Source organism: Channa argus, chromosome 17 (genome assembly GCF_033026475.1).
Source record: "Channa argus isolate prfri chromosome 17, Channa argus male v1.0, whole genome shotgun sequence".
Taxonomy (NCBI): domain Eukaryota; kingdom Metazoa; phylum Chordata; class Actinopteri; order Anabantiformes; family Channidae; genus Channa; species Channa argus.
The window spans coordinates 14,172,668-14,244,756 of record NC_090213.1 but is presented as its reverse complement, the minus strand read 5'-3'; the positions used below and the strand labels follow the sequence as shown (position 1 = coordinate 14,244,756).

Sequence of the window (72,089 nt, the reverse complement as noted above, 5' to 3'; positions counted from 1 at the left end):
GAGTTTTGGAAGAATTTATAGCCAACATGCAGTTACAATGGGTGGGTTTGACTTTTATTGTGGCATAGCTGATCCAAGTGTCAAATATGTAACAAAAGACACTTGGCACTTAAAACAACACACAGTTTTAATAAATGGGTTTTCAATGAAGGAGAATTAAGATATTTATTACATGCATGGTAACACATCAACACAGTGAAATTTGGCTTGTTCATGTTTTGTCTTGTGTTCATGTACTTGAAAAAATGGATTAAAACAGAATCCACCAGTACTCTGAAAAAAGTAGAGAGAAAAACGTTTGGCCATATTGCCCATTCCTACCTTAATGTTTTTCTGTGATTCTGTTTGTTGCTTTTGAGTCAGTGTGTTTACATTATTTTCTAATTGTGTGTTTCAGTCTATGTAGTGTATCTATGCTCGGATAAAGTCCACAAGGAAAACACAAAACTTGATCTATTTCTATTTGAGTGGTAATGTGCTAAATTACTGTGTAGCCAGCTGCAGCTAAAGCTTTAAGGTCATTTTAGGTAATGCACACCAGGAAAAAGACCAGCATTTGACTGTGTCCTATAAATATTGTTTTATGACTGAAAGATTATTTAAACCTAACAAACAGCAGTGATGTTATTGACAATCATGCCAGCTGTCTTCTAACTTCCAAGTGGAACAAAGGTAGTCCATTTTTCTTTTGCCTTAAACCAAGTTATTTGCCTCAACATGTGATCATGCACTTGGCTGTTTTTTTTTTTTTTTTTTTTTTTTTTTTTTTACTTTTCATGTTGCAGAACATAAATTGCTCATGTTGGAATTTTCCTGCTATACATACTATCCATAGACAGCTTTACTTTTGCTGTTTAGCTAAAGTGGGACATTCAGATCAGACATTTCTGTTTTGTCTGTTAGAAGGCAGAATATTTGATTTTCACTGTGCTGATTGGATTTTAAGTTGTGGAAAAATGTCATACTGTGTTTACCATGGCAGGCAAACAGTACAACTCAAAAGTTTTGTGTCTGAAGTAGGTTTTTAATGATCTCTTCCTGTCCACTCTCTCCCTGTGTCCAGATCCAAAAAGTTCAACGAGAGCGCCCACTGATGCGGAGGAAATCGGAGCTCCCCAAGGATATCTCCACTGTCACAGCTTTGGAGTTGCATCGAAGAGCAGAGGAAATGTTGACGCATGACGGCCACTAAGAGAAAACCGCAGATCTACCTAAAACCAGCAGCAGCAGTATCCACAGAGAAACCACAGACCCACAGACAGCAGCACAACAGCAGAGCATTGGTATAGAAGTCCAGCCCAGTCCAGCACAACACAGAACTGAACAGTCCCAGCTCCAGTGGACACAGAAAACTTCTAAAGCTGCACATCTAAGCCTGGTTCGGCTTTTCGGGACAAGCGGTGCTCAGTCCTTATTGATCCCCCTCCCGCTTTTCCCCCCTCTGGTTGTTGTCCAGCAGAGACATCTGTGGAGCTGCATGACCTCAACATGCACCATGAACTTCACCTAAGATACCGTAGTGTCGTTGTCCTTTAGCCTCCCTTGTTATTCCACTCCTGTCCTCTTAACTTGCTGTGTTTTCGGGGTGCTGTGCTGCCCCCTTCTGGTCATTTCTCTCAGGTGTCCTGTTTCTGTGTGTATGTGTGTGAGTGAGCCGTCTTCTCTTCTTGCCTCTTCTTTATAGATGTCAGGTGCTTGTACAAAGAATAAGAGCCCCTAACTGGACTTCTTCAGTTTAATTTAAAAAAAAAGCAGACAGTAAGAAAACGTCAGTTGTTTTTATATATTTAATATTAACTATTTTTCTCATTAAACGTTTAAACTAGACAGCTGTTTTTTATTTTTTAGGATCTCAGAGTAAAACACACTTCCTATCTGTTCTGTTTGAAGCTTGCTGATTTATTCTCTTAATTTCCATTAGCTGTGAAGTTCATTGATCATTCTGTTAATCGGGACAGGGTCACTCACAGTAGAGTGTGTCTGGATTAAAAGCATTCTGTTCATCAACAGTGCTGGTTTTACAAAGGTCCGCGACCCGGGTTTCTCATCTGCCAGATATCTGTTCCTGTGTAGAAGCCAAGTTTGGTGCCAACCTCTCGTAATTTAGATCCTTTTAATTATGTAGGCAATAACTTAACACAGGTTGTGTAGCTTGTCTTCTGCTCAAGCATTAGTCAGTTTATTACATGCTTAGATCCATTTGGTCATTAAGATGTGTGCAGCTTGAGCCCAGTTTGCTGCACCAGTTCGAACAACAGTGAGGGGTCCGAAGGACTTACTTTTGGTTCCTTTCATATATCGGAGTGTGTTTACCGTGGTCATTAGCATTCAATACAAGTCAGCATCATTCACATGAGGCTTGTTAGAGGTCAGAGAGCTGCATTTTCTCATCTGGGATTTACAGTGTTGCTGTGTGATGACAAAAGTCAAGCAGGGGCAGATATTATGCTGATAGTGATCACTTTTTCTACTCCTCAAGCAAGACCCTTTTATTTATAAAACACTTGTTAGAGATTAGACCACACCACAGAGGAGGTTTGTTCGGTTTGAAGAGGTCAAACATAACCCTTTCTTTTCACAGTGCCTTTTATAGTCTAAGGGGATGTTTGCTCAACTGGGAAACGAGTAGTAGCATAAAGAAAAATGTCGGATCACTTAAAAAAAAAATTTGAATAGTTAGTAATATTTCCAGTCCATGCTCAGCACACCTCAAGCCGCTTGGACTTTAACACATGCCTTGTTGAAGCTACAAAGTTGTAGGTTTGTAGTCAAAAGCCAGAGAGAACGAGCAAAGTGGTCGCCCCAAACCACATCAGCAATGAAGCACTTCCTGATAAAACTTGAAAGAACATAGAAACACAACCGAAACAACAAACTAGTACAGAATAGAAATCCTTCTGCTGTCTGTCTTTGTGTATGGGATCACCTCCCCTGGGTGTGTGTCTATAAGAGCTCGCCTCCCATCATAACTTTTCCTCTCTGTGCACCTGCTGTCTCATTCCACTTTTTTTCTGGCTACCCAGACTTTCACACTGGCTGTACACTGCCCCTTTTTCAGCTAAAAGGCGACTGCAACCCTGTAGGGCTCATTATTTGGAAATCTGCTTGATCTGCCTCTGGATAATTGCAAGTTCTATGTTTGTTGTGGTTTTATTCTTCCTTTGCAAGCAGAACCTCTTGTCAGTGTTTCAACTGAATGTGCAAATTGTAAATATTATTGCAGTCACGTTCTGTTCTCTCCATATTTGTCTTGAAGAACAACATTCACCAAAAGCTTTTAACAGAAACATCACTCCTCTCTACTTGGGAATTACAGTGGATTTGATAACAGGAACATGATTCTATACCTTCAGTAATCTGACGCCTTCGATTGTTTGGGCAGTGCTAGTGAAGCACAGTGTTGGGTCACATTGGTGGCTGTTGTTCTTCTTGAAATGGCTTTAATATTGGCTTCTTTGGAGCTCTCTTCAATTTACATAAGCTTTGTTTTCTTTAAAAAGAATGATTATTACAAGTGTCCTTTAGTATAAGTCTCATACTAAATGGCTTCATCTAATACTGTACATATAATGTACTTTTATGTTATAACTATTATTAAATGGTAGATTTCATATTTTGTACAAAATACCCCGTGTACAGAATACAGAGGTTATTAGCAACTGCAGACAAATCGGTATGTGGACCAGAAATCAACACATGTGACTACTTACATTTAGAAACCATATAGGATTTGGAGTTTTTATTTTATTTTATTTTTTATCTATTTGTAATCCAACATCTTTTCCGTTTTGTTTTTCACCTGCAGACATGTGTTGAGATCCTACATACATGAGCTTTTCGTGTGTGCTTTTATCCGAATCTCCAGTGGTGTACATCTATCTATATACAGCGAATAAAGAGAACATGTGAGTTTTATATTTTCATCCTAAAAAAAACCTGTTTTGTGAGTCGTCATTATCACTACTGTGATATTTTAATCTTTATTATTAATAATATTATTATTATACAACTTTTTCTGATTTCCATGTTCTGTACATTTTTTTTTTTAACCCTAAACTTTTAAGCCTACTTTCAGCTAGAAACACTGTTCAAACTTTAAAACGTTCAGCCTATTAAGGACATATGCTCTTCCATTTAGCTTTTAAGTATGTTTTTTATACTTTTAATATTCAGCTTTTTTCAGCTATTTGTTCTCATTCTAATGAATAGAGAGACTCTTCAGCTCCACGTCAGCTTTGTTCTGTTTCAGCTTTAACTAGTCGGGTAAACTTCAGCGTAGAGAGACCATTCAAACTTGTAGCAAATCACCAGACTTTCAGCTCTCAGCCTTGTATTCCGCATTATGTTTTACAGTTTTTAATCTTCACAGTTTTAGTTTAAGGTACTTTTTAGTGAATTTTCAACTTCTCCATTAGTGTGTATTGCAGAATGTTGGCCCATCTACAGTGGGTGACATCACACGCAAACTTCTCAGCTTCAACTTTGATCAACTTTTCTTCTCTTTTACTTCTGTCAACTCTCATCTTTCCTCAACAAATTATACATTATATCATAGCTATTTGTGTGTTCTTTCAGGAAATGTAACTCTCATAGTGACAGGACTTATGGTTCATTCGGTATTTGGCCAGAAGCAGAGTGAATGCTGTCTTAAACTTGGACCCCATTAATAATGGATGTTCAGAAATTCTCCTCGAATCACAAACGGGCTGTTTTAACATCACCACCCGGCATTCAGTTTGAGTACCTTCAAATAAAGATGAAGATTAAGAACTTCGGTTCAGTTGAGGCCTTGTGCCACTCACAGTTTTTAATTGTGTTAATAGGACTAATACTTTTTCACGTTTTGCAACGCAAAGTCAGCTATTCACAGCCTGTCTCCAGCATATGTGAGTGACTCAGCAGGTTCGAAGCTGTCGTTGCCATGGGAACGGACACAGCTGAATCAGGTCATGTGATCAGTGTCAGAGCTGTGTTCAAACGCATTACCTGACAGATTTTTCTCCTACATGATACACAGTGGAGACACACACACGGAGCACACCTTCAAAATAAAAGCCTTTTGATTCCTTTTTCAAATTTCTAGCATTTAAATGGTAAAATGAGTTTGTGGTGAAGTTTACTACCTACAGTGAAAACAACCACATACAAACAAGACAGGAACTTTTTCTTTCAGGGTCGCCACAGCGGATCATTCTCTGCCTGTTGATTTGGCACAGTTTTTATGGTGAATGCCCTTCCTGACGCAACCCTCCCCAATTTCTACCGGGCTTGGACCAGCACTGCACAGCTGGGGAGAAGATGGGCTGTTAGGGGTTCAGAACACTTTGACATATAGCTGGGACCGGGGATCAAACCACTGACCCTGTGGTCCGTGGATGACTGCCTTACCAACCTGAGCTACAGCCGACCCTCCGCAGACAGAAAGCATACTTTCAAAATAAAAGCCTTCTGATACTTTTTTCAAGTTCAGCTTTTTTCAGCTTTGCTTGGAAAATCGTTAAAACACTGAAGGATTTCATTTTTTTTGGAAATGCTTTTTCTAGTTTCATTTAACCTTCCCCCCCTCTCTTTCGCAAAACTCCAGATGAACACCGGCCCTAACTAAGGCATGGATCATTCTGGATTTGACATTTTTTGGGGTTTTTGTCAAGTTAGAATGAGCATCACTTTTTTTAAATCAAATGAGGATGCGGTGTTCTTCAGTGCCTAAAATATATTAAAATGTTTTTTTACTCCTCTACAATCACATGATGACACTTCCACATGTGACGCTGCTAGTCCATCCTAACAAAACTGTGCCTTCCAAGTTAGTGCATCATATTAAATAAATGTTTATAACTTTAAATCCTAACTGTGACGTATAAACATATGGTCTATAAAGTGACTAGATTTGATTCTAGATAATTCAAGTGTTTTACAGTAAGTTGTTCCATTCATCCGTCTATAAAAATATAAAAATCAATCTGCCATCAGGCAATATTACAAAAAAATATACTGAAATGGCAGCTCCTTTATTCATTTTTAGTTTGTTGTATTTAAGAAATGTTTTGTTGAACTTTCCCCATGAAGAAAGAAACTCTTGTAACCATAAAACGTAAACCCTGTTGAATGTGACAAACTGAAATGGCAGTACTGTACTTTGGTTCCACCTGCTGGATAGAAAAAACAATTCATACTCACCATTACCTGTGTTGAATTACAGGATGATAATTTGTTTTTCCATATTTAGCCAGGAACAAAAGGAAAAAAATATTGGAGGCAAACTTGGTTCTAATGTGAATTTGATTTCATATCATGTTGTCTAAAGGCTGCTCTCCCGCGCTTCCTAACATTTCACAACGATCCAAACAGTATTGTTTTGGATTTATTATTTATTATGTTGTTACATGTAGCAATTTTTAATGCAGTGCTCAGTAAGGAGGCACAATTTGTAGCACTGACATGCTGGTCTAGTTCATAAGCAGTCATTTGCATACAGTGTAATTTGAAGGACACTGCTAGGTGCTGCTATCAGCCATTCACACTGGCCCTAACACTCTCTAAATTGGCTTGTGCAGGGTCACTTGAGTTCTTCTAATCATTTGTAGACAGCAGTGAGGTTTGGCACCCTCCCTCCCTCTTGTGTCTAGCACCCCTGCTGGGATCTTTACTGTCCTCAAATGAACCTGCGGGGATTTAGAAAGCAAATAGACCCAAACAATTTTCACCTCTTAAACACAAATGTTGGGCTGCTGCCACGACATTTTTTGATTCCGTCTTTGATCAAAGAGCAAATACTTTAGTACTGCATATTTTCATTTTAATGATTCATGCACAGAGTCAAACAGAAATGTTTGTATTTACTATAAACCAACAGAATATGGTAGCATAATAGACTTTGTCCCTAAATGACTGCTCTAATGAGGATGCAAAATGTCTCCCACAGAAATCTCAGTTTGCCTCATTATCAACACATTGTACCCCAATTGTCTAAGAGGAAATATTCCTCTGGTCTAGATGCGTCACTGAATACGAAAATACGTCAGTGGTTTTTGTGGGTGGTTAAAATATTCTGTGTATCTCTCTCTCTGCTGTCAGATGAGGTTACCGGGGTTCATTGTTTTTGCCTGCAGTTGGAGTGTTGTACTATTAACCCTGACATCAAATATTTGGCTTTCATTTATTTATTTATTTTAATGGATCCTCTGACATCCTCCTTTGACTTGCTGTGTAAACCCCCTGGTCCTTGCAACCAAACACATCTCGTCACGACAGGATATGTCAGAATCTATCGCCATGGAAACAGTGCTCAAAAGTTTGGAGTGTCGACCCCCATTGTGACTACATCCAATCAGATTTTAGGAAAAGCTTTTTATGCTGCATTACTTTACTGTGAAGTGCAGTGCTGGTACCTCTGTTTGGACCTGATTCTGTGTGTGTGTGTGTGTGTGTGTGTGTGTGTGTGTGAGAGAGAGACTGTGAAGAACGATAGCCAGAATGTCACTCATCACAAAACCTTAGAGCTCTGACAATTGATCTAACTCTGTGGTCTTGTATTCACCTTTTTCCTCTTTTGCACTAAAGCTCTGTAGCATCTGAAGCTCCCTAGAGCAAATGTCAAGTCACACCTTGCACTTCAACATCCTCCTAAGGGCGGAGGGACAGCCTATTCCTAGTTTCTTTGATGCTTGACACTCAGCTTTAAAGTCCTTTGCATCAAAGCTGGGGTACTGGGATCAGGCCCAGCAGCAGACGGGCATCTTGCCATATGCACACAAGAGAGAGGCACGATAGAGCTGGGAGATGTGAATAGGACCACAAAGTGTTTATGATGCAATAAGTTAACGTTCATTTAAACAGAAGTTGACCAAAGTGCTGTGCAAGAATTACATAAAGTCAGTCAAGGAGAGAAACATAGAAACAATGGCTGGATTCAAAAGCTAAGGAGAAAAAAATGGGTTTTAAAGGTTAAGAATTTCAGCACGACTCTAATGAGTAAACTGTTCCAGAATTTAGAAGCCATTTCAGCAAAGGCGCTGTCCCCTTTAAGCTTCAGTCCGAACCCTGGCACAACAGGAGCATTTGGTCCAAAGACCTGAGTGGCCTAGAGGGTGTGTGAGGATGTAGAAGCTTTGTAGGAAGCCCTTGAGGACACTTTGGTGTGGGGGAGATCTGGTCATGTTTGTGTTCTGCAGATAGAAGCCTAGCAGCAACATATAAAAGCAGCTGCAGACGAGACCAAAATGAAATACTAAGGCATTTAAATTAAGAAACACCTGCAACTGAGTAAATTAAAACATCCGATGGAAAGGGCAACTTATGATATGGCTTTAAAATTGGATTTAGTTTTTTTTATGGGGCTGCACTGAAGCATGTATAAAATCGACTAGGACGACACAAGTGAGCAATTTTTTTATAGTCAGGACATTATTTGTCCAACAGAAGGGAGTAGAAGGGAGAAAGATCGAAGAAAGAGGGAGAAAGAGGAAAGAGGGACAATGACTCAAACTGTTTTAAAGCAGCTGGGCCAGTGAGAATAGAGAGTGGGAATAGAGGGGTCCTCAGCAGGGGGAGTAATGTGTGTTCTGGTGTCAGTGGTATCTAAAAAATATTTAAGAAGGTTCTCACACGTGGCTGTGGACACATCATGGCAAGGACACTTAAGGGAATAATAACAGTGCTAAATGAGACCTGTGGCAATTTTACTCAATCAAATTAGTTGTTGCAGCTCTGATACATTTCTGATATTTAGACACAGAGTCTTTAAAAATGTGCACAGCATGTACACGCAAAACAGCTATCGCTCTTTCTATTACGTTCTTTTTCTGTGTGCATACTGGAAGAATGGGGGTGTTAGAGCGTCAGGTTGGGATGCAGAAGGCCATGGGTTTGAATCGCGCCCCACCCAGCCACCAAGGGCCACCTTTGTGCCAGTCCCAAGCCCGGATAAAATGGGAGGGTTGCAGCAGGAAGGGCATCCGGTGTAAAAACTCATGCCAAGTCAACCTGCGGCAGACATTCTGCTGTGGCGACCCCCTGAAGGGACAAACCAAAACCCGTTGTTCTGTGCACATGATGGAATTGACATGTGGTCCAGCTCAGCCTAGAGGCCCACAAGACACTGCTTCTGTAGTTAAAGCCAAAGTAGCTCTCTTGCTTCAGAATTGGCTCAGCACATATTTTATAAGGCTGAAATCTGTCCGGCACTGTTTGGCCAGATCCATTCATATTGAAACTTTGACAGGAATTATGTTGAAACTTAAAAAGAAACTGTGTCATTGTGACTCACCTCATAGCTCTGTGCTGCACCACCACTTCTGCATCTTGTGATTATTAGTCTAATTTAATTGTTAGAGATAAAGTTCCCAGGGGCCAGGATCATTTCTGGTAAATGTTGAGCAAAACATCACTGCTCCTTTTTTCCCAGAACAGCTGATAACTCAGAACACTATAGTTTTGTCTGGAATATTGGGTAAATGTTTCTAAACATCTAAGCTTAACTTAAGTTTTAACATTCAGTAGATTTGATGTGCAGTGTCACATTTTTTTGATTATGCAATGATTTAGGCCATTTTCGAGCAAACAAACAAATGAGTGGTTTCAGCTTCTAGGATAAGTGAACATTTCATAAAGGTATTATACACACAAGGTGTACAACAAAATTGTGTTAGATGATCACATGGAGGGTTAGTCCTGAGTCACGGTGCCACTATGGACCAACCTGACCTGCTACCTAACACACATTTAAAGGTTGGGGGAACTGGAGCACACAGAGGAAACCTACTCAAACACTGGGAAAAATTGTAACTCCACACAGAGACGCCTATCGGGTCCAGGAATTGAACCTAGGACCTTCTTGCTGTGAGGTAAGAGTGCTAACCAGTCTACCACCGTGCTGGTAGAGTGATGCATTATTGTTTCATTAATTCACTGAATCATGGATCGTGAAAATTTGTGTATATATATATTTTTTTTATCAGCCAAACTGAAAATTCTCCAGCCTTTAAGCAGGAGATTAAACAAACCTAAACTCGGAAAATTGATTTGTACTAATCTGGAGACAGTTTTCACCATTTAAGCAGCAGTCCAATGAAACAGAAAGATCAGGTAATGAGGACATCTCAAGTTTAACTGGGCTACAAGCTCTGGTTTCAGATGAAGACAAAAATAACATCCCATAATGCCTGTGACACTTCTACCCAATTAGAAATACATAAAAATAAAAGGTGCTTGGTGATGTGTGTGTGTTTTGTATGTGGTAACCCTGCTGCCTGCCACAACAAAGCAAAGCAGGATGCTCTTTCACTGCGACCGTCTGGGATGTACACACGCAATGTTAATTATCTTCAAATATCTGGGGCACCTATAAGGACAACCCCATTGTCTGCTGAAGTCATGCTGACACACAAGCACTCTGTCTGTACAAGAGACACAGGTAACTGTCTGACTGTATGTGGGGCAGATGAACCAGAGCAGCATAGACACAGCAGCCTCACCTGACCGTCTGGAGACTTGTTGCTCTCGGCACACAAGGTCGGAACACACTTCAGGGACACGAAGGGAAGTAAACATTGCGAACAGAGCACTGGCTTGTATTTGGAAATAAGCCTGGGAAGACAGAGAAGTGAAGGTGAGGAGAGGATCAAATAAATACACACACACACAGAGAGAGGTCTTTCACACTCTCTTGCTCTTTTTCCATTTGACTTGAGTGATAGACAGATGTGCAGAAGGCAATGGAGGCAACATTTGCCAGGAGGGGGATGTTCAGAGGAGATTCTTTTATCTAAACAGCACAGGTGAATGAGTTTTGCATTTATGTGCTGGTGGTACTTTGCTCTTACTGTGCAGGTAAACTCAGCAGGTAAAATGTTTCTTGACACATTTTCACTTTTATTGTTGCAAAACGTGTAAATGCTAAATGGACTAAAAAGTTTGAATTCCACCCCATTTAACCCCCTTGAAGTTCCACTCAGTCACATTGTGAGCACACGTACTGTCCAAACGGACCCAATATCAAGCTCATTTCTGTTAGGGTTTGTTCAAAGTAATTTAGTAATCGTTTCCAACATTAAATGTAATGTTTGCCTGTGTGTGTAATATAATTGTTTATGTAATGTATGTTTGTGACGTGTCTATGTACTGATGATGTTATTAGTGACACCATATAGCTTTGATGGTTGCCTCTGTAGTTTACCTTTACAGTTTGTTGACCAGTGCTCAAGGAAAAAGTGCAACGCTATATTATCATTATGTGATGAATTGCATTTCACAGTGGCCTGTACTTATAAGGAGTTGTTTTTCTGCATTGAACTCTCTATCTGCTTTGATGTCTGTTTCCAATAAATAGTGTGAACAAGGAAGAGCCCGGTGGAGTCGGCTGAGTTCGGGTGAAGTGTTAAGTCACTAAGACCCCGCTGGGCTCCCCTTGTGCAAGTAAAAGACAAAAGTCGACTCGTTTTGTTATTTCACTGTTGTTGAACTGTATTTCCAGGTGTAATCAGCGCTATTGTGGTTGTTAGAACCCAACAATTTCTATGGCCTTTTATGAACTATTTAGTTTGTTACCTTGTCCTTTGATTAGAAATACACATTGATTGATCCCACAGCCTGTCGCTTAGTCATGCAGTTTGATCCTTTAACGGGTGCATTTGATGGATCAGATTGAGCAATTGAAGGCAAAGAGGAGTCTTCTCTACTGGATCCAGTTGAAATGTTAGTCTGAACTCTGGCAGCCATGTGGGATCAAGCTGATCTAGTGCATCTCAGTCTCTAGAGCGTCTCACACAAACAGGAAAATCAGACAACTTTATTGATTTTGTTGTAGGCAGTTGAGAAGCTAGTTGAGACTGTGTCCTAGCTGGTGCCTGGACTAAACTTATACACTGTCAGGATAATTCACAGGTCATTCATTCATTCTTTAACCCCATCTGCACGTGTCGCGTAAACACATGCTTCCTCAGGAGCTGCATGAAACATGAGAGCTTCCTGATCATTCATACCAATCACAAACTTAATCACAAGATTTTAAGGGAGCATTTTGATGTCTGGAGTGTGTCTGGGTTTATGACAGGGAATTTCATAAATCAATCCTTAATCTTTACTGATTGCTTGATGTGTGCTAGTCAGAAGAAGGTGAAGAGCAGCTGAACAGCTGATATCCAATCCTCATAGCTTGTACTACACCTGTACTACTGCAAACAGTAGGCAGCTAGAAAAAATGCTAAAATTAAGCAGTAGGCAGGATGTTTGAAATTGATCATAACATCATCCCTGACAACTCCTGAACAATCTAAAGTTTTCACACTCAAGGTGGGTATTTTTATAAAAGGTAAACAACTAATATAGAAATTAACTGTAACAATGAATGTATTCTGTTTGATGATCCCACAATGCTATTTGTTGTTACAATGGCAAATATACTTATCATTTCTACATGTGGTGCAGAAGATTGTGAAGCCTGTCACTGATATATTGTTTGACAAAACAGTAAGCAGGTAGTCTGAGCCTGGCTGACACAAAAACACTGGTCAGCCATAACATTATGACCACCTGTGCAATCTGTTCCAGTTCAATACAGCAGCTCTACCATGAATTCCACTTTCTACCTTTTTAGGTTGAAACTGTCAGAAAGGTGATAATTCTACTATGTGTTTATTATCGCGGTCAAAGTGTTTAGTCGTACTGGAGTACATTACAAGAAGAGCTGGTTTTAATGTTTTGGCCACCATATTTAAAATGAATGAGTAGAGTGTTTACAATGTTATGCCTGACCGGTGTAAAGGCCACACAAATTCTCCCCGAGCAGAGTAAACTGAGGTGAACTGTGCAGCTTGAAAATGTTCAAGAAAAAAAGTGCAAGAAAGAGAGATAAAAGACCTAACTAACATTTTCAACTTTAACATGTCGATCTTTATTTTCCTTGTTTCTAACACACCTTGTTCTTCAGCTCTTCCGTAACAAGCTGCGTTCTCATAACGTTTTCCACCTTGGCTCCTGTATGATGCAGGTCAACACTGCTACATGGAACTCAGGTTCTGTTGATGACCAACATGTGGGCCAATGGGATGCATTTAGACCTAGAAGCCACAACAATTTAAAACTAGAGCTTTTTTTGAAATACTAAACCTCGGAGGGCATTTACTTATTTTAAGTTACAGCTAACTTTCAACCCTTATACAAAGTTGGGTGGATCGAATGTGAGGATGGGAGCTGACTCACCACATTTGATGACTTGCTCTTGCCTCCATGTCATGATGAACGCAAAAGACAGAGGCGCAATAAGCAGATATCATATTCATTTCATATGCAGCTCAGGGGTATTAACTAGTGGAAAGCAAGTAGGTGGTATTCCCACTTCTGTACAGATCCATACGTCAGAGGAGCAGAGACATGCGTCATGCCAGGGTCCTCACTGTACAGCACAGCACTGAGGCTCTGAAGTAGAGGAGGATTAGAGATAAGAGAGAGGATGAAGGGGAGGCCTGTATGTCAGGCGGCACTTTGATCTTGACTCGCATCTTCTGGTATTCATCTGATATGCAGAACATTGTGCGTGTTTAGTTCTGTATTTTTGACAGGATGATCAGAAGAGAAATGATGTTACTGCAACAGTTAACAGCGAATGATCCACTGGGAGAAACTCTCATTTTACCTGATGCTCGACTTCGATGCTTCTGTCTTAATTAAAATCTGTTCTGTCAGTTGGGGTCCAAAAAAAAAAAAAAAAGAAATAGGTGTGAGCCCTAACTGTCTCTAATTTGACTGAATCTTTGCTACTGAGAGCAGCACCCAGTGACATCTGCAACTGCCAGATCTCCAGATAAATTGAGCTCATAGCAACCACATTGCCATGGCAACCGGGATACAGATGCCATGCTGAGGTGATATGCAGAGTGACTGGCCGCCAGACTGACTGACATTTTTTCCAAGAGAAAAAAACATAACTGAATGATTCATCTAGTTTCCATCTGTACATAATTGTCTACATCACTGGCAACCTACCATTTCCTGCCTCTTCTTCTTAAGCTAATTACTTTATTTTAGCATTTCTCAAAAACAGACTGCTCCTCCCATGTTCAAAATGAATCTTTTATGTTTGTAAAAGTTGGTGAGCTTTTGCACAAGTAGGATTTGCAGTTGTATGTTTAAGTATTTATTCTTCATACAAAACATAATTTTATCATATTTTTACGTAACCTCAAAATTAATATATATGTCTGAGTTAATGTGCACATGTGCATTTACTGATGTAGCTTTGATGTACTATGTACCTTTTACACACACACACACACACACACACACACACACACACACACACACGCACACACACAGTGAAATAAAGAAAAACAAAAGCTTAAATGCCAGTTAAGCTTCATGCTCTCTTGAGGGAGACAAAAACATCAGATGGAGAGTGATGAGGAAACTCTAACGTTCCTCATTTAATCATGTCTTTGGACCCTCTTTTCTCTGTGCCATTGACCAGACCATTGAATTTTCTCCTACTGTAACGTAAGCGTGAGCACAGTGGTGGAGCGGTTAGTGCTGCTGCCTCCTGGCTAGAAGATCCCTGGTTTAAATCCCGTGCCAGCTGCAGCTTTTCTGTGTGACGTTTTCGTGTTCTCCCTGTGCTTGTGTGTGTGTTTCCTCCGGGTACTCCTATTGAGAGAGTCCTGTAACAGTTTAAATTATACATATACCAATGCCAATATTGTTTCAAAAGTGAAACATCAGGCAAAAACTTAAAAACTTAAAAACTCACATGCAGCATCTTTCTTCTGTTAGTTTAATCTTCCTTAAACTTATATCAAAGTCAAATATCAGCATATACTCCCCCAGCAGTCCACTCCCCACAATGACTCTTCTCTGCACTCTTGATTCTTCCACACATATTGTTATTGCCTATGCTGTGAGCATAGTTTATGAAACTGACTCTGATAATGTTGTTGTCTAGTCCAGTCTATTTATTATTAGTATAGATTATTTTTTTGTTATATTGTCTGAGCATTTCTATAGACTATATGAGACTTTACCCTCAGGAACTAATATCCCTGCTTCATAATGTGCCCAGACTTGATTTAATTCTATTATTAAAATGTTGTCCTGTTCAGTGCAGGTGTGTTGAAGCTACTGTGTACCCTGCGTTTCCTGAACAATGTCGATGCATCACCAAATTCTTGCTTTCAGTCTTACGGAAATCAAAAGCTTACATAATAAAACCATAAATTTATCCCATGAGTCACTCAGGTCAGGACATTTAAAAATTTAAAATGATCTCATAAAGTACTACATAGACACAGTGTCGCATGCTAACAAACCTTGTTTTCTACATCATATGACTTTGTGGACTTGCAGCTAAGTTGAAAGTCATGAGGTTGCATAGATAAAAAGATATCAGTTCAACAAAGCCTTTGAAATCTTGCTGAATAAACCTTGTCTTTTCCAAGTAGAGTGATGATTTTATTTCTTACACTGTACACACAAGTACAGCATGAGGATATTTTGACACGTGCCAAGATGGTTGTGAAGGCACTGAGTAAGAGCAGTAGATGGCACTGTCTTGTGGTCTGTAAGTAATTCAACATGCAGGGGTTGGAGTCATGCTGGAGAAGGGAGATGGAAAAAACATAAAACAATCAAACAGGACATGTGCACAATTTGTCCACAACACAAACAATTTATACTGCAGCTTACAGAAACCTATAAAGCTTATACATAAAAATACAGGCCTGCAGCCCTGTTTTAAATATATATTTCAAAGTGCAATATTTTTTGTGAGAAATGGGCTTAATTATTAGTGATGATTTGAAGCTGCCTTGGGTGAATGTATTTTATTAGCTCTGGGTTTGGTCTCCACCAACTTCTGTGGGACAAATCTGGCTTGTTACATCGCTGATTAATGTCATAAGACTGAACCAATTGTCAGTGTTGAAAGCAAAACAATGAGCAAAAAGATGCTGAAACTACATCCAGAGCTGAGGGGAACTGCAGAGTCAGGTTTATACATGTAAGTTAATTAGGGACCACTGTCTCTTTAGACACTGTTTACGTAGAAATAGCATTTAGTGTGGCTTTAAGTAGACATAAAGTGTACTTTATATCCAGAGCAATTTCAGATTACAACAGATCACAGCAGACTGCAGCGTGACCAGAGCACTGTATTTTACACAGAGTGTTATAATTGATGTTCCCTCCCAGGAAGCTTCCAGCGTCATACAAGAGAGAGCAAGAGAAGAAACTGTTTAAGTCTGTAAATCCATCTTCTTGGCATCAAAACCACTACATGTTGATTTTTGATGATTTGCATTTTGTGTTGATTTTATACCTATTCTATAACTGTGCCTACCTATTTTAAAATGGGACTACAAGTATGATTTATTTTTATAAGTTGATTATTATTTTAGTAATGATAATAGTTTTCTATGTTTTCTGTTGGGCACTGCAACAACATTTGTCAGCAAAAACATCTACAATACAAAAGTACTAAACTTTATTGTGTTTACTAGCCACAAAACAGAACTACTCATTTACATGGAAGTGCCACTGATTAAGGGTAAAAGTACTTTGGACTTTGATCCCAGGCTGATTTGAATGATTTCTGATCAGACAAAAGGGTGAAGTAAAGTGAGGATGGAAAAAAATAAAGACTTAGGAGAATAAATGACGAAAGAAGAAACAATGCAAATAAAAACAGCAGTAGGGAAGAGAGGCTGACGGATCATTTTGCAGAGGGCGGGATAATATTTCCGATAAGACGGTAGTCACAGACCACAGGGAACAGGCACATGTCAGTCACACTGTGTGGCTTGTGAGCCGTTTGAAGAAGAAACCAGCATTTTCAGCTGTTTAGAGTCAGCGCCTCAGCACTGACCCAGTGTGAGACACAATGTTCTCAAGTCTCTCTTACACACCTCATCTTCAGATCTACATCAATAATTTCAGTTCAGACTATATGAAAATGCCTTAAAAAAAATCCAAGATTTGCTAAGCTTTTTTACGTCTCCTAGATACACACTCGGTATCTCTGGTGTTAATACTGTAAATGTAGACACAGGCAGGCAAATGTGGTGAAGTGGCTTTAATAACCAAGAAATGCCCAAAATTTTAAACCAAACAAGTGATCAGGCACAGGTGAGGCAACGCGAGCAGAATCGAGAGAAAACAAAAGAGCAGGAGGCACAGCACAACCTGGCATGAAGCAGGTGGATCTATCCAGTTTATCTGGAGCATTGATGAGAAAACTGGGGTGAGAAGGATCAGGTGACATGAAATGGAGAGAAAGTCCAGGTAAATCCAGTGGCTGTGTGCTGACTTCAGTGTAAACATTTTGAGCGCTGTCCGTACAGAGCTAAAGCCAGAGAGATCGTAAACTCCCCGTTCAAGGATTTCATTTAACAATAAAACGTCTGCTAATGACAGTTAGCTGTTGCTCTTGACTCTCTGGTAACTCAGATGTCCATAATTACAGCAGTGTGTGTGATAGGCCAGGCAAATAAAAATAAGATACGATGTGTCTTTTTTCAATCAAAAGCAGTGCATTATTGGGTCATAAAAATCTGTATGTTTACAATAACTCCAGTATAAGGTCTGCATTTTAAGCTGTGCTACGCCCTTCAAGTTGGGGACAAAACAGCTGTCAAAAAGTGTGAGATTTATGCTGTTATTATAGACATCTAACAACTGTAATAAAGATGTCAACACATTTGTTTGTTCAGACTGTTATGCTTGTTCAATAACTTCTTGTCTCCAATAAGGCATCATTTATCATGATAGTGTTGTAGTAAACAAATACACAGCCAGCCCCTCGTACTATCTGCATATATTAATACGCAGATAGTAAGAGGTGCTGTTAAATGCACCCTCTGCAAAATTAAGCAGACATTCACTCTACATTTACTTTGAAATCCCTGGGAGCTGCTTTTGGCCACTGCTACAGGTGGCCTAGACAGCACATGTACTGTGCACAGGCAGTGTTAATTAAATGTAAATACACCAATAAAATATCATAAATGATGCTGTAGGGTTAATACTACCTTTAGGCCTATCAGGAAAAGTGGGGGTGTGGGGCTCTATTCCAAACCGACAAGAGAAAACAATCAAACATCAATGGGATTCCTGCGTTTGTCTGTTGAGTATTAATGGGAATAGTGCTAATTGAAAACTTCGGGTACGCCATGACAAAAACTGGTTAGAGAGAGACGGAGAGAGACAGAGAGAAAGCGGAGGGAGAACAAAAAACCTAAAGCCTTGATCTTGTGTGATTATCAGAGCAACACTTGATTACATGGCCATTCGATGGCCTGGAGGACCACATTGTCTGATGCAAACACTGGGAAAATCTGATAATACGCCAACACGAGATGTTCTGTCCCTCAGCCGTTACATTAAACTGGTATGTTTTTTTTGCTGGTCTGTAGTCAGATAGGACAAATTAAATCTCTTCAAAACACTCTGCAATCAAAGACTTTGTCTCCTAAAACATGTTTCTTCTAAATGATGTTGCTGTTTTTTGTTATTTAAGACTATGGCTTTCATTTCCATGACAATGTTTATGAGGCAAAAGTAAAAAAATAAATCATTTACACTGTTGGTGGGTGAGAAAATAAGTTAAAGGCTGAATCTGAGATAAAATGAACTAAGGGGACACATGTCTACACATGATCAAAGGCTTGCCACGGTGGCTTGTTTTTCCTTTTTGCTCACTTGACTCTGTGCTATCTGTTTCAGGTCACTGCTGTAATTTTAAAGAGCTCTTTGGTCAGACATTGCTGACAGAACAGCACTTTTTTATCACTTTATCACTGGGGTTTGTACCTGTAATTGATTTAAACGGGACGTTTAAATGGGGACACAGCTTTGTTTTCCTGTTGAAACAGAGACGGAGGTTTTAGGACAGAGGTGAGGGTCTTGTCAGATCCCCTCTCTCCACCCACATGAAACATGCTCAGCTATATGTTCGGTGCATGTGTTTAAATGAGAGTGAGTGGAGGCATGAAGGAACTTAAATACGTTAAAACCACACAGTGGAGGCTCCGTCCACATGCAATCTACTGTAATCACCTTGCTGTCTAATCCTAATTATATGTGGCAGTGTGTCTGTCAGTTCCACTTCGTGTGTATGCAGGTGTGTGAGAGAGAGGTTGTGAGTGAAAGCTACCATAACATAGAAATAAATGTTTGTTTGTTTTCTAGTGATCTCATTGACTTTAGTGTACTGTTTATCTTCTCCAAAAAAACCCTTACATAATATGTTTGATTACAGTTTTCAGTCTTTGTGAATCAGTTTCTTTGCAAAGGCAGATGCATCAGTAATAACTCAGTAATAACTCAGTTTACCTGCCAAAAAGTTTGATTATTCAAAGCTGACAAAGAGAAAAAAATAATGGTATTAAACAACATGCCCCTCCCCCCACACACACTAAATTGTGAAATTGAGACTTTTTGGAGCATTTGCAATCACACAGTTTCATGATTACTGACATTTCACACAACATGAAAATGTCCTTTTTTTGTGATAAAAATAAAACTGCCTTGACTTTCTTTCGGTTCCTCTTTTGCTCACAAGTCAAAGGTCATTTCTAGTCACCCTTTTTTTTTTTTTTACAAATTCAATGCCTGGAAGTAAAATAGGAAGATGATTTGTTCAGGTTTGATGTATCACAACAACCTAAACTGACTCCTAAGTCTGAAAACGACAAAATCTGAAAGATCAACAATCATATAAGAACATTTCCAGGCTTTAAACAATAATAAACACCCTGAAAGGCAATTATGACGTCACCAGATTTTAGGGCTAAACGCATTAGATTGAAAGACAGTCAAATGTGTTGCAGTAGGCCTCAAACCTGAGATTTTAAAATATCCATCCATCCCAATTTCTTGTATCTTCATGAACAATAAAAATCACCATATAAACGAAGATCGTCAACGTGTGTGTTCCACAGGCAACAGTAGGCTAAACCATGAATGTGTGATCTGACATTTATTAAAAGCATTTGTTCAGTTACACTGTATCATCAACATTACATCGTTTGGCAATGGAATAAGACGTCCTGCTAATATGGACCCACTCCCGGTATCAGAAACATCAGTGTCGGTTTTCTGGCTGCGCCTTTTAAAAACCGAACTTCACAGAAACACCCGAGTGAGGTATTAGACTGAACGCACATATTCGCTCTCTCTCTCTCTCTCTCTCTCTCTCTCTCTCTCACACACACACACACACACACACACATCGGTATTGTAGAAAAATAGAGTGATCACTAATTGAATCCCATTTTCAATTGATCCTTTTTCATACAAAAAATAAAGAAATCACTATGCGTAATCATCTACGGTCAAGATAAGCACAATATAAGCCTCTATTGGCTATTTGTCAAAGAGTCCTGAATATCTTTATGCAAACAAACAACAATGGGCCAATGTGTGAACATTCGATAGCATCATCTGAATCTTTTGCTCTGTGGGTTGGACACTTAAGCAGATAAGGTGCACAGCAGCGGGGAGTTCGTGTTCAACTACACATGGAGCACCGCTGTTTGTGAATTCACCAAATCGTTTCTGTATTGCTCCAGCCAGTTTCTAAGCTCCGAAATCCTGTATCCCTCTGGACCTCTGCCCCCCTGATACACCACCTTCTCATCCCTCACGATGTAAAGTCTCTCAAAGTAGGCTCCGTACGCGGCATTGGATGAGTTGTCCATATTATCCACCACCACGTTGCCCCCCGGCATCTCGGTGAGCATCAGTTGAGCGGCTCTCAGTCTGTCCTCTAAGCAGCGGTGTTTGGGTATCTGATACGGCGCGTCCGAGCTCACCCACCCGTCAGAGGGATGCGCCTCCTCGATGTATACAACTAAGAAGTCCGCAATGTCTGCGTACTGGCTTACGACGCGCTGAAACGCCGCCAGGCGCGTCATGAATGGCGGTCAGGAGCAACTGCCAAAGTTAAGAATGAGCGGTCTCTTCTCTTTCATACAGTCCAGGATCCGGACCTGCCTACGCTCCTGGACCAGCACCACCTCGGTGTTGGGCGCAGTGCGTCCGAGGTGCGCAGATTTAAGAAAGTCCAATTTCTGGCCGTACCACACGGCCCTGAGGGACTCCAAGGTGAACATCTTATTGGAGTCAGAGACGCACACCTTTGGGTCATCCGGGCTGTCCTGCTTCTCCCCCATTTTCAGCAGCACTTTTTTCCTAATGCACAAAAAATCCAGGAGCCATAACATCACGGCGGCCAGGAGGAACCGGGGAAGCAGCATCAGGCACAGGGCTGCATGTTTTATCGCCCTCGCCATTTGGACACCACCGGAGTCGTGCATCATCTGTTCCCCTGCCGACAGGATGCGACTGGGCAGGCCGAAGAGACAACAAGTCTTTAGTCACCTTTACCCATTGGAGAAAACTATCTGACGCATGTAGCCACTCTTTTTATAGGTACAGCGGCATTTGAATAATGGCAAGAAAATAGGGGGGGAAAAAAAAAGAAAAAACACGCCTCCGGTACCCGCACCGCCCACTCACATGGTGGGGATTACCTCCCGTCAACTCTGGGCTTCAAAGATCCAGAGAGAGAGAGAGAGAGAGAGAGAGAGTCTTCATTCCACATTGGTAGATCAAACATGACTGTGTTTCCTTATATCAGTGTTAGACACTCGGATTAGTTTTAATTGCCTGTACATGAACGCACGGTTTAACCTGAAAGTCGGGAAAAGAAAAACATTTGACTTCACGTCATCCTGTCTGTGAACTCGGATCTCCCTGTGATGAGTGCGGGATCCTCCATAGGCGCTAGACGGCGCTGGTACAAAGTGGAAATGCTGGATGAGTCATTCACTGATCTGCTAAAGGGCCCCCGAACACCTTGTGGGGTAAATAAGGCAGTATTAAGTATTAAGTATTAAGCCAGCAACAGTTTGAAAATTAAATAATACTCATGATTTCGAAGTTCAACTTTTCTTTTGACCAATTTTTCAAATACATAAATTATTAAAATGATTCTGACTCTGTAGAGCACACTTATTACCCTTTTCGTATTTCATGAACTCCTCTTTAAATTTTTTGTGGCTTTATAAATTTTCCTGCTCTTAAATAAATTACTATATTTGTTTTTTCTTATTTTAAAGTTTATATTATCTGCTAAGATACAGAGAGAAACCATGTGATCTTAACCTTTGCCTATTGTGTCACTTCATCTACAAACATCATCTGAGTGACTGTTGATGCCATAAAAATACCAACATGTGTCTTATCATTACCCCTACACACACACACACACACACACACACACACACACACACACACACACACACACACACACCAGTACAGCCCCCAAATCTTACTCAGGACAATGAAGAGGAGAGGGTCTTCATAGAAATGAGGGAATAGGAATTTGAATGAAACAACAGAGAGAGGAGCTTCTTCATCACTTTACACAAAAATAAGAACGAAAATGTCTCGGTCATACGGTGACACGTACAGATTACTCAGCACTTGAAAATCAGACTTAAGCAGCTTCCTGATACATGATGATGTTGGATGGATGCCAAGAGGAGGGAATGCAAAGCAGCAAAGTGATTTCTTTTATTAGATGAGAGATGATAGACAAGAGAGCAAATTAGTAGAGAAGATTAGCATTGTTATTCCTCTTGTTTATCATAAAAGAAAAGAAATAAAATTCATCAGTAAACACACATACAGTATCGAGCCTATTCTGTTACTATATGGATGACTGTAGTTTTGCTCATACCAGAACAGCTTCGGACGTTTTAGAATCCTGTTACAAGAGAACTGAAAGAAAAACAACGGCATAATTCAGCCCCTTAAAAAGTTCTACATGAATCTCAACTTGAAAGTTATTAGCTTAAGACAAAGACGAGGGAAGAGGCAGCCTGCCTCTGTTTCACTATTAAAAAGGTTCCAAGGAACAACTCCGGGGAGATTACATCACTTGGCCAAGATAGGACCCCCCCCCCCCCCCCCAAACACACACACCACACACACTCCTGTAAAACCACAATGTATTGTTTTTACACTTTGATGTGGTGGTTTTAGTGCAGATTAAACAAACAAGATATAACACGTTACGTGAGTGAGCCTCAGATGCGCTGTTTAGTGGACTTTGGACAGATTAGGCAAGCTGTTTCCACCTGCAGGCTGTATTTTTAGCAGGTTTTCCTGAAATTTCAAGCTCTTCATTTACATTGTAAAGTCGGATTAATGTGAAGGACATGATTCGAAATGTCACTTCTAAACAACAGTTTTCCATTATATCTTATATATAAGATATAATATATAGGTATATATATATATATATCTTGTTATTTTTATATTCATACAAATGAGTCAGTCAACATAAATGACATACACAGAGGAGATTATAAACAACAAATAATTTAAATTTATTCGAACTGTGGTTGTAGCTTATAGCTTAGTTTTTTTATTAGTAAATACCAGCCAGACAACAGATGTACAACAGACAACAGATTTACTGTACATGTGTTTCATTAAGTTAAAAATAAAACCGAAAGCAAGTGCATCTTAAAAGTAAGTCCTTCTCTGGAAAACAGAACATCAAGTAGGTCAAAGTTGAGCCAAGAAGTTGTTCTGTAAATTGCGATGAACTGCTTTACTGTTTTCTCTTTAAGTTAAATTCAAAATAGCCTGAAGGTCCGTCATAGCACGTCTGATCTTCAGACTGCACATGTTTCTTGCCCTGTTCGATTTCATGCTTATGTGATCTCACCATCACCTCGCCAGTCAGCTTGGTTAGGACATTGTTGTAATAACTGCTAGAACCAATGGCCAAACCCAGAAAACAAGATTCAAAGAGTTGTAATAAACTGAAAGATCCTGTAAATACACAAGCATTTCTTTGAGAGCTACACCTGCAATAAAAGCACAGACACCCAGGGAGGCAGGAGGCACCTGGAACTGTTTAAGAGCCAGGGCACTCGAGGCTTCTCATGGTGTTTCGCAGAAATCCAAAGAGAACAGACAACCTGGTGAGAAACAGCCGTAACAAACCAGATGTGCAACAGCTACATGTCTCATGACGTCTCAGCTACTTTTACAGAAACATCTGCAAGAGTGAAGTTTAGTAAAAAAAAAGCAGCAGAAAGGAATGCCAGGCACATCCACTATGAAGAGCCATCACCAATAACAAAGAATCTTAAAGCCTGATTGTATCTTATGTTTTATTAGAATAATGTGACTACTGGGCCACCACATTTTCATCTAAACATTAAAAAAGAAAATAATAAAATAATTTAATTTTTTTGATGCAATTCTCCTGAATGAAACACATTCTCTTTTTCTTGACATGAATTCTGCACAGCTGAGGTGCTTTAACTGTTGTCCCGTGATGGGTTGGAACACAAACAAGTTTGACGTCTGAAAATATGAACTTTGTGCACAAGCCTGCACGTCTGACATGTATTTCACGTTGTGCAATTCAAAACGACAGTGTTTGGCTATGATGAAAGTTCTGAAAAATGGCCAAACAGTGCATTTTCCATTGTACTGGAAGTGATTCAGATGCTGATCTACAAATGGGCCGTCTTCATCCAGCAAAACCACCGATAACTGATGACATGCTGTTTTGTTTCATTCTTACTCAAACATGCAATTGTATCCCAGCCTTAACATGAGCGGGATTTACATGATGACTCCCTGTCTGTGTACAGAAGCTTTGCATATGACAGTTGGAAGAAAGAGGCTTGATTAGTTTAAACACCTTTTTACAGAATAAAGGCACTAACTGGCTATTTACTGTTTGACTGTGTTGTGGCTGTTAGGATTGAATAGGCCACGATGTAAAATGTGTTAGATGATGCAAGAGGTGCATGTGGAATTTTAACAAGAAGTTGCGAAGGGTTCAAAGAAAAAGTAAGCCAGCAGATTTCCAAGAACAGTTTATTGTCTGATGTAATATCTTACTAGAGATATAATTTATCTTGAATGCCACTGAAATCCCATCAAGGTATTTACCCCCAAAGTGAAAAACATCAAGTACTCAGCACTCTGAGAAAAAAAAGAAACCATTTAAACACTTAGAGCTCTACAAGTCAAAGTTCTTCTGAGTTCGGTTTCTCCGCACCAGTCTGTTAAATTACTGCTGTGATCTGGATTAGACCACTGGCATCTTCTCCTTGTTTACACCCAGGCCAAAGGAAGAAAAGAACATGTGCTCTGCCTTGAGAACAACTCCTTGCCAGTGTCAGTTTCTTGGGCTGAATCTGATTTTCCTAGAATCATTAGGCCTTCGAAGATCAGCTCAGGTTCATCCCCATGTGGCCAAAGAGGTCAACACGGGAAGACTAATTTACCCAAGCTCATTAGCAAATACCGTCAACATACAAACACTCAGACATGGGTTCCTCAAATCAAATGGCCGTGTCCTCATATGCCCACTGACCGTTGAAAACCTTCTAAGCACAGATTTGCAAATGAGATAGAATGAATAGGGCACCGGTTTACACTTTCACTTCCTAGATTACGCTGGCACCCTTAGGTGCTTCCTCCTAAATCCCGACATCAACCACCTTGCCTTTCAGGAATCTTAACTCAGTCAGTAAATCAGTTTTATCCGTTAATAAGGTAAGCTGCCCAGTTTTTACTAGCACGTCTTTTAAGGGTGTAAACATGTGTACATGCAACAATACAGTATCAATTTACCATAACAAATAAGCCATAAAAATACCAGTAAAAGAGAAAAACAAAGATAAAAAGGGTTTAATTTGTTGCACATTACGGCTTTCAGATCACTATAACCAAAACATTTCCTAGAAAAAGCAAAGTGTTATGAACTTTTTTCATTGTGCAAATGCCTCTTTTTCTTTAAATTTCCTAGTGTACCACCACAGTCCCACAGCTACTGCTACTTTTTATGTTCTCAAGCTCCGGCTTGACAAGTATGGCTTAATGAAACACTGGCGGCCTGAGCCTTGATTCTGTTTACTTTTATTTCCCCCTTTTTTTTTTTTTTTTAGAAATAAACTGCTAGAACCCTACTTTCATTACACAAAGCCAGGATCTTGGCATGGGAGCACGGGTCATACAAGGACATCCCAGAATAGAAAAAAAAAAAAAGCGCAGCCTGGACAGAGCCTGCAGCAAAGTACGAAGAATGGAATGGATCCAGCTGAAACCACTATCAACTGTAGACACAGGAGAGTCACTGGAGAGCACATATGTTTCAGGTAGGATACGCGTAAACACGCACACGCACACGCACACGCAGACACATACAGTAATACTGAAAACATGTTACATTGACCTGTAAACCTGGAAATAATGAGAACGTTTGAGGATTTAGAGACACAATAAGTTGTGACATTTTAAAGGAAGAGGAGATATATTCACAAGAAATCACATTTGAGCTAATTCGTGGCACTGACCATGTAAACTCTTTCACAGAAAAGGTCAGACGTTCTTTAATTTTATCCTCTAATTATCAGGTTTTAAAGTGCAAAGGTTTCTTAGAGAAGTTTAAATTGACAGGTTAAGGGTTATTACACGGTCCATTACAGTTATTGTAAGCTGACTTATGAGCTGATACTGAACAGGCTGGATATACATAAACAGAGATTATGTAGGACAAACAATAATATAGGTTTTTTTAAAGTCTTTCCAAAAACTTTTTTTTCTGCTTTGGTTAAGATTTGTGCTCACGTACAATCAGCAACTGTATAATCTTGACATGTGTGTCGGAGTGTTGTGCAACACTGTGGACACATATAATGTTTTCAGAGTGCAACAACGCTAAGCAGTGTGACACTAAAATAAAGATACAAAGTTTTGAATTTAATAAAAAATTAAAATGTATGAAAGTCATTCAGCACATTCTGAATTAAAAAAACTAAACATTTTACTATACAACAGTTATTCATGTAAAATATGTTAAACGTTCTACACTTTCTTAACTAGGATGAGTGGAGCCCACTATTTAAATGCTTTGATATAAAAATTACACTTCTTTATCAAAGTCCGTGTAAAAGGAATATTTCTTCTATTCAGTGATGAGCATTCAATTTACAGACTGCACAGACTTAAAGTTTCCATTTCCAAATATCTATCAAGTTTAGGCTCCTACGGCTAGTAAACTCATAAATATGTGCATGTGTTAATCCTTCATATATGAAGGGTTATGGTGTTCATGTTTCCAGTGTAGTCTCTGGAGTAGTGGAAATAACCAAGACTGACCTATGAATAAGGTTTCTTTACCAGCCAAGTTCTTTTAAAAAAAATATAAAGAGAATTGGTATTTTTAGTTGGTACACAGAAATAGAAAAGTCACCGTGTACACATACATGGACTGAACTGTACTAAATCAAAACGTGAACCTTCATGGCACACGGGCTGTGCTTTTGTAAACCTGTCAACTGTCCAACATACTGTAAAAGCAATAACATGTGAATTCTCTTTTGGGCTTTTTGCTCACATTAATAGTTTTTATTTTCCAAGTGGGTCAAATAAACACTCAATTCTGGAAAGATTTATCCCAATAAAGCCTCTGTTATCATGCTCTAATGACACTAATCTTCAAAACACACTATAAAGGCTGTCTTGGGGAAAGAGTTGGAAATGAACAAAACACAAGTGAAATTCCTGTCCAAATCAAAATCACACTAGCCTTACTGGAAATCTCTTCTGGGTAATAATTCTGTGCTTTGACATATGAGAGCAGTATTTCATTTTCACAGCAGTATCAAATCAAACCTCAGCTGAGACACTTTGTTCCAGTTTTAATACTTAGGCTGCGCATCTCATTTCTGACACTGATAAACTTCAGTGAGGACTGTGGTGGAAAACGGGCCCTTCTTCCCAGTACTGAGTCCTTATCCGACAGCAGAAGAGTTCGTTTTTAAGCCTAAATCACCAGGCTGCGTTATCGTGATACAATTATGTGCCGTTTGGTGTATCAGTGATGGTCTTGCGGACAAAGGACACTGGTGATCCAAGGTGATGCATCTGTGTGCATCCAAGACATCACGGAGCCATAGCGGCCTAGACGGATTAGCCTGAGAGGGGCTACATGACGGTTGCTTAGTAACTACAAACCTACTCAAATACTTGACAAACATGAGGGACGGGGCTATAGTTTAACCATGAATATTCAAAAGGTCTTTTTTTATTACAGACTTACACATGTTTTTATGATGTTTAGGTGGATTGAGGCTTGTTCCACTAAATCAACCTGCACCCATTACTAAGCTATTTAAATGTGGCTGTGAAAATGAAATACTGCTCTCAAATGTCAAAGCACAGAATTATTACCCAGCAGAGATTTCCAGTAAGGCTAGTGTGATTTTGATTTGGACAGGAATTTCACTGGTGTTTTGTGTTTTGGAAATGGAAACTTTAAGTCTGTGCAGTCTGTAAATTGAATGCTCATCACTGAATAGAAGAAATATTCCTTTTACACGGACTTTGATAAAAAAGTGTAATTTTTATATCAAAGCATTTAAATAGTGGGCTACAGTCATCCTAGTTAAGAAAGTGTAGAAGGTTTAACATATTTTACATGAATAACTGTTGTATAGTAAAATGTTTAGTTTTTTTAATTCAGAATGTGCTGAATGTCTTTTTCATACATTTTAATTTTTTATTAAATTCAAAAACTCGTATCTTTATTTTAGTGTCACACTGCTTAGCGTTGTTGTGCACTGAAAACTCTATATGTGTCCACAGTGTTGCACAACACTCTGACACACATGTCAACATTATACAGTTGCTGATTTTGTCCGCGAGCACAAATCTTAACCAAATCAGAAAAAAAAGTTTTTGGAAAGATTTTAAAAAAACCTATATTATTGTTCGTCCTGCTGTTCCTCAGTATGTGTACAAATCTCTGTTTATGTATATCCAGCCTGTTCATTCAGCTTACAATAACTGGAATGGGCCGTGAAATAACCCTTAACCTGTTAATTTAAAGTTCTCCAAGAAACCTTTGCACTTTAAAACCTGATAATAATTTCTTTGAGTGCAGCCAAGCAAAGTTTTACATAATCTAGAGACAACTTTCCTGTTCACTCACGAGCTGTTTTCACCTCATGTGACCTTAACACTGGTTTACCAGGCTGAGGGATCACAGCCTCGCACTGATTTGCAGCTGAGCTGTCGAAGAGTCTGAGGAAATTTTCTGTGCTTTCCTGTTATGACCAATTGAAGCAATTTGTGTGTTCATTTTGTGTGGGTTGATAAGGGATGACAGTCCAAAAATGTTTTTTATGAACAGTCACGCAGAAGGGAATACAAGCAGGTAGTGTGTATGCCTTTGTCTTAGTTACACGTCAATGCCTATATTTAATCAAGAAATAATACTTTAATAAAAATCACCAAGAAAACATGCGCACACAGCTCTGCACACTTTCATCTACACAAAACTCATTGAGTGCTCCAATATGGGCACATTTTAAGTTTTTATGAAAGCGCATAACATAAATTAAACTATTATTACTGCTGCTTCTTTTAAAACAAGGTGAAACTGGAAAATGTCTTTACAGTTAATTTTTTTCTCAATGAGACAGAATTACGACTTGACTAGACTAGGCCAAATTCAACTAGACCACTTGGGGACTTTCCCCCAAATAAATACTCTTAAATACCAAGCTATGAAAACAAGGGGGTTTCCACCAACTCAGACATGACTGTAAAGCGATTAGTGCATCTTTAAATAAAGAGAATTTATGTTGAGCCACTATGATTTACTGAATTCACCATCAAATCTATGAAAGGCATTGTTGTAAATTAATTAGCCCTAAATGAAAGAATCAACTCATGTCATGGTTTCAAGGTTTTTTCTTCTTTGGTGTTAACACGCTTGGGGCAGAGTGTCAGAGACACGCTAGCGAAAATGGGAAGTCTTAAGAAAGTGTATTATGCACTGTTGATATTGTTTTTTAATGGGATTTGTTAATGATATAAAAAAGACAGCATGTCGCCATCCTCTAAAGCAGGTCTGGATCAGCCAGTAATCCTGTTTCCCAAAAACACTATACACAAGAACAGGACCATCTTACTTAAAAAGAGATGTAAATGACCTGAAGCAAAAACTTTATGATGGAAATAAAACACAATTAGCAAAAGGAGCCAGTCACACCTGCATTAAAAATCATACATTTATGATTAAACCAATTATTCAGTTCATTTAATGACACTGATCATTTTCCTTGTGGAGGTGAAATTCAGATCATCTTGAGTTCAATTTTGATAGACTTAAACTTCCACATTTGCTGGCGTGAAACAATTTGGGCAAGTTTTCATACCAGTAAAAAGCTTGCATCAGTTAGGGTGATATTCCAATAACTACACCTGATCTATGACATGAGTGACTGACAGGACACTGAGATCAGTAGGCTTAGCTTTACATTTGATGACTGAATTCATACGACAAAACATAATGTCAAATGTATTACAAAAAAAATTTTCAATTACATTTCAAATTGGTTTACTTATTTCCATTACTCTTCTGTCATAGTTTAGTGATACAAACCTTTAAAGCTTGGGTCTGTTTATTTATATTTCAGTGTCCCCTAACGCACCCACCTAACCCACTTCTAACAATCTTTTATTTCTTTGTACTATAACAATGCTTTATATATTTTTATATAAATGCTTCATATTAATTTGATTACACTGAACAGAAGAGCATGCAGCAATGTGATTGTTTTTCGTGTTCACTTCAGAATAGAAGAAGCTATAGTGGTTTATTAGCTGTGTTGCATCATTTACTTTTATTTAAAGCTATGATAAGCACCTGAAGCAATAGCATGAGACTCATAATTGATCCACTCTGCTCCGTCCCCTCTCTGCTCTGCTATGCTCTGCTAAACAAAATTACAACAAATCAAAACGAGCTAAAAAAAGCAGTAATACTAAAACACTCCTGACAGAGCTGGTGAATAAGTTTGGATCAGACTTTTCATTATAAATTTCCTTACAAAGAGACTTGGTCAAAAGTTAAGAGACATGAACGGGTGTTAAAAAGACTAAGTAATTATTAAAAAGGGAAAAATATTGACTTAGCAGTGCAGTTTGCAACCAGAGCGTTTTATCCTTTCTTCTGTAACTCTATCTTAACTGTAATATGTATAACTGTGACGGCAAAAGGGCAGGGTCTGTTCATAGAAAACTGAAGGAATTTGTGGCTGACTAGTGTTAGCATGTCCCCAGCAGGCTAGAACCTCGACAGCTACAAGCAATTCCCAGAATACAACTGCAAAGCTTCTAGCACCAAACATTTCAAGAATATGCACAGGTTAACTTTTTTTTGTCCAGTTGTGCTTCAAGCAACATGCTGCACCTTTGTTAGGCACATATTTTGCCAAAGCAAAGAATGAGCTGGGTTGGGTGCTTAATTATTTCATCCTCTTTGTTTGATTTCAATTGTTTTCATCAGAAAATCTTGGACTACAATTTTGCGTGCATTTCTTATGACCATGTTTCTGACCCTCATGGGGCATCCCTGACAGGCTGTGTGTCTTTTATGTTTTATGTGCGTTTTTTATGAAATGAGAGAAGCAAGGCTGAATGCTGGAACAGCTTCACTTACCACAACACTGAGCCAGAGGGCGTTTATACTGCTGTTACTATGGAGATATGTTCTCCACTCTCTGTTATGTAATAAAGTTTTAAAATTCATCTTTCTGAGGATGAAAGAGCAAAGCCTCTCAGATGGAGCGAGATTCGGTAAGAGTGTTAACGAACGTGTTGTTGTAGCCAGGTTGTTTATGATCCACACAGCTCTGAGGGTTCTGCTGACTTCAGTCCAAGTACATTATCACCACGCATTCACATCTTTTCACAGATCATTTAACAGACCAGAGTTTATGAATACATTTGTTGTTCATAGTTTATTTACGTTTCAATACGTTTCAAAAATGCCTGCAACTAGTTTTATTTCACAGTGAAAAAACAAAGCACAAATGGTCAGAGCTAGTGTTTCTTATCAGATATAAAGGATGAAGCACAACATGTAGTAGATGCAAATAAATAAAAGGATCAACAACACGATGTGCTTTTGTTTTGTTCTGTTCTATGGTTTTGTTAATAGTCCATTGAATATGTTTTATAGAATACTAAGTGAATCATCATGAATGTCTGAAACATTTTCAAACAACATTAAATATTTGTCCTGAAGAAAATGCCTGCAACTATCGGAGCCAACAACATTTTTTCCACCCTTTTGTCTTTATAGTGGAGAAGAAAGGAGGATGGTGAACAGCAAGAGTCCAGAGCAAGACTGGAACCAGGGATAGTGAGATAATAAACCCCATCCGCCTACCCTCCAGTTATAATGTCACCCTCTCCCTCATAACTAGATTTACTGTTAAACAATCAAGTACCCTGAATCTCTTCCTATTCCTAGTATGACACGTAAGGTAGCAAGCAAGTTAGTTTAATATATTTGCTCCGTGTCTCCTGTGGTGTTTAATGTAGTTTACCTTAAAGGTTCCTCGCAGAGACTCATGTGATCAGATCAGTTTTCTGTATATGCATCATCATAAAAAGTCTCTAGTTGTCCATCGTTAAACCTTTGTAGAGTCAGAGGGTCTGTCAGTCTGTCAGACTTCAAAAAGTGTGGTAATATGTTGTGTCTGTTCGTCCTATGTATCCATTTGCTATATTTCCTCATCAGTCCATGCAGATCTAAACTTTTTTTAGCTGCAATTCTGAACACTTCCTTCTCTCAGACAAGCATATATTTCTTCTTTTCTGTCATTTCCACTCCCACTTTTTTAATGAACAATTTGAAAAAGCAAATATCAACAGGCGGATGGAAATGCTCCTATTATGTCTCTTCAGAAGCAAATGAATCTGTGGAAAAATAGCTCCAATGTTGCCGTACAAAAAAATACTAAATCACCACTTGTTAGTTTGGCTCATTTAAAATGTGCTACATATAATTTATTGCTTATTATTTTAGTCTTCTCATTCTGCCTGCATTGTGCCCATGTCTTATGCTAGCAGAGAGAAAAAATATTCACAAGCTTACCAATAAACCCTGGACCTAAACATAGCCATAACTCATTTTCACACCCAAACTGGAAAACTCAAAAACCTTTATTTGTTATCGTGTACCGTCCTCCAGTCCCTTATTCAGAGTTGATTGAAATTTCTGATTTTCTATCTGATTTAGTGCTTAGTACAGATACAGTCATTATAGTGGGTGACTTTACCATTCATGTAGATGCTGACAGTAACTGACTCAGCACTTCGTTGAATTCATTATTAGATTCAATTGGTTTTTCCCAAAATGTAAATAAACCCACTCACTGTTTTAGTCACAGCTTAGACCTTTCCCTTACGTATGGAACTGAAACTGATAATTTCACAATGTTTCCTCACAACTCTCTTCTGTCTGACCATTTTCTAATAACATTTGAATTTACAATAACGGACTATACAGCAGTTAGGAAAAAATTCCACTATAGCAGATGCTTAAGTGAAAAAGCTGTAAACAGATTTAAAGAAATTATTTCTTTCATAATTTGCTTCACCATATGTCAATACAATGGAAAGTAGCCACCTTAACTTTACTCCTGCACAAGTTGATTATCTTGTTGACAATTCTGCAGCCTCATTACGTACCATACTTGATAGTGTTGCCCCTCTGAAAAAGAAGGCAGTAAACCAGAAGAGGCTTCTCCATGGTATAGTTCGCAAACACACAACTTAAAACAGGCAACACGAAAGTTAGAAAGGATTTAGAATCTCATTTTGCCATGAACAATAGTTTAAAAATGTACAAAAAAGCTCTCTGTGATGCCAGAACAGCATATTATTCATCATTAATACATTCATCATAATTCCCTTTACTCTAAGTAGCAATGACTTCATGACTTTGTTTACGAATAAAATTGTAGCTATTAGAGAAAGAATTCACCAGATCCTCCCCCCCAAATATTACAGACAGATCTTCATGTACAACAGCTAGAATCATCAGTAAGGCCCCTCATTGACTGCTTTTTACCCATAGATCTTAGATATCATCAATCTAGCTTTAGAAACAGGATATGCACCACAGGCCTATAAGGAAGCTGTAATTAAACCACAACTTAAAAAAAAAAAACGATCTTGACCCAGGTATTTTAGCCAATTACAGACCAATATCCAATCTCCCCTTTATTTCTAAAATCCTTGAAAAAGCAGTTGCAAAACAATTATGTGACCAGCTGTACTGAAATAATTTGAATGGAGACTTTCAGTCAGGATTTCGAGTTCATCATAGGACAGAAACAGCACTGGTTAAAGTCACCACCATCTTTTCATGGCATCCGATAATGGACCCGTCTCTATACTTGTTCTGTTAGAGTTTAGTGCTGCATTCGATCACAACATTTTATTACAGAGACTGGAACCTGAAATTGGGATTAAAGGATGGGGTTTGGGTTGTAATAACTCTCTTTTCTCTGTACATCTTTATAGTCTTGACTTTATTCTCTAAAGTGCCTTGAGATGACTTTGTTGTAAATTTGGTGCTATATAAATAAAGTTGAATTGAATTGAATTGAATTGAACATTATGGACCCACTCTACGTATTTACTATGACATACTTTTAAAGCACTTGTATACAGATGTGCTTTCCTTCAAAAAGACTGCGGTCTGCCAACAATTGACATCTGGTGGTCCCATCACCACACAAAATATCCCAATCAAAACGCTTCAGCTCAGTGATCCCACGATGGTCTCCCTCCCACTATTCAAAAATGTGTTCAAACCAGAACTCTTCGGTAACTTCCTAGAAAAAAGAAATCCCATCTGTTCTTTGTTGGACTTGCATCTCATGAAATGAAAACACTTCTCATAGCACTTGTTTTCACCGTGACTTAGATTTGTGCTTCCTTGTACCTCACTTGTAATTCGTTTTGGATAAAAGCTTCTGCCAAATGACTAAATTTAAATGGAAATTTTAGTTTTGATTTCTCATTTAACATTTGAGGAAGTCTGATTTGCAGTATTGCGTTCATCCAAACATAGAGGATGCGACTCTATAGCCTTCTCACTGCATTAGTCAGCTACTCTGAATGACTGTATTCGAAATGAACAGCCATGTGTTTTCACACATATTATAACACACATTATCACATTTTAAACAGTAGCTGCAGAGACAAAGATGTCGTTTAAAACCAACTGAGTGACTCTTCTTCAAAACGAAAGGTTAAATATAAACGACTAAATAAATGACTGATTCATGTTCTTGTCACTAACACGAACATCTACAAAAAGACGAAATGATGAAATTCTCACTCCTGTATTCTCTGTGTTTGTTTCTATCGCACCATCACTCTGGGTTTAAGCCTGGCTGCACAGCAGTGGAAAATGTGTTAAACAGAGGTGGAATCACTGGGAGAAAGCCTTTTTTATCTAACAGCAGGCTCTTGCTCTTATACTCAGGCAGAGCAGCAGGAGGGACGAGGAGTGAAGTCAGAAATTGCACAGAAGGACCGAGGTCACACGAGGCCATGTTGTCTTCAAGGAATGGTGCAATCACAACTCAGCTCACTGCTCTGAACGGGATGGGTGACATGGAATATGGGTAGAATGAAGTTAAACGAGGGGAGACAACGTGAGTCACACAGGAGGTAATTGGAGCATCATGGGGCAAAGAAAGTTTCAGCCATGCCTCCTTCTACAGGGAAGTATTTCATCCCTCTGAAGTGTGTTGAACTCAGGAGCATGAGCGTGACTGCACACAGACATGGCAGGATGTGGCAGGACAGGAATGATGCTGGATGATTTGGGGTTATTTATGAGCATTGATAAAACTCTACCCAGAGGACACGTGACCGAGCACATATTAATTAATTTGACCCATTAGCATTATGCAAGACTGGTGGAAGATTGGCTGCAGGATGCGAGGAAGATGAAACAGATAGACTGAACGCAGTCCTTGAGCAGGTCCCTGTCAACAGCAACTCCAGACCGATAAATACAGAGAGATTAGTCAAGAATCGAGGTCACAGAAAAGGAGATACTCTGCTAGTATCAAGCCTCTACGTGACAAGGTTTGTTTAATGTTTGATTACAGAGAAGGATGTTCTTTGATTATGAGATTGCAGCAGCAAAGCCAATAACAATGTCTTGATTGGGTTTGTTCGTGTGTAGCTTGTACTGTGCAATCCCAAACTAGGCCAATATAAATAGATATTGGGAGTGCGGTTGTCACTGATTTAAAGTCTCAGATGGTAACTGTTCCATGTAGTTAAGCAGAAGTTATAGGACATGTACGGAAATGTGGAGCAACTGCTCTTCAGGATCGTTAGGCTGGATTCTTATCGTGTTAAATCTTTCCTCAGGCAACTTAAATGGATTGGATTAAGCCAAGCAAGGTAAACATACCACCAACTTTAAGAAAAACAGTCATCAACTAAGCCTGATCAAGGCAGCAAACCATCCTGCCACACTGCCTGCTCCTACTATAAATGACTACTTCTGTCAGAATTAGCACTTGGCCACCATAAGTGTAAGGATTTTATACAGTGTGCAAACATTACATGTCTTTCTTTACTAAGCTTTGGAAAATATTCACATTTATCTGCACTGTTAATTTTTTGCATCTCTATTTAAAGACAAAAACTGAATTCTCTCCTTTACAAAGGCTTGTAGCAGGAAATATACACATTTGTAATTTCAAAGCCCAAAGGGGCTTTTACACAATACTGGATAATGTAGATGAAGAATGTGACTTTTTGATTTTCCATACATTTGCTAAAAGGTTTTGACTTTGTCATTAAGCATTATATTGGACTGATACATTCTGTCAAGGTTCAATTTCAGATTTTTCAATTTCAAAATAAACGTACAACACAGTAAAATGTAAACAAATCAAGCAGGATAAAAATGTTCTGGATAAACTCTATTTATAGCCTTTTGCCCTTTAAAGCATGTTTGGTGCACTGTGATTGTCAGGCTGCAACTGTCACTGGCAGGACTGGTTGGCTGTTTTCCACTGGTGATTTTTAAAATGTTTGTCAGTCTATGTGCATTAAATAAAACTGTTTTGTTGGTCCACAGAAATACATGGAGACAGAGAGAGAGAAGTACAGACGAATGAAGCGTGACATAAACAGTATATTAGGAATGGGAGTACACTGCCCAAAGCTATTTTTACAGGTGAGCTCTGACCAAACTAAGTTGAACAGAACTCTGGCCTTATTCCTCTAATTCAAAGTGACGGACCAGCATTGCCATCTCCACATTCATCTCACTCTCATGCTTAAAAACTACTACAAACTACAAGTCCCCACATGACAAAACCAGGACTGAACAAACCCTTCATGACCCCTTGTGGGGCACACAGGTGTACGTACAAGGCCACAGGTTGCTATGGAAAACACAGCGAAGCACCACACACAATTTGATCAGACATGCTTTCATTCACACAGTATGTACTACGGAAAGTGTGTGGAATTAATACACCGTCCAAATAGATGGATGCTTTCTATTAAATGACGTAATATCAAGTTCAGTTGAGGTGAGTATCATGGGCACGATAAAGGCACTGTAACCCACACTAACCTGGATTTCCCTTCTGAAACGCTGCCAATCTGTTAGACCCTAATGTTTGTCATGACCTGGAAAATGTGAGTGTGTGTATACTCACTGTTTCTCAGACAAATCGTTGTTGCAAATGTGTTGATTCATCCCTTTGTTTGAATGGTCATATGATTTTTTTTCTTTATTTCACTTTCAGGATCACTATATATGTGTGTGTCTGTGCTTGTTTGTGCCTGTGTTGTATTTGCCCTTTCTGAACTACCCTCCCATTCTTTAATACCTTCAGCGAGTACAGGTTGTGTTTGTTGCATGTTGTGCAACCTCTGTCAACTGGTAGTTCAAATCCATCTCAAGCAAAGCTCCATTCACTATCTGCATAATATGTCCGCCAAGTGTGTCGTGTCATCTAGTAACTCAATGTCCCAAAGTTTGCCTGGAAATGCTGTCTGACAGTAAGAGGAAAACTTCTGTCAAGTTTCGCAATTTACATTTGAGTCACAGGCGAAACGTTCCAGGAAGAGAGCAAAAAATCTGATGTGAAAAATGCTGGTTCCTTTCCAATTTTCATTCAAACCTTTTTATGCCTTCCCAGAGAATTGAATTATGTAGTTGTTCTAAATTGTCAGCTGGCCTCAAAAAGACAAGAGGCTGCATTTTCTTCAAGCTCATTTAACGTGATGTTGGGATCATCTCCATTCTACTAGGAAGAGGTCATGGCTTTTTTAGTGTGTTTCATAAGATTTGTCCTGACGATTAGCAGCATTTGTAAGTTCATTTTCAGCCTACTGGAAACAGTTGATGCTCATTAACTTAACCTTTTTTAAACCTCTACTCTCACCTGCTAATATCTCACCATGACTCTGGTTAAGAATCTTATCAGTGTGCAGCGGGCAAAACACACTTCACAAACAGAGAAAAGGGTACAGTCACAAAGTCAGAGGTCAACATAAAGTTGAGAAAGGGAAGGTTATGACACATGCTCTGTTAGATGTAGAACAAGATGGACGCTGTAAGCTGTCACCTTTGACAGGAAACCTTATCTTGACTGAGTTCTTGTGCAAGCCCATCTCTCTGTACATACACACACAACAAATATACATTTCCAATAAAGTTGCCTGAACATGAACTTGACCCTGGGGATCCTTGTAATTGTGACACATTTTTGTGACCCATGTGGGTAGGACACATGTAGAGGTTTAAATCTCTACTGAAAGCATAAGGCCGGTGATTTTTGTTATTGTCAAATAGACTTAAGTAGACGCGAACCAACAATGAACTGCATCTACCCACTGTAGCGTCCAGAACCAGATTTTTGCATATTTGTCTGAACCATAAACCTCCATTGTTGTTTAAATCCTATTACTGTAAAAACACATCAGTGAATCACACTGCCACACTGTGTGACATATTTCTCACTCACAAAAATGTGGCACAAAAAAACCCTAAAGCCCCAAACTCCCCACAAACTCTCTGTAAGGCAACAAATAATCAAGTTTTCCAGAAACTGCAGATGTAGTTCTTTAACTTTCAATCATAAAGTTTGATGAAAAACAATTGCTCTACTGCAAAATGCCGTGTTACATTGTTTTGGAACCGTATCGCAGAGGTTAAACTAACATGAAATTTATTGTGCAGAGACACAGAAAATGTCTGGCCTCCTGGATTTGTATGTCTGGCTAAGATTAATGTGTTAAATAAACATACTGTAAGCAGTGGTCCTCAATGATGGAAGAGGTAAGATGAGAATGACCAGACGTGTACAACTTCTACTAACAGTAACTGCTGGCTCATGTGTACTTAAGATGTAGATAATACATACTATGTTTAACGATCTACGTCCTTACTTAGAATATGTATATGATTATCACATTAATGTGAGGATTATGGGCTGTCGATGAAGTTTGAACGTGTCCCATCATCACACTCCTCACAGTCTGTGTGTACGACCTTCATGCTTTGTATGAAGGATTTGAAATTGATGGAAATGCTAGAAAAATTAAATTGTTTGCAATTGCTAAACAGTCAGATATCAAATTTCCAGCAGTGTGCACAAAAGGTGTTTCGAAAATAAGGCAGCAGATGAGTCACACACATCAGACACACATTACAACACCCTCTGTTCTGTTTTGTTGTGATGTTTATGAGAGCAGACTGTTCTGGTTTTTAGGACGTGAGACGTGTGCTTATTCAGTATCACCACTTGACCTCAGCTCACTCCATCTGAGTAAATCTGTTACCTCGTTTGAACTTAATGAATCCCTTGAGCTATGGCCCACACTGAATGAGCCATCCTCCTCCACCGCAACTGCTAACACTCACTGTGCAATAAATCTCCATATGGAATGAGACAGAATCCAACAGGGCAGTGTCTGTGCCATTTCTGTCGGGGTGAAAAAAAAAAAAGGGGAAAAAAAGATTGACGTCATTCATGATTACCTGAAACATCTACTTATTGTTGTTCATCTACTGTAACAAACTAATAACACAGTTTAGGTGCTTTTGTCATTTTTTCATATTATATAATGGCCCTTGGGTGGGTGGGGAGGGGGATTATACCAGGTGGTCTGCAAATGCACCAGAAAATTACTCAGCCGCAACAACCGTGAATCCACAAAGACCCTGTGATCATTTACGGAGCGAACATGCCTCTGCTTGTTCTGTCCTCCTTTCTCGTCCTTTGTCCTCGTCTCACCTCTCTTCTCCTCCTCCTTTTCGTTTTGTGTCCGGTCACATTTCCTCTCACGTTCTTCTCCTGTCTTGTCCTCTTTTACCCTTTTGCTTCTTATCCTGTCCTCACCTCACCCTCTCTTCTGCCTTGCTGCTTCAGCCACACAGATGGTTAAACCACCTACGCTGCTTCATGGGGAATCCATTACGCAAAAACACATAAAATTCGGTTCGTGATTAATAGATTCCATATAAAATTTTATGGTCACACTATATTATATGTACAATAAATGAAACTGTGCCAGAATAAACTGCTATGTAGCCGAACGCTCTTGTTTAACATTTAACTTCATATGTTTCTGCCAGAGCAATTTGCAATTACACTTGTAATATGCAGTGATCCGCTTCAGATGAATCGAGGACATGCTCTCAAAGACGTGTTTGCTTTTGCAGTGGTGTCCCATCATCTTTTGTCTCCCATGCCCCTGCTCTCTGCTGGTCTTTTCCCACTCTCCAGAATTTAACACGCAGGACAGATTTTTTTGGACCCAAAAGGGATTGTTGGAGCCAGCAGCGGGAACATGACCCCAGTGTTAATTCCTTTGTTGATGGTGATGTCTTTTATTGATCTGGCTTTCAAGTGGTGTCACCACAGCGGGCCATCAATTGCCACCTGAACTGAACCTGAAAAGTACATAAACAATTGCAGTGGGGAACACTTGGATCTCTGACGTAACGTTTTTTTTAGGACGTCACTCATAAATGTTGCTTAGAAATGATACAGGAGGATGATACATTACAGAATAATTTGTTGTAATATATAGTCACAATCCATGAGAAGTCAATTGTACCATGCTTTACTGTGTGCCAGTAAGTTTGCATTGACCTTTAGAGCATTATAATGGAAGCTTAAACTGTATGGCAGTAGCCTCAGGCAGCAACTACTTTGGCTGGGGGGCAGAAACCAGTGCAGAACTAACCTAACGTGCAATGCCAGTGACGGCCGCCAGAGGGTGGCTCCAAAAACGTCTGGTTCCAGTTGTTTTAAAAAGAAACAGCTTCTTTCTGGATATACTGCATCAGCTTTTATGGTCTCAATCACTAAATTCTGGCCCCCTCTAATAAGTCTGGTGGTAAATTGCTCCATTAATAAGACGTTAGGACTTACAGAAGGATTGATGTTTGCCATGTGGCACTGTGTGATTGACGCTTCACAGTTTACTTGCCTGCTGCTCTCTCCCGCTGCTGGACTCACACCAAGTCAGACAGTCAGAGCTTCTGTTTAGACAGACAGTTCTATGGTGGCCGTGGTTTAGGAGCTGCACCAATAAGAACCTCTGAGAATGCTGCCACACAAGGTTTCTTTGGGTTGACATTGGATTGAAGCACAGCAGCTGTTAGGCAAAAGTAACGCTGAGTTTATGTGTGAAGTACTTTGTCATGACATGATCCCTTAGGTGGCCTGAGTACACTTTTTGTCTCTGGCATTTTTAATGCTTTTATGTTGTACGTAATCTGAAAGAAAGATTTTTAAATGAGAATCATATATTGTAGCTAAGAAATGTTACAGTCCAAAGATCCAAAGATTTTACATTTACATTTAGTCCTTTAGCAGACGCTTTTATCCAAAGCGACTTACAAGTGAGGTACAAGGCAGAAAAAATCTAAGACAAGGAGAAAACATCAAGGCAAAGTCTTGTTAACATTTCATTTCAAGATCTGTAGATATTTGATGTGGAAATAACAGAGCAGCTGTTAAGTGACAAGGGATACAATTTATTTACTGTATGTGATTGTGACACTACTGAACTGTGGTTGAAGAAGTTCTCAGATTATTACGTGAGCAAATGTGTCATCGTCAGCACAGTTGAGAAATACTCCTTAACTTCCTGCATCAGTGCTCTACCAACTGAGCCACATTCAATACATATCCGGACCCCCCCAAAAAAACAAACAAACAGAAAAAGTACTATTCCGAGTACATTCTGTATAACAACCCAGCCAGTTTCCGGAACACATTTCCGATTTTGGACATTAACACATTTGCTCTTAAATATACAGCCAGGCCACAAGTAATAGACATAATTCACACATGTGTATAGCACATGGGCGGCCCTGTCCTCACAAATCGATGGTCACGGCTTTGAACGTGACTGCTGGCTTTACGGAATATGAATATACTCTCCGTGCCTTTTGTCCAGGTACTATGTTTTCCTCCCAGATTCAGGTAAATTGAGTTTTCATGGGTGCATGGTTGTCTATCGCTCCATCAGCCCTGTGAGCGATGGGTGACCCTGCGTCTTGACTAATGATGGCTGGATGATGATGATGATCTTAAACAGGAAAGGTACTCACTGACGTTAATCAAAGGCATGTTTGACAGATAATGCCACTTTAACTCATCACATATGTAGAGACGTATAATGGGAACTCTAAAGTGCAGAGTGAAATTTGCTAACTTTGTTTATAATGCTGAACATTCGCTGACTGAAAACACATGTTTGGTTTTATTTTTAGGACCAGATCATGTCGTATTGGACATCCAGTACATCCAGATATAAACAAACAGCAGCATAAATTGCCTTAGTCTAAACTCCCATTAGTCACCTAATGTCCAAACCAACACAGTGATTTAAATTACAAGTCTGCCCACAGGAAATAATCACAGACGGCTTCAACACATGGCAATTATTGATCCTTGTGCTCATTGCAGGTTTGTAGTCAGTATGGAAACTGGAATAAATTGTTGGTGCGTTCAGATGAGGCAACACACATAATGTGATGTGACAACACAGTCTCCTGAAGCCCTTCACGGAAACACTCTCATATCATCACAAGCACATTTTTTAAACTAGACTACATCTTACAATCATATCAAAGTCAAAAAGTGACCTTTATATTTTACTGTAATTATAGCACAAATCCTATTTTACTGTCCATTTGGTGGTTAATGGCCCTCCCTTTGATTAGCTCCCGTAAAATCTGTCCATTTGGATTTGTAACATTTAATCGAGACCTACAGTATATGGTTATAACATTTGCTGACAGCTTATCAAAACCTGCAAGCCAGTACTGCTCAGCTTGGGATAAAAAACAAACAGATTTTTGTCTCTAATATTTGATGAACCCAAAGTGTTCCAGGTAATAAGCAGTGACTGTGTGGTTGTCAAATGCTGCTGATGTCCTGTATGACCTCAATCTTTCTCCCTCTGTAGAACAATGTGACTACTACAGTGTATGCCTGTAATAAAATATCATATTCCCAGATTTGTGTCACAAACATTAAAAACTGTGTAAATGAAATAAATATCAAATCACTCACAGATGGTCAAATGTAAAAAAAAGGAAAAGCAAGGAATTTGCATAAGCTGCAGCCAACCATTCATGGTCGTAGCCTTTGGTCTGGTCTGTCTAGACAAGTGGTAGCAACTGGGAATTAATCAGCTTTGTCTGACCCGATTAATGTAATATTCAAATGATTTAACACGACACTGGATTCCATGTGTTACCCACATGAAAGGAGCGACTCATGGCTAAGGACAGAATGCATGAAGTGTGGTTGGTTGTGATAGTGGTGAGATTGCTGGCTATTTTGCTACCCACCATCCTGAATTCTAGCTTGTTATTTTCCCATCACAGCTTCGGTGTCATTATGTTTACATTCCTTTACATAATCACTGGTTGTAATGAAATATAGTTTTTAAAATTCAGCAAAGATTTGTGTTCCACGCTGAACCATTTATACACACGTGTTATCTTTTTATAAAACTTAGGATGCCAAAAGAAAAAACAACTGACTTTTATTAACAACTTTTAACAAATGATCCTGTCATATTCCAATTCAATTTATTTTAATTTATTTTTCTGCCAAACGTTTGTCACGTTTTTCACACATTGGTACAAATAGTATGTGCAAAGTTAAACCTCTGCGAATAGTTTGGAACAGATTTAAAAGCCTTTGTGTCTAAATAAACGGCACAATTTTATTTTGTTATAAGTTAATAGCAGCTGTGTTGAATTGTCGGGAGAAACTGATGACTTTGTCACATCTGACCTGTTGGCCTTCTGACACACAGTACTAGCTGGTGATTTATTTGTTTATATGTTATGCATTATTAGTTTCATCCTAACCATTTCAGCTTGCTCACTCAGCTGTGTTTGTAAGTGATAAAAGGTGGACAACCCTAACTGAGACGTACAAAGGATTTATATTAGCAGATTTATGTTCAGTGATCTGTAAACACAATAATTCATGTGTGTGAAATCAGAAGGTCAGTCATTTCAAAGCACAGATCTGTAAAGATAGAGTTTAACCCATGTCTTATCCTTTTGTTGTTTTACCAGTGCTTCGTATTTTTCCCCCACAGTTGGCCACAAAAATTTCAGCCCACTCCACAGATATTGCTGATATTTCTTGTTTTGTTACAGCACTTCAAAAGACTTTCAGTTTGCTTTCTCTCATCTGCTTTTTCCTCTGATGTATATAGGGTTGCCGACCCTTTTCTTTCCTAATTTTGTGTCTTTCTGTCTACACTTCTTTAAAATTCTGCACAATAAGACGTTCTGTATCCCGCACTCTTGTCTTGGTTTTACCTTAGTGTCAGATAGACAGAATGTTTTGATGTAAAATCGATCCTACCGTCCAGATGAGAAAAAAGAATAAAATTACAAGAGATAAACTTTACACTAAGTGAGAAACGTTTTTAAATATTTTTCAAGCGAGAAAGTAATAGTTTAGATTAAGATGTGGTTTGTAAAGTTGATCTGGTGTTTTCAGCACCATGAGATTCACTCTGCCAGGGAAGACAGCTGTGATCTCAGCAGCTGCTGTCCGCATTCATTCCTGGGGAGAAGAACAGCCTTATTTCAACAAGCCCTGTGGTAATTTACTGCTGGCTCATGTTAGTTTTCATTTAAAATGTTATAACTTATTTTGGAATATAAAAACTGGAGTCAGAATATGACATTTGTTACTGCCAGTTTGACAGTAGGGAAAGCTTAAAAACATGTTGATTGGATATTAAAAAAGTCGGCGGACTCACCACAAACCAGTAGAGAAAATACGTAAATGCACACCGACCCATGGGCCTCGCCTATGTCACACCAGCGGTCCTGCTGGTGGTGCCAGTGTAAACTGTAATAATGCCCTGTTGGAATTTAGTTCTGTTAGAAGCTCAGTGGGTCATTAGAACTGAGTCCACAGCAGTATTTGGTTGGAAAACACCTATTTACGATGCTGTAGCTCATTAGGGAAACATTTGTGGAATAAATACATACTTTTGACAATGTTGACAATATTGAAATATTCTTGACAGTAAAGATTCTCTACTTCAGTACATTTCACAGTGTATGTGCAGTAATTCTTGTCGACCCATTATTCAGTCCTCTGCTGAGCATGGTGCTGCCCACTGGTACACTCTCTGACTCACAGGGTTAGTGCACCATTAGAGTCTGAAAGCCGTTCAAAACAAAATAATGGTAATGTTCTTTAACACGACGTACAGAAGCAAATCCTTTCCGGCAAGTCACTGCGTCTCTGAAGATTTGGGGACTGAGATGACTTTTTACAGGGAATACTCCCATAAGATTAAATGAGTTATGCTCCATTTGTATTGGCTAAGAAAACATATGACTTAGCTGAACTACTGATTGTTGCATAGCAAAAGAAATGTGCAAACACGAAAACAAAAGAGAGGAAGAAAAAACGATCACAGATAAAGTGCCTCCTCCTGTGTATTGTGTTTTGTTTGTGGTACTTTAACAGACCTCTAATTCGCTGCAATTTATGGGTTTTGTGTGTTTCTTCCTTAATGAGGCTTGGGTTGGTGGTCCTGATGCAAAAATTTAGAAGGCCTGTTTCTGACAGAGTGTTATTTATAAAATTAAGCCCTGCATGTTCAAATACAGCAGTTAGACAAACAAGCAAATTGAGCACTGCAGCAGAGGTTGAATTGGGTCAGCGAAACGAATGTTCATTGAGCGAGTCTAATGCAAGTGGGACTGACCCCCCAAATAAATTAATTTAGTCAAAGTCAATCAGTGTTGCTATTTGTGTTTAGCTGTGCCAAAACAGAATGACGGTGACAATTAGAAATAATAAGGCCCTTCCATTTGTTCTCATGTCCCTACAACTAGTGAATTTCTCCAAGTAAATGACAGTTGGGCCTGGTTTCACAGAGGTACTGTCAGAGTTGAAAGTGTTAAGTGGAGCAGAGATGGTTTTGCAGAAAGTACTGACGGTTCACTGACATGCAAAACACCAGCATTGGTTTTATGTTGTACCCAGCCTGCTGTGTCAAGCCTTTGTACAATTGGAATGTCTGGTTGTGTGACTGGTGTTGTGTGTTAGCTCCACAGACCTCAGCGAAGGTTAACCTGGTCTTACACATCTGTGGCCTGACTTCAACTGTATCAGATCACACACATTATACATTATTAGTGATGCTTATCAGTTTAGAATTTCTGCATTTTTCTGTTAAAGAACTGTACTGTGTGTGCCCTACTGATCTGAATGGGCTCATTCAACCCTGTTAATGTAGGTTACATGTTTAAAAAGCAGCTGCTCACCTATTGAAGACAACATAACAGTTTTGTCACAAACGTTGGCACATTCTCCACTTACTCCTGTAGCCGGGATGCTTTAGTGGAGCTACACCTGCAGTGCTGCAGCACAGAGCACAGATTGGGGTCAGAAAGAGGTGCCCCCTTTTTTCCTCGTCCCTCTCCATTTATCACTTGAGGCCAACCTCCTTCACCTTGCTGTTGAAGGCTTTGTTTTGCTTGCTTTATATGTGTATAGTTCCTCTTTCACTTGTTTTTTAAATCGTGGTCTTAATTTCTCTCTTTTCCTGACTTCCATTCATAAATGTGGGCTCCTGAGCTGCTAGCTGTAAACCAAACCCCAACATGCTAAAAGAATTAAAAGAGCTATTGTCACTGTTATCACTCTAAGTCAGAGTTATTTAGCCATTGAAGGACTACAGCCATCCTCTGATGGAACAGCAGGTTCATTTTGTTGGGGTGAATCTCCACCAGCTTAACATTGTTGTTGTGCTGTCTTAAGTGTTTCAAGAGGGATGAGGTTGTGTTTAATGCATTGGAAAGAAGCTAAGCACCACCTGCACACAATTTACATGTTGCAATAATGTTCTCATCACCTTTTATCCCAACAAAATAAAAGTAATGAGAATATGTCCAGCCGCTGAATGAAGACACTTCTATCTTCGCACTGTTTGTAACGTATGCAGGTGGTTACTTCAAATATTAAATGTCAACAAAAGTAAATTAATAAGTTGTTTTTAGAAAGAGTAACTGCTAGAGTAATATTACTAGTGAAATTTAATTTATAACTTTTTTCACTAATCATTACTGAGGAAGGGAATATTCTTACAGTAATGCAGCCCAACGCTGGTTTTAATGATGTTAATGTACAACCCCAATTCCAAAGAAGTCGGGACACTGGGTAAAACGCAATGCAAAATGCAATGATTTGCACATCTCATTAAACTCTATTGTCATTTGTAATAGAATGTAAACAACATATCACGGGTTGAAACTGAGACATTTTACCATTTGATGGAAAATATTATAGCCCATTTTGAATTTGATGTCATCAGTACATCTCAAAAACATTGGAACAGGGTGATGTTTACAGTTGTGTAGCAGCTGCCCGTCTTTTAGAACAGAACAACAACATTTATTGTCACAGAGCACAGATTGTCCGAGACCTTCAGCCTTGTCCCTTGTGCACAGATGTATATATATATATATATATATATATATATATATATATATATATTGCACATACATGTTACAATTAAATTCTTTCTCTGCAGTTTGAAAAAAAAGTTTTTCACTGTTGCTCTCTCTGTTGTTTTTCTGCTACTTTTTCTCTTTCTCTGAAATTCACCTGGTGGGTAGGCTGGGATTTGACCCTGCTGTGATTTGATCCAGCTGTGATTTGATCCTGCTGGGATTTGATCCTGCAGACTTCTGCATCCCATTTAACAACTGACTGTGAACTTCTGGGAAGCTAGGAGACTAATTGCTGGAGTTTAGGAGGGGAATTTTGTCCTGTTCCTGTCAGATGCAGGATTCTAGCTGCTCCGCCGTCCTGGGCCTTTGTTACCAGCTTTTTCTTTTAATGATTAGTGAAAGGTCTGGACTGCAGGCAGGCCAGTTCAGCACTCGGACTCTTCTCCTGAGAAGCCATGCGGTGATGGATGCAGTATGTGGTTTAGCATTGTCTTGCTGAAATACGCAAGGTCTCCCTGAAAGAGACATCGTCTGGATGGGAGCATGTGTTGCTCTAAATCCTCTATATACGTTTCAGCATTGATGGAGCCTTTCCAGATGTGTATGCTGCCCACACCATAGGCATAAATGCACCCCATACCATCAGAGATGCAGGCTTTTGAACTGTCACCTGGATGGTGCCTGACCTCTTTAGTCCACAGGACATGATGTCCATATTTTCCAAAAACTATTTCAAATTTTGATTCATCTGACCACAGAACAGTTTTCTATTTTGCCTCAGACCATTTTAAATGAGCTTTGGCCCAGAGAACACGATGGTGTTGCTGGATCGTGTTCACCTATGACTTTTTCTTTGCATGATACAGCTTTAACTTACATTTGTGGATTACACAGTGAACTGTTTACAGACAGTGATTTCTGGAAGTGTTCCTGAGCCCCTGCAGTGATGTCCAGTAGAGAATCATGCCAGTTTTAATGCAGTGCTGCCTGAGAAGACTACATGCATCCAGGTTTGACCTTCAGCCTTGTCCCTTGTGCACAGAGATACCTCATGAATTTCTGAATCCTTTGATGATATTACATACTGTAGATGGTGGGATCTTTAAAGTCTTTACAATTTTACGTTGAGGAACATTTTTCTAAAATTATTCCACAATTTTTAGACACAGTTTGTTACATATTCGTGAACCTCTGGCCATCTTCATATTACACCCGATCACGTTACTGACCTGTTACCAATTAACCTAATTAGTTGTCAAATGCTCCTGCATTTGTTTTTGATTACTTTTCCAGCATTTTGTTGCCCATCTTCCAACTTTTTTGAGATGTGTTGTTCAAATTCAAAATGAGCTACTATTTTCCATGAAATGGTAAAATGTTTCAACATCTGAAATGTTGTTTATGTTCTGTTGTGAATAAAATATGGATTGATGAGATTTGCAAATCGATACATTCAGTTTTTATTTTATGGAATTGGGGTTGTAATATTTTTTTAATGTGTTGTACATTTTTTGTTTTATACATTATACATTTTAGAAACACAAGAACAGAGAAACTGTATATTGGCAATATATTTATTTATAGTATTCCCTGAAGTTATGCTTAACTTTTGGTAAGCTCTGGTTAAATCATGACGATGCACTTTTATTACCAAAAACTTTATCTGATATTGAAATTATCTCTGCTGGCTTGGTCCAAGGAAAATCAAAAATAGATGTGGCAGCTGTTCCTAGAAGGCTCCTCAGAAACATCATGCATTTCTTGGAATGGTGGGTCTGTGGGTGGAACTGAAGACTGTAAAAATATTTGTGTCAGCAGTTAAATTGTATAACAGAGCAATTCTCATCATTTATTAAGCCAACCCAAACAAGTTCACTGCTACCATGCCCGATCATGTAGCCATTCCAATTTGTCTTTTAAATCCAGTGATTTATTATTATTATTATTATCATTATCATTATTATTATTATTATTATTATTATTATTATTATTATTATTATTATTATTATTATTATTAGTAGTAGTAGTAGTAGTAGTAGTAGTAGTAGTAGTAGTAGTAGTAGTAGTATTTGTTCACATTTTTATTCTGAAAAATAAATTCCATTAGGGCTAGGCCTGACCATGTTGGCTCCCTATTACATATAAGTTACATATTTGCTATAAAATGTATAGTTATTATATGAAGTTTGTTGAAATGCATTAATATGTATTTACTGTATTTACCACATGCACACATTAAACATCTTGGCTTTATGTTAAATTATGCCTTTGTATCAAATTACTACGTATAAATCTTACTGTGTAGCTGCATTATTTTAAAGGATTGCAGGCAAATTCAAGACTTAAGATGCAAGAATAAATTTATTGTTTCCACAGGTCAACTATTTTTTTAGATGGAGAGCAACACCAAGACACAAAGAGTACAACATCCAACACAGAGCACGTAAGAAAAAAGTTACAGTGCATTTTAGTTTTCACTCTAAATGCTGCATAGTGATGGCAGAGGATATGGAATAGTATTTGCATCTGCTGGCAAGACACGGAACTCTGAATACATTGGATGGGAGCTGACAGTTATCTCAATGCATTTCTTAGTAGCCTACATAAAAATTTCAATTTCGCAGTAATATGTGGCATCATGTGAACACAAGGTACAGGTGTATGTGCCAACTGCACCCTAAGAAATTCTTATAATATTCTTTGTTATTACCACTACTAGTAGTTGCCGATTATGAATTTGAGGGAGTATTAATACATGATGGTAATAGCTTGTGAAAAAAGCCCCATGTTAACATATTGTATTTAAACATGTGCTTTAGTGATAGTGAGGTAGTTTTCAAAGAAGAACCTTCAAGAACTAACCAAAAATAATTTAAGTTGTCTTTCAAACTGACTATTAAGTAAAAAAAACCTTTAATCTCCACAGACAACAGATTTGTCTGTGAAAAGACTACTAATTAAATACATTATAATGTAGAGTTATTTATATGCATTTATATGTAAGACAGCTACATTTGATGTGGGAGTGATGAGCCACACAAACCTCTAACAGTTGGCTGAACAGTTGAATCTGGTGATTTTACTGGGGTGGTTTGAGACAGAGAAATCGTGTTTTCTTTTTCCACCAGCCCCCAAAGACCTCCAGATGCAGCATGTTCACGTGCACTATCTAAGATGAAAATCCCACTTTATCTCTGGGAGAAACTATTCAGGGTCTGGTAATCCAAGCAAGATTAACGGGCCCAAGATATGAGTGAGTGTATCATTGCCACATTTGTCAGGATCTTGAGAAGACATGGTAAAGGGCATACTAATACAAAGTTTGATTATCACGGCTAAGAAGTTTTAAGAAGTATGACACAGCCCCTTAAAGCTACACTATCAAGTGGGAAAGTTTTCTTTAATTATGACTCTTTAAACTAAGGTTGTGTACATGTTTCTCGATTGGTTTTTTGTTTTCAGCAGGAGAACTTTCTATTCATGATATATATAAATACATTTATATAAATACCCTTACTTTTAAAAGGGATGCCAAAACCTAAGAATCCGCTCTTCTTGTAATGCAAACCGGTTCGACTCCTATACCCTCTTCGACCTAAGTAATAAACACATTGTCACCTTTTTCACCTTTTTTCAACCTAAAAACTGAAAATTTATAACCTTGTAAAAGTAGAAGTCATGGCAGAGCTGTGGTATTTGTTCGGATTAAATTCCACAGATGGTCATAATGTTATGCCTGATGGGTTTACACAGAATGGGAGCTATACTTTAAAACATGTATTGATGCTAGATATAAACTGTGAGAAGACTGATGTGCACTAGAATATGCTATACTCTTTGTGCTATTTGCAGAATGTAGAAACTTAAAACTTAAATTAAAGAACTGTATAGTAATTAATCATTATACAGTTAATATAAGACAATGGAATAATTACAGATTGATGCCAAAGTTTACATGGTGGTGGAGTGGTTTGTGCTACTGGCTCACAGCTCAAAGGTTTTGGGTTTGCATCCCTGGCTTTCTGCAGATTTTCTGTGTCGAGTTTGCACTCCATGTGCTTGTGTGGGTTTCCTCCCACGTTCCCGTGAGTGTAAATGATTGAGATAGACTAGTGACCTGTCCTATTCCCTGCCTCCTGCCTTGTGACAGGTAGGACAGGCTCCAACCCCCTTAAACAGGATAAGCAGTTACAGTCTGATGTGACCTAGAGCCTGCTGCTTTAAAAAGTTCTGTTAGTGGAGTTGTGTGTCTGGCTGGACAATAAGCTAATCCAAGCTGCAGACTGACTGATATTATGGGTGAGCTGAGGCAATTCATTATTGGTTAAACACAATTAACAACAATCGAGTTGTCCTCCAAGGCTATGAGCTGGGCAACTGGGCCCCAGCCAGGACACACAAGAGACCAAAGGTCTGATCTCTAACTAGTGAATTAGTGAACAGTGAAGCCTATACTAATGTCTAATGGTATGCTGAGATCCTTACATTTCTTCTCTCCATCATTCTTCCCCCCAAAAAGTTGAAATTACAAGCTATTTTTTTCAGGCACTTCCATGCCTTTAAACTGACATTGGACTAAAGAAAAAAGCTGTAAAGAGTCAGATTTCTATGCACAGATCTTATAAACAAGTGTTTAGGTACAGTACAGGCTGGAAATGGACTGTACTGACATCTTATATGAGGCATAACTGTCTTCATTTCACAGTTGTTTCCAATCTTATAATAAATCATTCCATTTATTTAAATGAAGAAGTCTTCCTTGTGCTACATGGTATTTAAGATGGAATAGAGCAGTGTAGGTGAAGCTGGTCCTTTGCTACACCAGCTTCACTGATATTCCTGTGAACACAGTATTTATTAGTTGGAATAGAAGAATTGTTCAAATGGTAAAAAAAAAACAAAACAAATAAAAGCTGACTGTGACCTTCAAGTTCCAGGTAATGTCCAGTTAGGTTAGTTTCTGAATAAAAATGAGCTCCATGGAAGAAGACCCATTAAGACCCCACTTTTTAAGAGACAAAATGGTGCAAGTGGACCTCCTATGCATGTTAACAAGCCAAAAGAGAAAAAGTGAATTTTCCTTGGACAGAGTTATAATGAGATTTTTTTTTTTTCAAATCAGCTCTGTGTTGACAGAAGAAAAGAGAAATGTTTCAAAGAAAATAACAGTGACGCATTGAGGCTGAGTTATGTTGTGGCAATGCATGAATGCATCTGGGTGGCTATAATCTGTGCAGGACAAAACTAAATCTGAAGATTAGCAAGACAATCTGAAGGGGAAATGAGCCCAGTGTCAGAGAGCAAGTGATGGCTCCTGTCAACCCTTCCTCCTAAAAATTATGTTGAACAGATGGAGATGTTGGACAGCAGCTAGTTTTAGTAAAATTACTGAAAGCCAGGAGAGTATAGGTCAGAGGAGGTGGTCTGTAAAGTATATTGACATTTCTGGGGAGGGGTACATCAGGTTACGCTATACAATGGATTTCCCTAAGGTTCAAGGCTATGCAGAAAGCAAGGCGAGACCTATGTTGAAGTTTTGAGGCATGAGTATAAATCAGGATTTAACTTAACCATAGATGGAATTCTGCAGTCCAACTCTGTTAGTCTGCACTTTGTAAGCTCACCCTCCACGCACACTGTCCACCCCAACCACCTCCTTGCAAAATGATTCCTGTTTCATAAAAAGTACCATGTGACAGTTTGTCATAATAGTCCCAAAGCCACTAAGATCAATAGAACAAGTAAGAGAAAAACACCGGACCATTAGCAGGACCATTGGCACAAGGCACCTTTTAATCATAAGGGAACTGAAGCACTTTGCTCGAGAAAAGAGCATCAAACTCCCATTTAATCATGAAAAGCTACAAAAAGCATCTGATTGCAGCGGTTGCCTTAAATGGGTGTGTTACAAAATATTAACTTATTTGCCCATGGAATAATATTTTGTTCAGTAAATAATACATGACATTGACTTACATCTTTTGTAAGTGGAACCTTTAGCTAGGTTTGAATCTATTAGTGAAACAGGAGTGTCACCCATTAACCTTTCCAGCTTACATCCTCCATATGTCTAATTGGATGCTTGATGAGCCAGTTTCAACTCAAATATGGATCTATACTAAAAACAAACTTAGTTTTAAAATCAAAAAAAAAAACAGCTACATTAGAAAAGATTTTAGCTTTTAACAATCTTCATCTAGCTAAGCCCAAATCAAATACTGACCTTTGGGAGTTGGATCAGGAAAAAATGATTTGGAATGTAAAAAACGACCTCATCAGAAGCTAAACCAATGCTGCTGTTGCCAAATACAAATAATTGAGCATCACAACGAAATGGAAGCATGTGCAGAAGATCTGATATATTCTGTAGTTAAGTGGGTCCAGACTTTAATTTTGATGTTGAGTGGAGGTCTACTTCAAACAGCAGTTCTAAGCTGTGCCGAGGGAAACAAAAGCTTGTGGCCTCATGCCGTCCTCCAAAAAGGATACAAGGCTTCTTTGTCAAGAAGCCCAGTGTCCTCCTGAGCTCTGCAGGGTTCACGTGAGTACAGCAAACTGCCCCAATCCCCCTACACCTCTGGGACTCCCGCCAGATCTTGTCCTCTTTTTTTACTGTGAGTGTAACACCGTGCAATGTTTATCAAAGCAGTTTTTTTTGTGTTACCCCAGCTGAACTGTAGGGTGTTCACTGTACAGTCCCATCGGTAATGTACAGTGTACTGTGGATATAAACAACAAAGAATGGAGAATGTGATGATTAAAGATAAAACTCGGGGAAGACAGCATTACTTAAAGGTACAGACATAGTGTTTTTTGACCGACAGAGAACTGGTTTAGTTCTCTTTCGAGAACCAGTTCCCATTAAGCAAACCATCGCATTTTTAATGCAGGACAGCGTCATCTCACTGGACGGGGCACAGAAGAACAGCAGAAACAGGCGAGATGGTGAAGTGCATGTTACATTGGCAACAAGATATTAAATGGAGCCTTTCTGCTGACATTTAGCAGACATTCAGGTTTAAACTGAAATTAGAGATTCTTTGGATGATCAGGGAACAAAATTTGTTTTAATCTTCTTTTGTTGTTTATAGGCTCTTGGCAAACAGCTTTTAGGTGCATTTCCTCCATCTTCTGGGTTGGAATGTGCTCCATCCTGCTGTTTTTGGCCGTTTCAAGTGAATAATATGCCCACACATGACAGAGATGTCATTCTGGTTCCCGTTCAGATATTCCTGGCATCTGATTCTCACTGGGAACCTCAATTCTATGTCCACAACTAATCTATTTTTGATTAAAATGCTCAGAACTTGCTTTGCGAATGAGAAGTAAATTGGTTCTCTGTTGGTTGAAAAACCCTAATAGATTACACCATCTGTACCTACTTATCCAGTGCAGAGTGAGGGGGAGCCTTTCCAAGCACACAGGCGATTTAGTCACCATTTCCGCTAACCTGCATGTGTAAAGACCACAGGAGGAGAACGTTGACACACTACACAAAGCGGCCGCAATATGTTTAAATCCAGGACGCTCTTGTTGCGAGGCAACAAACGCTAACCACTGAGCAACCAGTGATCTCAGCACAGCATGCACGTTACTGCTTAGTCTTAGACGTTACACTTATTTTATAACTCATCAGGATTTCAGAACGCAGACCGGTGTGTAAATGAACAGGTGCACCTCTTACTGTAACCACAAACCTGACTTTACTGTGGATTTCAGCCAAAGGATGAGGCCGATTTGACATTTTCTCTCTTTCTGGTCACAGTCATGCAAACTCAGAGCCGATAATACACATGCAGCTGTTCAGTATCCAAACTTAAGATAACTAGATGCAGATGCTATTCAATTAAGCGTGTGTCCAGCTGGTGATTTTTAAATTCCACTCACACTGTGACTGACTGAGGTGTGTTTCTACCTTTCCCAACTCAGAATGTAATACATATTTTCCCTTTTTACTTTGTGCTGTGGTGCAATTGATTACCTGAGTTGGAACTGGCCTAATTAAACAGTACTGGGTGTATGTTGTACTTCTTTCAGTTTAGGTACTAGAAGATGGTCTAAACAGCCAACTTAATGAATTCTTTAAATCTGTTCTTCAAACCTAAGTAGTGAGCAATGAAGGGTTCCCATGGTGTGTGATTGCTACAGTATTATGAGATGATATTCAGCTGTAATGCTAAACTTGCCTTCATTAATGTGAAACCTCAAACTCTAAATGTTTGAGACTAATACATTACTGCATTAATATTGTAATATTGTTACTGCATTAATATACTGAATGCATGAGAAAGTACAGAGTACACTGGTCAGTCTCCTGTTTAGACAGTTTTGGCTCTGGCTGGAGCACCTGATCATGTAAACATGTCAGACATTTGTGTTTTCCTGCCCTGTCCTCAGAGAACTCTGCTTTCGGAGATAAGTCCCAGCCCACAGTGTGTTGGTTTATCCTGAGGCTTATTGACATCGTACAGTATTTGTTATGGTTATGTCAGTTTGAACATTTACCTAATCCCAAGGAGAGATTAGCCTCCAAGTTAGGGACTGTGTGTTTAACCTGAGGGTTCATGTTAGGTTCTCACTGTCATTCTCAGCTTTCAAATTTGGACTTATTGCATGGGGCGCTTGTTTGAGCTTCTGCCACCATGTCAATAAAACGTGCTGTGTACATTTTCTGTGCACTTTGTACAGCCTCACCTTATGAGTCACAAGTTACAGTACAGGAACGAGTGGAGCCTTCAGGGTTGAACCCAGGACAAACAAAAATATATGATTTATTAAATGGATTGAGCAATAACTAAGCAATTAAATTGTTCTATTCTAAATATAACCATGTATTGTGCTATCATGAGGATTATGTTACATCAACGGAATTTGTTATGGTACCTCAGACCAAACCCATCAAACATGCTTATTAGCTGATTAATGAGCAGTGGTGCACTGTAACCGAGTACATTTACTTAAAATTCTTGACTAAAGTACAACTTTAGATACTTTTGTGACCATTTCCTATTTATGTGTCTTGCTCAAACTCCACTACATTTCTAAAGGAAATATCCAACTTTTACACCACTACATTTTGAGACATGTATGATTACAGATTTGGATTTTACAGACAAAGCATCTGATCCCCTTATGAGATATTCGGCTGCACTAAAAATATGTAACTTCCTTACAAACAGCACATTTTGTTGGCAATATTTGTATAATTGTGTACGGAACTTTTACTTTGCAGCCGATTACTTTTAATCTAGTATTGTGCTTTCAATTATATAAAGAATCTTTGACTGTTTCAAATACCATAATGATAAGTGTCATCACTAAAAATGTATTTCATTGTGAGATAGTGACATACAGTGTGTTTGGTAAAACATTTTTTTAAAATAAAACCATAAATATTGTTTACATTTCAAATTTCTTTACATTTCAAAGAAGTCTGTGCTCCAAATGTTTTCAAGGTGCAGGGGACTGATTTTGGACTCAACATTCTTAAATTATTTTTAAGTACATTCAGATGTTTTTTGCAGCAGAAAGTCATAGATTCATTAACCACCCTTCCCACAACCCACAGTGTATTATATAAACACGTCAAGTCAAAATTCAACTTAGAAGACAAATGATAAAATAAATTCTTAAAACCCCGTCTTTGTTAGTGTAAATATAACATTACAAAGAACATTACAAGACACTTAGCTGATATTGATCAAGTTTGTTTCCATTCAGTGATGTTGCTGCAGGCAAATGTAACAAAAGCTCTAACATGTTTTTTCGCCTGACATTTACAGTTACAATAGGTATTAATGTTGGACTTCAATATTCCAACAAAGTGACCAACAATTTAAATTTTTTTTGCAGAGACTGAAGAGAAGTCCTCCAAACCAATCAACTAAATGCACCACACAAACCCAGTTTGTTTTGGCTATTTGGAACAAAATTATTATTTTTTTTAATGCACAATCTCAAATAGATAGAATTTAACTGTACATGTTTTTAACATTGTCCTGGATGTACAGAAACTATACAAATAATTTCTTTTGGGGTTTGCACTCCCACGCACGGTGACGATTAAGCAACAGGAAGGAAGGAAAGGGCAGTAGTAAAATCCTGCTTCAGTTGCAGTGAGGGGTTATTGACAACAAATGAACATTTGCAGTTTGTAGATGTGTTCCCACATTATGTTGCTAAAGAATTTCCCATTACATATTCAATGTAATTTTTGGTAGAAGTATTTGTGCTTTTTCCTAACAGTAGCATTGATCTATTGATGTTGAAACTAGAATCCCTTTACACACATTGTTTTCTATAATGCACACTCATAAAATCTTGTCGCTAAAGATAAAAATATTTGTGTTCTAATGATTACCTGGAAATAAAAACAAAAAATCATAACCTTTTATTTTTTATGTTGTGAGCTGTATACTGTATAATATTTCAAACTTATTTTTATTCTGGAGCTTCACCAGCTTGGTTCATGATGTGTTATTACTGCAAAAATGTAACAATTTTGTCAGCTTATAAAGTTTTAGCACATTTTTAACTGTTCCGTTGAACAAAATGTCATAACTTGAACTAATAGGGGAAATGAAGAAGTTATCTGCTGCCAATATCTGGCTCAACACATGGTTTGAGTATTCTAGGTTTCCTTCCCCTTGGCTTCTCCTGCCAAAGTGTCGTCAGAGTCAAGAATCTCCTGCATGTTTGTGTGTGACTGGCCTGAATTGAACCCTCCAACATAGCACCAGGCTGTCTGAATGAGTAGGCGATGAGAGATGCGAACATCAAGGTTGCTGTAAGACTCAGTCCTAGTGCTGCATGACGGCTCCCTCCTTTTAGTCCTCTTCTCCTTTTTTTGCTGGTTCTCTCCTTTCTGTTTCTCGTCTTCTTTTTCACCTCAGCCTTTTCCCGTCTCTCCTGGCCATGTTTGCCCTTTGTTTGCTGCTGTGCATTTCTCTATGTGCTTCCTCTGGTTTCTCCAAGCTTGCTCATTGTATTTTCTCACAAACAATTATTTCTCCTTCATCTTCTCCCTGCTACCTCACGCACTCATGTAGTTCATTTCAGGTCACTTTCACAAGCACATTCTGTGCTCTCTCATTTCCCCTTTACACACAGACTCATGGGTAATTATTAGCTGCTTCTCCAGCTATTGAGACTTCTCATCAGTAATACTGATCAATATTAGAGGTCATGGGTAGTGTGGGTTCCCTGCCTCTCTGTGCATGCTGTCGCAGGTTGTCTGGTTTCTGTTGAGAGTCTAATGTGAGAGAAGTTTTCTCCTGATTATTCCTAATTAACATACTGTATTATTTTAGCTTGCTTTTGAATAATGATTTTTTACTGCATTTTATTCCTGTCCAGTTGACTAAAGCCTGATCTAGCTACCTGTTTGCAATCATTCTCATCATAAATAACAGTTTCTTCACTACCTGGTCTGCAGGGTACAGGAGACTGTCGAACCTGTGTACCATCTGTAAGTCTGTGTACCACATCAAATGATGCAAGGCTTCAATAATCACAGACACTAAAACAGAGTTACACATCTAGCACAACTCTTTGACTCTTACCTGTTGCATTATTGCTGGCAGCTGGACTTTTCTGGAAATCTTTGCAGCTGTGGATGTGATCTTACTGAACTGGAGCCAAACATGCAACCTTATACAAAAGGCTGTCACTAAGTGACACCTGGGGGGAATCAGCTCTGTTAAAATGACTCCTATCTGTGAATGCCAGTCCTGCAGTTCACTGCATAGTACAACTGACCTGGCATCTTTCTACAAATCTATTTTGCTCTGCCACAAACGTTTAAGGAAAAGATATGGTATCTTTTCAGTTTGTGTGCAATGCCAGTGTGATTTCATTTCCAGAAAATCTTGGGAAATGAAAGCCATTGTGTTTATACCTGTTTCTAATGGACACAGTGAAAGGTGGCACAAAGAGCCTGCAGTCACAGCCAGAGATGGAAATGTAATAAATCAGTTGGGTGCATACTTGTGGGAGTCTGTTCTCAAAAGTATTTGTGATGCTGCGCTTGTATATGTATGTGGAAGGTTTTTTTAAATGTATCTATGCTCATCTGGCCAGATGTTGCCTTATAAAGTGTTTGATTATCAGGAAGTTACAATTGTCACATCTTATTGTGACGTAACAAAGGTATGTTAGATGATAAAACAAACACTTCTTTCAAAACCTACCTAAACTCCCTTATTACATGGAGGAAGGAAAGGGTAAGAAAGATGGAGGAAAGACACACAAACTGATTCAGAACCAGCACATACCTGAGCTGTTGTAAAATTATTAGCAGATATTTTAATATAAGTGTAAATACTAACAACCAGATTTGGCTGCATACTCAGCTTGCCCCATTGATCACTCCCCAAAGCTATTCACTGTAGAAGTTATTAAACAAGAAGAGGTAAAGAAAGATGACATTATGACTGCAGTGAACAGATTCACGGAAGAGTCCTGGTGTGGCAGCTACAAGAAAGACATTATCTGTTCAAATGTATTTGTTCAGGGAGAGAATATAACACCACATCACACAAAATCGCATGATACATTATATCATAAGATTGAGCTTCAACTCTTATACATAAAAAGCCAGCATGCAAAAATGTAGCTACAGCTACATGTAATGTTAGGTAAAACTACACCCGAAATATTTATCTTCACAACTGAGTGCTAGTGATGCAAATAATAACATGTTTTGTGCAAATGTTTATATTTGCCTGCTTAATTTATCTTCAGTGCCTCAAAAAGTTGAATAGGTTACTGAGGTTACGGTGATGGATGTGACTTTTCAGCAGTTTGTATCTAAAAATCATTTCACCTCACTGCATCAGAACTACGATAACTTACTGTAACAGTCTAGAGCTGTAACAGTCGAAATTCGATTGCAGGAAAAAGTTTTGATCTGAGCTGAGTTGCTCCATAGATTCACACATACGTCATCCTCGACAATAACACCAGCTGGTGGGTTTTAATGTTGTGGTGGACATGTGTTAGTAATGTTGCACTTAATTGTTGTAGGCATTATTATATGAGTGCATTTAAAGCTATTTAAAACAAAGTAAAATCCTTTCCTACTCTTCACTGGACAGTGGTGACCCTAGGTCCAGTTTCCAGTGGGTGCCCAAGACCTGCAGCAGCTACATATTTGTGCCCGTGGGTGGAGTCAGTTTAGAAATACTGTCACTGTCTGGGGCCTAAAAGATTGTTGAGAATGATTATATATTTGTGATTACTGTATAAACGTCTAAATTCTTTGAATCACTATATAGAGCAGTGTTTTAATGCCACTGAATGGCAGATTATTTTTACGGTAATTGTCAGTTTTTATAGAATGATGGCCAATTAGAATTAACATAATTTACCTGTGGAACAAAAAAACAAAAAACAAAAACCATATTGTAATATTGTATATTATATCCGATCTGCTGTTATTTACTCCATAGACAAATCTATTAGCTTGCTACACTCCACTGTGCAAAACCAAATCCCACAGAGAATGTGAAGTCTGCTTCACTTCTTTCTTTGTGTGTGTGCAACATTGTGTGAGGAACGACTCACAATAGCTCACAAGATAGCGTCTACATTTCACATTCTCCTCTGTGACTGAGATTTACATTGGTCTGTAATTACACCTTCCGACAGATGAAACTATCTCAGAAGAATTGCTTCAGGAAAAAATAAACAATTATGATGACTATTGTTCACTTGCTTTCATGGCACGTTGGAGTTACTTAGCCTACTTTAGTTTTCAGTTTTATTTTTACAGCTTAATTGGAGAGACTTACATTTACAGCTACAACTACAACAACAAATCACAGCACACTAATACTGAACTTGGAAAAACTGTGTTGTAGTGTTATGCACCCCATGACTGCAATAAATTTGAATGGATAGTTAGAGGAACACATTCCTCTAAAGAAAGCTTCACTCATGTTTTATATAATATTTCAGAAGTGTCTGTGTGTGTTGACTGATCTTGACCACATTTGATTTCCCAAATAAAGGTGCAAAGGAGAATTATAAAAGAGAGGTGAGAATGTGCCGTGGGTACCATATTTGTGTTCTCCAAACACATGTAACACAAACTCTATACCAAGTAGAGCATTTACGGCTCAGAACTGTGCAATAGAAAAAACACGGCAATCAGCCACAACATTAATACCCCATGGTGGTTTTAATGTTGTGGGGACAGGTGTCAGCATGGGCACTTCCAACTGGTTTGCAGCTATCAAAGCTGCGATGTACTGTGTGTTCTGACACCTGGCGATCACAGCCAGCATTTAATTTTTCCCATGCTGACCCCTGTCCACCACAACATTAAAACCAGCAGGAGCTTTAATCTTGTGGATGAGTGGTGTATATTCAAAACGTCCTTTCCTCCTTCCCTGTTGCTACTACTGGATTCAAGTGAGTATAAAGTACAACAGTGCCCCCACTCCTCTGCCTCTATCATCACCTATCGCTGCTCGTACACTTGTTAGTCATCAATAAGAGATCATTTTTAACCATGAATGCAGCCTTTGTTTCTCTCATTTTACATTAACAGATCTTGCTCCTCTCTATCTATTTTACAAAAGATTTAAATTCTAGTAAGGCTTTGATTTTCTGGAATATTTGTGTTAGATTAATATGCTATTTTAGCTATTTTTTGCCATTAAGAACAGCACCAGTTCTTGTTCAACCCTCACTCGTGTCCTTGTATAATCTTGCAGTAATTGTATTTTTAATGTTTTCTGTCCAGTTCCTCCCCCCTTCTCTTCCTCTCCTGCTAGCATCTTCACTGTTACCCTTCCTTCTCATCCCTCCCACCCCTCCATTTTTTCCCAATTGATGCCATCTGAGGTTGCAGGCCCAAGCCGCCGGAGCTGCAAATTTACCCAGCAGCACACGTCACTAACAGGGGAGCGCAGAGCTCCCAAAATAGCCCAAACAGCAATTGGTGAAAGGGGGCCCAAGTGGTGGTTACTGAGAACCGATTCTGACAACTAAATGAAGCTTTACAGACAATATGTGAACACCCATCATTTAATGAGTCACCCACGCAAATGCCGATGGTTGTGTTACAGTATGGACAGCCATTTAATTGCACAGCATGAGCCTTTTGAAGATCAAGAACTTTTAACGAGGGGAACTCAGACTTACTAGAGGCTCCTTAAATATACACACTTTGTATATGTCGATACAACTGAGTAAAGGTAAAGACTCTTCTGACGTGAATCATGTGCTAGGAATCATCACACTTATTTGCTTTTTAAAGTGCCACCAACACTGTTCACAATTGGAATAGCAATCTGTTGCATGATCTTCCTTCTTATTATTCTTGATCCTCTCAAAATGTAATATTTCACATCACAAACCTTATAGACTTTAGCTGTTGTTTTAACCCCAGGACTGTGATATGTAGACTGTTACAACAGGATTAAAGCATGGCAAACATGCTGTAAGTTAATTCAAAAGTAATGTGAAAAGGTGTCACTCAACGCTAGTGATTTTATGACCAACAAGCCTGTAATGTTAGTGAGATCTTTAGATGCTTGCATAATTGTGGGCTGTTGCATAAGGGAAAATAACATGAAGGGTTTAATTAAAAGCAGCTAACAAACGCGACATTCAGGGTTTTTTTCTTGTTTCACATGCAGTACGGACTGCAATTCCTAGAATTTCAGTAAGTATCCCATTGTGGAAAGGCCTAGTTTATGAAGCTGTGCACTGGGTTGGAGCCGAAATAAAAGCGTACAGTCTGAGCAAGCTCTGCACTGTTTTATGTGTGGCCAACATGAATCCTTGTATATTACAGAACAGTTTTTAATTATTGTTTTGTTACTATTAACTAAACACTAATATCTTTTTTATGGCATGAACAATTTTTAAGGATGATTTTGCAGTTAGTTTGAGAAATTGTCAATCATTTAAGCTGTCAAAAGATAAATATGCTAAAAAATATATGCTTAAAAAAACCTGTGTTTATATTGTTCTTGTTTATGACTTGCAACCCAACATGCTCTCACAGAACTGACTGAAAACAGATTTCCTGGGGTCTCACCCAAAACGACCCCACTTCATCCTCTGAGTAAATCTGTTATATGTAAGGCAATTAAATCATTACAGTTGAATTCTTTATAAAAAGGTCTTTATTGCGCCCATGGCGGGATAAGCAATGCCCACGCAATTACACATGTATAACAGATGAAACTTATAATTTAACACATACAGTATCTCATGTGGAGTTCATAATTGTTAGTTCACACAACATGAGTCCAAAAAGAAAGAGATGCAGTAATCATATCTGTGGGCCAGTTGGATTCTTGACAGTACAATCAGCTCAATGTTTCCCAGATTCTGTGTGATATTACTTGTGGATGAATCTGATTTACTTAATTAATTTATTAAACAATAGGCCCGTTTGTATTCTTACTCAAAGTTTGAAAGTGAATGGAAGTGGTGGATACTATTTTAAGAAACTTTAGAATGGGATACATTTGAGGATGTCAGTCAGATGGTGACATCCTCTTTATTTAACTTCCTCTACCAACCACTGGAAGTGGTTGGTAGAGGAAGTAGACTAAGCTCAAGTAGACTAATTTTACGTTTCCCCTTAATTTACTGTGTGATACTGAAGTACACTTACCTGCTAACTAGTTAAGTACACCTTGCTAGAAGCCGCACACCTCACACTATTACACCACCGGCAGCCTGATCCACTGGTAGAGGCAGAGTGGATTCCTGCTTTTTTGTTGTTAATGCCAAAATCTTAACCTTTCATCTGAATGTCACAGCAGAAATCAAGACTCCGACATTTTTCCAATTTTCCACCAAATGGCTCAGTTTCCTGTTCATAGGAGTGGCACCCAATGTCTGCTCTGCTGTGGCCCATCTGCTTCAAACTTCAACATTTTCCGAGATGATCTTCTGCAAACCCAGTTTGTTAATAGGGAATACTGTTGCCTTTCAATCTTTTCCAACTGCTTTCATCTGAACTCCAACATCAACAAGGCATTTTCACCCAGAGAACTGCCGCTCATTTGGACACTGCTCTTTCAAAGATCCTAGACAATTTCAAACCCTGGATATGGTTGTGTGTGGATTTCCCGGTAGATCTGCAGTTTAAAAAAGTCAGAGACTCACAGTTCACACAATACAAGCTCAGGAAGACACAGGTCCACCAAACTGACATTCTACTGCTCAATCACTTAGGACAGAGCTCTTAGGTTTGTCGTGTAGTAATTAATGTCACCTCTCACAGCAAGCAGCACCTGGCTGGTCCCTGGCTCTGCATACAGAGAAGACACAGACGTTTCAATACTAGTAGGGGCTGCAACATGTCCCCTAAACAGTCTGCTACACCCAGACACACACTCCTGTGATCAATCCACTTCAATCAACTCACTACAATCAGTTATGGGCTTGAATCAAGTGAAATCCCTCCACCCACATGTCCACACAAAAGCAAGGCACCAGTACAGATCCATTGTTACACACTGAGTTCCTGCAATGTGAATAGCTGATGATATATTTGTGTTAACTTGTGAGTGCATATATATCTGACTTAGGATGTGGATATTTATAATAGGTTTTAATTTTAAATCTCAGAAATATGTTCCGTAGGTTTAAATGTTCATTAAGACAAATCAAAACAATTGCAAACATATATTATCATCATATATTCCATAATCGTTTACTATAATAGGACTGTTTTCCCAATTTTCATGCCAAGCTTACTAAGCACTTGTATTATCTTTCCAAGTAAATATCTAAGGTAATTCTGTGCCTGGCAGCCTTGTAGAAATTACACACAATTGACAAAGTAGCAAAACACTAAAAAATACAACAAAAGAATATCTGGTATGTAGATCTATCAAGTGCACCTTTTAGAGAAGTTTTAGGAACCTTTTTAAGTTTGTAATAATTTGGGTTATGCAGGTTTGCAGATGTAAACACTAGATGGCGGCACAACTCCACAGACCAGCACAATGGCCATAGAAACATTTGGTACTATCAAACATCCAGGACACATTTCAGGGGCCTGGTGGCTCAGCGGTAGACCGTTGGGTTGGGATGCAAAATCTCACCGCACCAGATGTGGCCCCACCCAGCCACAAAGGGCCGGCACTGGTCCCAAGCCCGGATAAAAATGGGAGGGTTGCAGCAGGAAGGGCATCCTTCATAAAAAATAAAAAAACCTCATGTCAAATCAATGTGCGGAACACGTCCTGTTGTGGCGACCCCTGAATGGACGAGGTGATCTTGATCTTTTTAACCATACAGGACACATTTCTACAGGACTTCATCTGAAAACAAGTGTCATTCGGCCATGTTATGAAAAAGTTATTTTATTGTACCTTTTTTGTGTAATCAACAATCATTAAGTTGTATTGTCCACCACATTCATTTATTAATTTGAAATGTACTAATCACTTCAACAGGTTATTATATGGAATCACATTGAGTTACACAGCATTTTGTGTCCTTTCTGTAGTCACTTGCTTACTCCCTGAATCCTGCACACAAAATACAATCAAAGCCACAAGCATAGAGGAGATGATATTCATAAAAAAGATGTGTTCTCGATGATGATATTCCAGCATACTTGCTTAGAATATGTCAATATTAGAGCTGCAAATATAAGAATATCATCACATCTACCCTGTTTTAGTGTGATTAAAGTTAAGTCTCTTTGACTGAAGTGTAGATGAACTGGGTTAGCGGCATAAAGATCAGTAGATCAGTAGTTAAACAGAAATTTATACAAAATTTAATACAACAGTTACCTTTGTTTATTACAGAATGTCCAATGAGCATAATTAATTACACAAATACATTTGAATAAATATCAGTGATATTTTTCCTGTTCGAAGAACCTGATTTAACTATTTCCTCAAACTTCTGAAATCAATACCTTGAATTGTCTACATCATATCAGCAGACATTGTCAGTGTCGGTGAGTTAAACAAGTAGAACTTTGTTCTCTTCCAGACTGTTGAAGAGCAGGCAGGTAAATAAGTTGGCAAACCCACTCTGCTTTTATTTACGAGAACTTAGTTACTGGGCGTAATAGCAGCTACTTTCGCAGTGATATGTATAATATTCTTTTCCTAATTCAAAATAACATTGAGATTTAAAATATACTATAATTTAAACACTATAACGGTATTACAATTAAAAAATGTCCAGCTGTGACATTTCGCTGAGCAGTGAATATAATCATGTGCAAACACGAACCGTGGGCCTGGACAGGTATCATGCTTGCTATTTTGTGCAAACGGCAGTTGATCCCTAAAGTCTGCATTCAAGGCATAAACCAGTCTTGACATCGTCAAAAGTAGCTTACGTCCTGGTGGTCTCAGCAGTCATTCAGACTGTTTTCTTGTCACACAGAAAGTAAGCAAAGATAAAAGGTAATAAGTTGGGCAGGGATGCCATCTAGTGGTCAAACAGCTGCTGGTCCTATCTCTGGCACCAAGAGTGCACCCATAAATTACCCTTGAGCATTCTAGGATAGCTAACCCTGTCGAGCTTATTATTACATACGTAACAGACAGCTCCAGTGATAGTTGAGGATATAATCATACTTAAAAATATTACAATGCAACAGATATTTACTTGCTAAATGTCTCAATGTTATATAAATAAAGCAGTACAATGTGAGACCCATAAAATGGAGGTAGTCAATACTAGTCAAGCCCAAAGCGAGGGGGCTCGACGCTGTTTGGTTCACCTCGAAGAAAACCAGTAAGAACCTCGTAAATAACAAGCACAACCATGTTAACAGGGAAGGCACGCAAACAGTTGATGCCTAGGCTCTTAAAAAAAAACCCAGCTCCTTCTGTTCGTGCCGTCTCACGGATGCAGTGGAAAAAGCCCTTATATTGCTTTGTCTCCCTTGTACCGTCGACCTGCAAACGTGCTTTTATCACGTCCATTGGTGTTCCTACAGTCCAACCCGCCATTCCTGCTATCCCACCGGCCAGCATCACTGCACTCCAATCTGAAGAAAATGGAAAGCCACCCAAGTTAACAAAGATGGAAATTAATTTTGGTAACATAATGGGCTCAATGTGGATGTTTGCTTTCGTACTGTTTATCACAGGAGGTAATGCTGACGTCAAGGATATGTGGTAGCGTACAGCTAATGCAGCACAACACGGTGACTGACACTGATGAGCAGCAAGCGGCACTAATTTTTACCTGGTCTTTTTTTGCTGTTGTCTGTCAGCCATTCACAGGCAGTGGTAAAAGTCAAAAAGAATAGTGCGTAAGAGGGTCCGTCTCTCAGTATAAGTGGGAGAGCTCCTCTGTAGAGTCCTGTGTAACCCTCCTCTTTGATAATGCTCAGCAGACAGTGAACCGGACCCTGGTACTTGGGTTTGGGAATGTTGGGTCCTCCTCGCTTGAATTGTGTCTGACACTGCAGACGTGTTTTCACTATGTCACCAGGACACATCACTGATATCTGTTGAAGGCAGAGGAGGAGAATCTTAGTACCAAGAGTATCAATAACAAAACCTCAAAAAACACATTAAACTCAAGTTATGCACTCCTGAGATTAACAGTTTTTTTGTGTTTTGCATAAAGTAACTCTTTTATTTCACATTCCTAACACTTTCCAAATATCAGATTTGCAGGTGAAATGAAGCACATTATTAAGAACAATGATTTTCAGGCAGCTTGTAAAACTGTTTCCATTACCTGAGCTACGCCCGCCACCATACCAGACAGAAAGACTTCTAGTTTGGTGTTTGGACCACAGCCTGCTCCTCGTGCCTGGGTCAAACACTGCAGGCAGTTCCTGTAGGTGCCAAACACCACCGAGGAAGTCAGCGAGATTGTGATAATGGGAAAGGACATGCCTTTGAAGAAGCCATGCACCTGATGTTATGAAATAGGGAAAGAAGACCATGAAAACCAATGTAATGTCTGTGTTCTGCCCTCTCATGAAAATATTTTTGTTTTTTTCAGAGGCTAATAGACATTCAAGTTCAAACTCAAAACATTCATTAGCAGGTAGTCAAAAATGTGTAGCTGACATTGTTATATGATTAACAGTGTTACCTAACCCCAAGTGACACATTTGCCAAATGTGTAATTACTGTACTGTACAATTTCTGTGGTTAATTGTCTTTCACAAACCCCCTCTGAATTTTAATGCAACACAAAATGATTACTTTCTGTTGGCCTCAAATACCCAGTTGTGGGTCGTATTCATTTCTGTTTCAGACATAGTCACAAAATAGTTTCAGGGAGGATGATTTTTAGAGAACAGCTTAATAAATTCAAGTAGTTAACCTTTCATCAGACAGTTTTGACTTCTTTAAAACACCTGGTTTGGAGCTGTATGCCGAGGTCTGGTCCAAACTCATTCTGCTCATTCACATACTTGGTCTCTTCCAGTGTCTTTGTAGTTGGGCTCGGCTACTTACAGGATGCCTTTTTTGGTCCTTAACAAATTGTCAGAAATATATATAACAGTTTGCTGGCATACAAAACAGCTACTAGCTGTCATGTAGTAGTGTCATGTAGACTACTCTAGTTAGACTTACCCCTTCTTTGGAAAATGTTGCCACTGTGCACTGCCATATTCCAGTGAACTGTTTCTGGGTTTGAATTCGAACCTATACAAATTTAGGAATGCAATGTAAACATTATTCCCATTTTTATAAAGCATTTCTTATTGTTTCCAGATCCTTTACCTACCTTCACAGTATCCAGAGGGTAGCCCACAGCAACGCCACATGCCCCTGTGTGTTTCCAGAGAAACAAGAGCATCATGGATACAACAGAAACACAGACAACAGAAACACAGGATTACAGGCTTCAACTGTAACACTCTGATTCATGTGCAGCTGACAGGAAGGTCAAATTTTTAAAATATATTCATTTTGTGTTTCTAATCAATAAAAAAAAAAAGAAAATGCCTGGTCTGAAAATATAAGCCACTAAGACTCAATGCACGTGCTTAAATGTCTCCAACTAAGCAGTGACAAATTGAGATCATGACCAGTGTTTGGCCCCATCAGATCATGACCAGAGAATGTAAAAAAATGTTTTTCCATTTGTTTCCAAAAACGTTGAAAATGCTGATCTGTCATTGAATCCATTACAGACTAATTATCTGCGCCCAAATGACAGTTCTAGCAATGCAGTGCCTTCATATATATTAATTCCACTGCAGTTCACTCAATACTAGAGTGCACATTACCCTGAGTAAAAGATAAGCGATGTTTAAAGAAAGAAATACATGTTAACATAATAGTTATTGTAGCGCACTATTTAGCAATAGTGCCAACTGATGCTAGTAAAACTGCTCAGGCTTTAGCTGTTACCTGCAAATGATCCAGACACAAAATCGGCGATATGCATCTTGTCAGATGGTGACAGACCAACAGATATTTGTTAAATGTGAGGCCTTTTTTCCTTCACAATACGCTACACAAGCATAACCTTGAGTGTTGATGTAATAAACTGGCCGACTCTGTGACGTATTTCCGGTAACTACTACAGTGCCGAACGAGCGCTTAAGCCAAACATCGGCGACTGAAAACCTTGGCTCCGAGTTTTACCGAAAATAGCCGAGAGGTGTCTGTATATACAACAAAAAGCACATGGACGGCATAACTTTAACTAAGTCGTTATTTTATGTGAAACTCTACATATAAAATCCTCACCGTTTTATGTTTTGAACTGTTTAAGCATAATCCTACATACCATGCAGTATTTATTAAAAAAAAAAAAAAACATTTTTAAATTAAAGCTTTAGATCAGCTTATCAAACACAACTATACTACAGGTAAAAATCCCTCCATGCAGTGACACTACTTCCAAAAGCCAAACATCGCACGGCGCTTGTGGCGCATTTTAACTGATGTATTTGTCGGTATTTTTCCGTAACACGTCCACACACGGCCCCGGGACCGTGAGGATTACACGTGAAGCCGGCTGTCAGCGTTATCGCTTGCCTCTGATTGGGTAGAAAGTCGGTCGTCGCCGGTTATCACGCCCCCTACTAGATACTTCCTGCGTCGCTAGCTCGCTGCTACAGAAATAAACCTCTTTGATACGAAAGGCGGGGAGCGTGTCTGCAGTAACTGACTTTGGCACAACGTTTAACGGAGGTCCATAGGTGACCAGGAGACATTCAGTACAGAAGTAAATAAGTACCAAGAGAAATAACATTGGCAGGTCTTAGAGGGGGGAGTCGAAACCACCTTGCCTGTGCTATAGCTAAAATTGACTGGAAGTCGTTAAAGGTTACTGTCAGGTTTATATAGAAATAGACGGGTTTTGGGGATAAATCGGATTTCGCAGGGTTTTTGGTGTCATCTCCATTTAGCTTGAGAAAATATCCAGTCATTCTCTGCTGGGTGACGTTAAAGAGCGGTGATGGACTTCGTTGCTGGATGCATCGGAGGTAAGCCCGTGGCAGCGACACTTCTCTTACCTACTTTAGCGATGTTGTAATTTGTTAGATTAATCTAAAATCTTGTCTCGCTTGAGTTGAAATGTCCCTTTGTTTTTTTACGATAGGAAACCACAAGCATGCCTATCACCACCCATACGAATGTGATGCAACCCTATCACATGATTAGCGCACAGTGGAAATCCCACCGCAGGTGTGCAAACTAAAGCCGATCCTGTAAATTCGATAAAAGCCACTTGTTGCACTTGACCTGGTGTCAGACCTTAACATCAATGCGCTGTGTACAAAGTGGTGCCTGGCTTATTTTCTTTATTTCAACTGCAGAATCCAGTAGATGATAATTAGGGAGTGAATTATTCCCTACTACATTCTGTGTGTTGTTGTAACAAACCATTTAACAATTGGTTGATTTTTGTTTTTGCTAAACAACTTAACACACAAGGTGCTGCCGGCGCTAGCTCGATTAACCCTTTGTAAGTCTAAAGAACCAACTTACAGAGGCTGTTTCAGCCGTACTCATTACACTAGTGCCACTAGTGTTACATGGTGACCTGATTGAGAATTGAAAGCAACAATACAGTGGTGAAACTTGAGGCTTGAAGCTGGAATATCTCACACTTCAGATGCTGATAGCCTAAATCAGTACACACCTCTTTATAGACCAATCCCATTCTGTCTTTACAGTGGCTGACATCAGACCACGTGGTTTCCATCGCTCTCAGAAGGTCGTTGTAAAAAGTGAACCGTACGCAAAAAATGGGGAAACTT

The 72,089-nt window shown here is 39.0% G+C and overlaps 4 protein-coding genes across 13 annotated transcripts in view; 2 read left to right on the top strand and 2 right to left on the bottom strand.

Moving 5' to 3' along the window:
- The window catches only part of ppp2r5cb (protein phosphatase 2, regulatory subunit B', gamma b), a 25,285-nt gene extending 20,253 nt beyond the window's left edge, over nt 1-5,032 (top strand). For all 6 annotated transcript variants that reach the window (XM_067482146.1, XM_067482145.1, XM_067482144.1 and 3 more), the window contains one exon: nt 1,064-5,032. In XM_067482146.1, coding sequence (XP_067338247.1) covers nt 1,064-1,192 — 129 coding nt within the window. In that variant the 3' untranslated portion in view covers nt 1,193-5,032. The remainder of the gene's footprint in view (nt 1-1,063) is intronic.
- Nucleotides 5,033-19,941: 14,909 nt separating this feature from the next.
- Nucleotides 19,942-21,438, bottom strand: dio3b (iodothyronine deiodinase 3b). Its single transcript, XM_067482151.1, has one exon. The coding sequence runs from the start codon at nt 21,300-21,302 to the stop codon at nt 20,496-20,498; it is 807 nt and encodes a 268-aa protein (XP_067338252.1). The 5' UTR covers nt 21,303-21,438; the 3' UTR covers nt 19,942-20,495.
- A 44,806-nt stretch (nt 21,439-66,244) lies between these two features.
- On the bottom strand, nt 66,245-70,611 carry slc25a47a (solute carrier family 25 member 47a). 4 transcript variants are annotated; one of them, XM_067482285.1, is made up of 6 exons: nt 70,228-70,611; nt 69,599-69,642; nt 69,445-69,516; nt 68,594-68,773; nt 68,093-68,357; nt 66,245-67,892 (listed from the first exon to the last, which is right to left on the bottom strand). In XM_067482285.1, exons 1-6 carry the CDS (start codon nt 70,262-70,264, stop codon nt 67,579-67,581), a joined length of 912 nt encoding a protein of 303 aa, XP_067338386.1. In that variant the 5' UTR covers nt 70,265-70,611; the 3' UTR covers nt 66,245-67,578. The 4 variants fall into 4 exon arrangements, with proteins under 4 accessions (XP_067338386.1, XP_067338388.1, XP_067338389.1 ...); XM_067482287.1 differs by having other exon boundaries at nt 69,225-69,516; nt 70,228-70,260; XM_067482288.1 differs by lacking the exon at nt 70,228-70,611 and adding an exon at nt 69,225-69,342.
- Nucleotides 70,612-70,931: 320 nt separating this feature from the next.
- The window catches only part of LOC137102609 (mitochondrial basic amino acids transporter-like), a 5,439-nt gene continuing 4,281 nt past the window's right edge, over nt 70,932-72,089 (top strand). Inside the window, exons 1-2 of one of the 2 annotated variants that reach the window (XM_067482284.1) lie at nt 70,932-71,312; nt 71,429-71,514. Coding sequence is in view for 1 of the 2 variants with exons in the window: in XM_067482282.1 (XP_067338383.1) it covers nt 71,285-71,312 (28 nt within the window). In the remaining variant the exon portion in view is untranslated. The remainder of the gene's footprint in view (nt 71,313-71,428; nt 71,515-72,089) is intronic. The other variant, XM_067482282.1, reaches the window with a different exon arrangement.

Bases quoted from the DNA above. Each gene is read 5' to 3' on its own strand.
- slc25a47a (XM_067482285.1), bottom strand. From the start codon at position 70,264: ATGCATATCGCCGATTTTGTGTCTGGATCATTTGCAG. The intron at 69,643-70,227 runs GTAACAGCTAAA...GGAAACACACAG, and splicing joins TGTGTCTGGATCATTTGCAG to GGGCATGTGGCGTTGCTGTG. The intron at 67,893-68,092 runs GTAAAAATTAGT...CATTTTCTTCAG, and splicing joins CAACAGCAAAAAAAGACCAG to ATTGGAGTGCAGTGATGCTG.